This window comes from Phodopus roborovskii, unplaced genomic scaffold (genome assembly GCF_943737965.1).
Source record: "Phodopus roborovskii unplaced genomic scaffold, PHOROB, whole genome shotgun sequence".
Taxonomy (NCBI): domain Eukaryota; kingdom Metazoa; phylum Chordata; class Mammalia; order Rodentia; family Cricetidae; genus Phodopus; species Phodopus roborovskii.
In genome coordinates, this window is record NW_026126541.1 from 24,002,032 (window position 1) to 24,062,979 (window position 60,948).

The window sequence follows — 60,948 nt, forward strand, 5'->3', positions numbered from 1 at the left end:
AAAATCACCAAGCTAAACAACCACAACATATACATATACACATAAGATCTGGTTCAGACTCAAGCAGACCCCATGACTGCTTCAGTCTCTGTGAGCCCATGTGTGCCCTGCTTAGTTGACTTAGTGGGCCCTGTCCTCTATCTTCTCTGATCTTTCCTTCCTGTCCACCACTCGATTCCGAGAGGAAGGACCCAATGGAGTGTTTTTTAAATGAACCACGTGTATGTAGCCTCCAACTACAAAGCTCCTCCTACCTCCCAATGCTGGGGCTAAAGGGATGTGCCACACATCCAAGAACTTGAAACTGCCTCCAAAATCTGCTCCTATCAACCAGTTCATTAAGGAGAATACACACTCGCACCCAAGGTGAGTTTTATCTGGACATGGCAGCAGTGTTTCAGATGGCTGAGGAACAAACATTTCAACACTTCCAGGAATTCAAGACCAACACGGGCAACACAGATAAATACATTCATGTCCATTGTAAAATAATAAAGCAGGGAATAGAAAGATGGCTCAGAGGTTAAGAGCACCGGCTGCTCTTCCAGAGCCCCCACATAGGCCTACAACTATCTTTAATTCTGGTACCAGGGGATCAGATACCATCTTCTAGTCTCCTTGAGCACTAGGGACACACGTGGTATATAAAGTTTAAAAAAAAAAAAAAAAAAGAATACTTTAATGCACACTAGATGCTATAAGCTTTCACTTAGAATTGTCAGTTTTGGTTAATTTTAGCTGTTATAATCATATAATCTGCTTTTGTGTGTGTGCATGCATGTGAAATGTAATACCTTTTTCCTGTTTTCTAAGGTAAATTCATACAATTCAATTTGACAATTCTCTCCAATTGCATACAAAATATACAGGACAGAGAACACATCTTCCTATTTTCATGTCCATTAATCCCATTTCCAACCCCACCTTCCATACCAGTGTTTCTCACCCTGTGAGTCTGACCCCTTTGGGAGTAGAATGATCCTTGTACAAAGGAGTCACCTAAGACCATTGGAAAACACAGACATTTTCATTATGATTCACAACAGCAAAATTAATTATGGAATATCAACGAAAATAAGTTTATGGTTGGGGATCACAACATGAGAAACTAAAGGGTCACAGCATTAGGAAGGTTGAAAACCACTGTAGACACTCACTCCCCAAATCACAGCTACAAGTGAAGAATACATGTAAAATTAATAGTACCTCACAACACAGTGAAAATGAAAAATGTGGGGGCTGGAGAGATGGCTCTAAGATTATGAGCACTTGTTGCTCTTCTAGAGGACCTGGGTTTGATTCCCACCACACACATCATGCATCACTATAACTCCAGTTTTCTCTCTTTTGGGCCTCTGAGGGCACACACGTGGTACACACATGTAAGTAGGCAAAACATCTACATACATAATTTTTGTTTGATTTTTTAAGACACAGTCTCTTTGTGTAGATCTGGCTGTCCTGGAACTCATTCCGTAAATCAGACTGGCCTCTTACTCACAAGTGCTGGGATTAAAGGCATGTACCACTACTGCCCTGCTCATAAAATATTTAAATTCACATTATAAATAACCAAACACCTGACCTGGATCATTATGTATAGAAAAAAAGAATAACTAATGTTCTTCCCTTTATTTCTTGGGTGTTTGTTCATGCATATGTGTGTATATGCTAAGAATAGAACCCAGAGCCTTGTACATAGTACAGTAATATGCCTCTGGGCAACAAACACCCTCAACCAGGAATTCTAGCTTTTCATTTAAAAAACTTTCTTATACAATAAATTTTGATCATACTGTTTGTCCTCCCCAACACCTCTCTACCTACCAAATTAAAAAAAAAAAATCTAAGACAAAAAAAAAAAAAAAAAAAAAAAAACAAGTGCACACACATATAAAAGATAAAGAAACATGAAGAAATTCATTTTTTTTTTTTTTTAAATGAGGGAATTCATGGGGGTTGCCCTAGAGGGTAGTTGAAAATTATTTCCCTTTTCCCAGGAAACAGCTTCTTGGTTAGGGGTGAGACTTTATGTGCACCTCCCCTTCTCAGTGTTGGGATTTTGTCTGGTTTGAAGCTATTCAGGTCTTGTGCATGCTGTCAGTCTCTATTAGTTCTGTTGTGTCTGAAAGCCCTGGCACTTAAGGGGAGGGGTTTCATAAAGGCTAAGTGCTCCAAAGTTTCTCCCTGCATTGTCCAGTTGTGGATCTGGGTTAATTAGCATCTATTGCAAGAAAACACTTCTCTAATTATGTGAACTGTGACCTTTAAGTTTAGTTCATATTAGGCTTCAGCAATGAGACTCTTTTTTTCTTTAAATCCCTTTGTTCTTGAATTTTAAAATACCCTTTCCAGGGTTTGTTGCTGTTCTCTGTATGCCTGGTATTCTAAATTTCTTTATGTAAGTCTACAAGTTTCTATCAAACAGCACTCCCAAATGCTCCCAAGCCATAGACCCCCACTCTTCATCCTGCTTTTAGATTAGGATTTAAGTTTTCAGTTACTGTTCCAACATCATGCCTGCCTGTTATCACACTCCCAACCATGATGATCACGGATAGAATAACACTCTGAAACTGAAAGCAGCCCCCATTTAAATGCTTTCATTTATAACTTGGTTTCTTTGTCCTGTCTCTTCCAGCAGTAGAAAAGTAACTAAGGCATGTAAAACTGACTTAAAAACACTTTTCTTGCTCTGATTCCATCTCTCTACCCCATTTCATCTGCCTTCTACTATGGCTCTGCCTTGGGCACCCTTCCCAATGCTGATGGCAGCGTTCTTAGGAAGCAGCACTACTCAGCCTGAATTTTAAGGAGAATGCTGCTTTTGTTTGCTTCAGAATGTTTATTTTCCTGAATCAAAATGTAAAATCAGGCTCCTTGCTGGCACTGAGCTGCTGCTATATGACTGATGCTTCTTCCTGGGTTCCTACAGTTCCCACTTACTTCCCCCTGCTATGCCTGTAGTCCACAGCCAAACTCACAGTAGGTTTCGGTTGTGGGGTACACCCAGCCAGCACCTGGGAGTGGGGGAAACATGCCTTAGAGCCTGCCCAGCCTGCTGTCTAGCAAGGTTCTGTCTGCCCTGTCTCACACTCCTGACAGATAAGATCCTGCTCTTATGAGATCAAGCAGTTCCTAGACTGTTCTACCACTCAGAGACATATCTCTGTGCAAGGGCTTCAGTGAAGCCCCAAAGAAATGGAAATACAACCATGGTCAGGGTTCCCTGCCTTGAAGAGTCCTAGCTAGGCCTTGCTCTTAACCTAATCCCAATAGCCAAACATGACCAGGGTCCCTGGGACTGGGAATAAGGAGAGGACTTCTCATCCCACAGATTGGGACATAAATTGGACATAAACATCCAATTAAAGAGATTACTTTAGACCTCTGTGTGTGTGTGTGTGTGCGCGCGCGCGCGTGCACGCACATGCATATTCCACCTACCACCAAGTAAACACTATCTGTATTCAATCCCCAGGACCCATGTGGCAGAAGGAGAGAAAGAACTTCTATCTAGATCTCTTCTCATTTGCCCTCTTGTCATTGACCTCTATATGTTTGCTCTGTGAGAACACAAGCAACCAAGCACACACACACACAATAAAGAAAAATTAAGAACCTTATAAAGTAAAATGTTGATATATTTATTGAATTAAAAATATATATAAAACACCAGTCTATACAGCAGCATTTAATGCATAATATATAAACTTTTAAACTTACAATTTACAATGATTGTGAATATAAAATTAACAATGAAACAGTCTCCCAAAGCCATTTATTTTGCTGTTCTTGTTCGAAGCCGTCGTTTGAGGATTTGATGATCACTTTCTTTTACTTTCTGTTCCATTAAAATCTGAAATTAACAGTTTTTCAAATATAGGTAAAGATAATTTGCTTATGAGTGATGCTATACATTAGAATTCCATTTTTCACCTTCTAAACAAATACATATGAAAGAATATAGATTTTGTAAAAGATTCATTCAACATTACCTGATTCAAGAATTAAAACAACCTATAGTCTGCTGAATCCAAGGCAGATCTAAGCTTGAAGTAATTACTAAAATATTTGGACACAAAATGCCTCAAACCAATTTTAGGAAATCACCATTCACAGCAATAAGGGACTAACATGAGGGGGAAGTACACAATGCTCTAACTCACAAAAAACAATCTGTAGACATAGATATCTTTCTTCAGCCAAGAAGAGGAGAAACTGTGTACTACTCAGATGGTAAAATGTGACTAATAGAACAGTACATGAAATAGCATGTTCTAACTCTACCAAATTCTTTCCTTTTGACATCAGCCTTAGCTTTGTTAACTACTATTGCAAAAACAGGTCTCTCTTATTTTTCTTGGCCATTTCCTGTTGAAATACTTTAATTATGCTTCTACTTACACTGAGCAAATGAGAACTTCCTGCATTAGCTCTCAAGATACAATGGATCAGAGTGACAACAACCTCCTTTTCTTAAAAAGGCCTAAAGGAAATCAGGTGTGCGTGCACATACCAATGATCCCAGCCAGGTGTGTGAACACACAACAATGAGCCAGTATCAGGGAGGCTAAGGCAGAGGGAACATTAAGAGTTTGAGGATGTCATTGTGAATGACATAGATATACTTTAACCAAAACACCTACACGTGCTAAAAATTAGATTTTTAAAGATAAAATAACAAAATTCAAATTGTTACAAATACTTGAGAATTAAAAAGAAAATGCCTAATTTTGCACTGATGAGAACTAAAATAGTAGCTTACCACTTGACCAGATATGTTGATGGGAGATGAAATTTCAGTTCTGTATAATTTCCGTTTGGCTTTTTTTTGCTGAGACACATTTTCTTTACTTAATCCTACAGCTGAAAACTTTGGAGAACTCATTGTTTCAATTATCTTTTTTGCTGTAAGTAAAAATGTTAATTCTTGTGTTAATTTTCTAACTGCAAGGGCTTGAAATTCTTAATGAAGAAAAAAATAGAGATTAAGAAAAGCACTGCACTATACAAATGGTGACAAGACATGAATAGGTAATTGATAAAGAAACAAATCCAATCAACACTTATCATGGAGAGGGAGAAAAAGCAAGGAAGTATCAGTGAGACCCCAGCATCTTTAATGACTTGGAGTCTACCCAGAGCAGGGTCCACCTGTGGGAAGCCTGCATTAAAAGTAAGGTGGTAAAGCCAGCCATGACACATATACCTAGATTCTTGGCAGCTGGGACAATGAGGCAGGAGGAGCTTGATTTCCAGGCTAGCCTGTGCTATACACAATAAGACACTCTCAAAAGCTCAAAACACTAAATAAACCAAATAAGTGGATAAAGAAATAATGGCAGATTCATTTTGATACTCATGTATCAAGATACCCAGAATGAATATTCAGTAACAACTTAATCACTAGGCCTTTATGGGTACGCACACATACATAATAGCTAACAGTGGATAGATTCTAAAAAGTAGACCTGAAATTTTGAAATTTCCTGCTGAGACACTAAAGGCATGAAATCAAGAAAGTTTGGCGACCTTTAGTTAGCCTTCACAAAGCACTTTCTGTTTTGATTCAACTATGATTCTAGTCTTTCCATCCCCATCTCCCCAACTTCTTATCTCCAATTTATGTTATTGCACCACTCAGGAAATCCCATAAAACCTCTTCACATACTACTCTCTGCTACCTGGAATTACATATACATTTTATAGTGTTCTATATTCTAACATTTTAAAACTATCCCCTATCCCCTGTAGTGAATATGAACATACATATGTATATATACATAGTACATACTTTAACAAAGATATGTAACATGTCTACATTATAGGTCACTGTCCCTCCATGGTCTCTGTAGAGTTCCTGCTCTAATATCCTTCAATGATGGACAGTGATGTGAAATTTTAAGCCAATAAACCCTTCCTTCCTGGAATTGGTAATTATATATATATATATATATATATATATATATATATATATATATATTTATATATTTACAGGCATGTAAGACAAAAACAAAACTATCACAAGGATACACAATACAGTGATTATCTTCAAAGGGTCAAAGAGTGCAATCCCCCATTTCTATGCCATATCCCATTTCCTTCCTAAGTTTCCCAAAGTTCCCTCATTATTATAATTGGCTTTCTTTCTCCTCCAGTACTATCCAACCACATTACTTTACCTCTGCTATATTAAATAGCCTGCTCGGTTTACATAAGTTACTTAAATGTGAGCCTTTCTACTCAAATACATAGTGAACACCTAGGAACATCATTTTTTCATCAGATATTTCCCCCAGTATCTAGGAAGACAATGCCTGCCTGCCCTAGGCATTATTAAACGCAACTAGACAAGAAAGCATCTACATGCATTACAAAGGTCATGTAACTTTTCTACAAACCTTTTGACTGAAGAATTGTTGGAGAATGTTGCAAGAAGTCTCCAAATTTCTGTAGTGTTCCCTCTCTTTTTTTAGAGGCTGTGTTTGCACTAACTGTAGATGCCTGGCTCCGTAAAGAGTATGTTTTCTTAGATGATGGACATAAAGAAACCTAAGAAATAAATACTTTCTGTCACTAATAATGAAAAATGTTACGTGGAAACAATTATGGTTACCGTTAATTAAAGGAACTTGGAATTAAGTTTGTGTATTAAGATCAAAGGGCTAACCAATGGCATTGAGTCTGACAGCTAGTGTAAGTAGAAGTGATCGGGAGAAGAAATGCCTGCTAAAGGGCAAATGTTAAAGGTATAGTCAAATGTGAATTACATGTGTTGGAAATTGAAGAGAAATTGAGTTGCAATTAACACAACTGAACTTTGCAAAAACTACGACTCAAAGTTTGCATCTAAGCTCCCACTTTATCATGTAAATAACAAAAACAAACAACTGAACAAAGGACAAACCTTTTGTTCCTTTTTGACAGAAGAATGTCTATGTTCTGAAGCAGGGAACTGCACATTATTTCTGGGTGTACAATTCTTTTTTTCACATTTCACCAAGTCCTAGAAGTAATAAATTTCGGCACTGGTTACTTTCTTGAAAATAATTTCTTTAGACTCAAAAAGCATGTCTGGAAATGCTACAGTACTAATTAGGGTAACTGTTGTTGAACAGAGGCAGTTTGAGATCAAGAATCAATTGCAATGCTGGAAGATGTTTGGTTGCTCTTGTCAGAGAGAAAGGATACATTATTTGTCAGTTAGTAGATAAAAGCCAAAACTATAAATCACAAGGAAGCCTCCAGCTAGGAAAGTAAGTTGTGATGAGGTCGAGAAACCATAGGTCAAAGTGTGAACGTAGCAATGGGATGGCAGAGCTCAGTGGAGATCCTGTAAGAACATGTTTCACTTGAGCTTTACCAAAGTGCCAGCTCTATAGAATCATCTCCCATCTCCAAACACATGTATGCCTAAGATCTATCATTAAAATTTGGCACACAACATCAAAAGAAAAAGAAAACTTAACAAAGGTAAAATGGGAAAATATGAAATGTTACCATCCCAGGGCTAGAAAGACAGTTAATCTTAGCAGTAGTGAAGAATAATGGGAGCTGTCCCTAACACTTTACCTGGCTCTTGGGAACCTAGTCCTCATACTGGATTGCCCTGCCCACCTTAACTACAAGGGGTGGTGCTTAGTTTTACTTCCACTTGATATGCCATGCTTTATTGATACCCATAGGAGGTCTGTCCCTTTCTAAACAAAAAACAGAGGAATGGATGGAGTGAATGAATGAATGTAGTTTTAAAAAAGAATAATGGTTTTAACTGTTCCATAGCTGTGTGTGGTGACACACACCTTTAAATCCAATACTTAGAAGGCAGACGCAGGGAGATCTCGGTCCACATAGTGAGTTTCAACAGCCAAGAGTATGTAAAGAAACCCTATCTCAAGAAAAACACAATAAAAGTAAACAACACTAGCTACTTCTGCAAAGGACCCAGGTTCGATTCCCAGCACCCACATGGCTCATAACCATCTGTAACTTCAATACCCTCTTCTGGCCTTCCTGGGTACTATATGCATGTGCTGCACAAACATGCAGGCAAAATAACTATCCACATAAAATGAAAATAAATAGATCTTTTTTAAAGGAAAAAAGAAATAATATTTTGTCTTTCCTAAATGAGCATAGCATCTACTTTAAATTTCTCCACATAACCTTACAGAGGACGAAGCCTTGTATGGGGAATATTTACTGGATTTAACTATTATAATCTTAGCTGTACACAAAAGAATACAAGTGTACAAGAAGTGAGCAAAGTACAACCTGAGAAGCAGAGGAGAGATCATAGGCAAACATTAGTAGAAGGCACAGGGTCATAGCAGACTGCATGAAAAGTTAAAGAATAATCACGAGAAGCAAATGAAGACAGACAGCAAGGCTGGACCATCTCATTTGGAGTGCTCTGAAAAGAGCTTCTTGGAGTATTTACTCGAACAGATTATAGCACTGAATAGCACTGCTGAACAGATTTTCACATGTGCCAAAGGGCTGATTTATTACAACAATGAAGAAAGATGTAACAAAATCAGATAGTTTTACATTTCAAAATTATAAAACTACAACAATCATAAAATTTTCTGTGAGATACTCATGAAGAATATATACCAGGAAAATAAGTAAATAAATTGTATTTCCTTCTTCATAATGGTGGTGGGGGAAATCAATGTAGCATGGAAGGTGATGAAATTCAAATATTTTAGTCATATTTAAAATGTTGCAATAAATAAACAAATAAAAGTTAATGCCTTTAAAAATCTAACCACTGAGATTCAAGGCAATCTACATATCACAGAGACGGTCTGTATACCAATATACTCAGGGAATGAACCACTTGACAGCCAGGCATGGTAACTCGTATTTCTGTTCTTCCACCCATTTGAAAATACACTACTCTTTAAAGAAATAAAGGAGAATTGGAGAACTTTGCTTTACCAAACATTTTAAGCTTAAAACAAGTAACTTAAAAGTAAATATTATCATCTATCATGTGCCTTCCACAGAAAGAGAGGAAAACATTAATATACTGATGGGAAATGTCATTCTATGTTTCTCGAACTGGTTACTGAATAAAGCACTGTTGGCCAATAGGAAAGCAAGATAGGTGGGATTAGGAGACAAGAGGAGAGAGGAAGTAAGTAGTAGGGAGGAGGTTGAAGATGGAGAACCTACAGGTAGTACGCCGGTCTCTCTCTCCGGTAAGATAAGACCACGTGGAAATATTTTTACCCACCACTACATGAAGGTCCAAATCCTAATACTGGCTAGTGGAAAAATAATATTCCAAAACTTCCCATAATTATAGAAACTGAAGATTTTAGTTCAATAACAAAGACACCACCGATCAAGCAAGTTTGTCATCTTGATTTCTCTCATTTCTTTATCAAACATTTCCCTTCCCACTGGGGGGGTAACACGACTAGTTTGGTATAAACTGGTATTACTAAATAAGTGTCTGGTAAAATTCATCATTATCTAACCTATTACAGATAAGGAATGAACTAATAAAAGCATAGCTTTCTGAGGACCATGAAGTTCCTGTATCATCCCTAAAGGAAAGAAAACATTTCATAAGTGATGGGAGATGTCATTCTGTAAATATGTTTCTCTTATTGGTTAATGAATAAAGCACTGTTGGCCAACAGCAAAGCAAGATAGGCAGGACTAGGATACTAGGAGGAGAGAGGAAGGAGTAAGGAGCAGTCAGCATGTAGAGACTGGAGAGAGCAGACGCCAGCCCCACTCTCCAGTAAGATGAGACCATGTGGAAATATTTAGATTAATAGAAATGGTTTAATACTTAAGACAGAGAAACGAGTAACTGACCAACAGCATTATATATAATACAGAGTCTCTGTGTGCTATTTGGGGCAGGTGCCACAGTGGATTCAAGCTGGCGGTAAACTTACACATAACACGTAAGTTCTGATAATGAGTCTCTAGAATGAGCTCTCAACAGAAGAATGCAGCAGACTTAACTACAACTGAGCTTATTAACAGTATTTGCTTGCTAAGTTTACCCATCGGGTAACTATACCTCCTCCATCTCATTACTCTTCCTCTTCCGTGCCTTGGGAATCTTAATTGTGACCGGTGTAGTACAACCAGGGTGCTTCACTGCCATTTTGTTTGGCTGTAAAGGTGTAAACTGAATCTCTAATTCAGGTTTTGGAAATCGAGTGCTTTGTACATTTTCTGTTGATACTTCACAAGAGTCAAGAATTACAGATCCATCCTACAACAAAATAAAAATGGGAGAAAGGGTAATTTATTTTTGTAACATGGATTTAGAAATGAAAAAATTTAATTTTCTCAAAAAACTGTTCAAGACAATGACTTGAGAAAGACAAATGGCTGTTCTGGTCAATAACAAGGACAGAAGACCGACATATCTATACTCCCCAAGGTATACATGGTGTATTAAAACAGGGAAAAACAGGGTCAGGGTACAGGCTACTTCACTCCCTAGTACCAACAAATAAGTTGGAGGCAGCTTAGCAGCATTACCCAAATTTTTACCATCCTAAGAGCTTTATACATAAAGGATTATGGACCTTATCACAAACCTGCCAAGTCAGAAACCTCCAAGGAAGAATTTTGTATTTTAAACAAGCATGCCAATTATAATAGATTTAACTCTAGCAACAAATTCTTCATGATTTTTCCCATTTAAGAAAGGAGTCCTTCATTCTCCTTTCCTTTAATGATTTCCACAACTACCAGAGATGATGGGAAAACACCATGGTTCTCTAAAGTGCGGTCACATTAACTCACACAGACACAGACAGCAAGCACTGTCACTTACATCCTGCTCCCTTACCCCCTTGGGATGCTTTCAGGATACTTTCCTGAAACAAGCAGGTGTAGCAATCCTAATATCTAACAAATTAGACTTCAAACTAAAATCAGTCAAAAGAGATGAAGAAGGTCATTTCCTATTCATCACAGGAAAAGTCCATCAAGATGACGTTTCAATTCTGAACATCTATGCCCCAAATAGAAAACTTAAATCACACATAAAACCTCCACACACTTATAGTGGGAGAATTCAACACCCTATTCTTTTTTTTACTATTTTTTTTTTAATTTTACATGTTGATCCCAATTCCCTCTCTCTCCTCCATCTTACCCTCTTTCCCCTCTTACATGCACCCTGACCACCCTCCCCTCCCATCTTCCCACCCCAATTCCACATGTAGGGCTATGCCATCCAGGTGGGGTCATGTAAATCTGTCAAGTCATTTGAAGTAGGGACTAGGACTTCTCTCCTGCCTCTAGGTTAAGGCAGTATCCCTCCATGGGGGATGTGTCCACAAGGTCCTTTTGTGCACCAGGAATACATCCTGGTTCCACTGTCTGAGGTCCCTTAGACTGCTCAGTCCTTCTAGTTGAGACCCGTATTCAGGAGGTCTGAATTAGTCCCATGCTGGATTCCCAGCTATCAGTCTGGGGGCCCGTTAGCTCCTCCTTGTTCAGGTCAGCTGTCTCTATGTGTTTCTGCAACCTGGTCTTGTCCTCTCCCTCTGCATCTGGATTCTAGTTTGACTCAGTGTTTAATTATGGGTGTTTGCTTGTTTCCAACAGGTACTAGATGAGGGCTCCATGATGGTGGATAAGTTAGTTGTTGATCTCACTATCCGGGGAGGAGGTTTATGGTAGCCTTTCCACGGTTGCTCAAATTGTTAGTTGGCCTATTCTTACCACTAAACAGGACCACCAGACAGAAACTTAACAAAGAAACAAAGGAACTAACAGAAGTTATGGTCCAATTGAGTTTAACAGACATTTATAGAACATTCCATCCAAACACAAATGAATATACCTTCTTCTAAGCACCACACGGAACCTTCTGTAAAATCGACCATATGCTCTGCAACATAGCAAACCTCAACACATACAAAAAAATTGAAATAACCCCCCCTTTATCTTATTGGATCAACATGGTTTAAAGTTAGAATTCAGCAACAACACAAATTACAGAAACCCTACGAAATTATGGAAATTGACCAACGTGCAATTGCACCATTCCTGGGTCAAGGAAGAAATAAAGAAATTAAAGACCAAACACCCATACATAAACACTGAGTCAAACTAGAACCCAGAAGCAGATGGAGAGGACAAGACCATGCGGTAGAAGTACATAGAGACAGCTTACCTGAACAAGGAGGAGCTAAGGGCCACTAGACTGATAACTGGGAAGCCAACAGGGGTCTGACTCGGACCCCCCTGAATATGGGTCTCAGCCAGAAGGTCTGAGCAGTCTAAGAGACCTCAGACAGTGGAGCCAGGATGTATCCCTGGTGCACAAAAGGACTTTGCAAACATATCCCCCATGGAGGGATAACTGCCTTATTCTAGAGATAGGAAAGAAGCCCTAGTCCCTACTTCACAGGACCTGTCAGATCTACATGACCCCAACTGGATGGCATTCCCCTACATATTGTATTGTGGTGGGGGGTTGGGAGGGGAGGGTGTTTAGAGTGCATGGGAGAGGGTAGAGAGGGCAAAAGGGAGGGAAGGAGGGAGGGAGGGCTTGGGGGGAGGGAGGGAGGGAGGGAGAGGGAACTGGGATCGACATGTAAAATAATAATAAAAAAAAAAAAAAAAAAAAAAAAAAAACAAAAACGCTTTGACTCCAAAATTTAAGTTGAAGAACAAGTTACTGGGGAAAAGTATTTCTATTTTTGTTTCCACAGAAAATGAAAAGATGTGGATTCCTTCCAGACTAATGTGGTTTGATCACACCAGACCGCCTGAAACAGAGTACAAGCTGATCCTACATTCCAAACAGCTGGACAAAACAGCCCTACAGACTACAGCTAGGATATCTGAATCTTCTTCGAATCCCCCAAGACAGCGCCCCTTACCAGCAGGAAGTAGTTTGGAAAGAACGACGCCCAAATTCCCAAATATTGTGTATAAATGTTTGTTTTCATTTAATTGGACTTTGTTATATAAAATTAAATAAAAAATACTCTATATGCATAAAAAAAATATTATCCACCAAAAAAAAAAAAAAAAAAGAAATTAAAGACTTCCTAGAATTCAATGAGAACGAAGACACAACAAACCCAAACTTATAGGACACTTTAAAGCAGGGCTAAGAGGAAAGTTCATAGCACTAAGTGCCCACATGAAGAAACTGAAGAATAGTCACAGTACAGAACTAACAGCACAATGAAAGCTCTATACAAAGACAATCAAACTCACTCTGGATTAACAGACACCAGGAAATAATCAAAATGAGGGCTGAAATGCACAATAAAAGCTCTATACAAAGACAATCAAACTCACTCTGGATTAACAGACACCAGGAAATAATCAAATTGAGGGCTGAAATCAATAAAGTAGAAACTAGGGAAAAAATACAAAGAACCAATGAAACAAAGAGTTGATTCTTCAAGAAAATCAACAAGACAGACAAACCCTTATCATAACTAACCAAAAGGCAGAAGAGAGAACATGCAAATTAAGAAAATCAGAAATGAAAAGGGGGGGAGAGAACAACAGACACTGAGAAAATCTGGAGAATTTTCAGGTCACATTTTGAAAACCTGTACTCCACAAAGTTCAAAAACTTAAAAAATCAAGAAACATAACCAATTTAAACAGACCTATAATGCCTAATGAAATAGAAGCAGTTATCAAAAGCCTTCCAAGCAAAAAACCCCAGGGCCAGATGGTTTCAATGAACAATTCTACCAGAAATTCAAAGAACAGCTAATACCAATACTCTTCACTGCCAAATGCTTTTACAAGGGTACAATTACCTTGGTACCCAAGCCACACAAAGAAAGACACAACTAAGAAAGAGAACTACAGACCAATCTCCCTCATGAACATTGATGCAAAAATACTTAATAAAATACTAGCAAATATAATCCAAGAGCACATCAGAAAAATCATCCACCATGATCAAGTAGGCTTTATCCCAGGGATGCAGGCATGGTTTGATATACAAAAACTAATCAATGTAAGCCACCATATAAAGGAAAACCACATGATCATCTCACTAGATGCTGAAAAAGCCTTTGACAAAAATCAAACACCCCTTCATGATAAAGGTCTTAGAGAGATCAGGGATAAATAACAGGAGCATACCTAAACATAATAAAAGCAATATACAACAAACCAACAGCCAACATCAAATTAAAAAAAAAAGAAACAAGACGAGGCTGCCCACTCTCTCCATATCTCTTCAATATTATACTTGTAACTTCTAGCTAGAGCAATAAGAAAACAAAAGGAGATCAAGGGGATACAAAATGGAAAGGAAGAAGTCAAACTTTCACTGTTTGCAGATCATATGATAGTTTACATACGTGCCCTGAAATACTCTACCAGGGAGCTCCTACAGCTGATAAGCACCTTCAGCAAAGTGGCAGGATACAAGGTTAACTCAAAGAAATCAGTAGCCCTATTATATACAGACAATAAAGGGGCTGAGAAAGAAATCAGAGAAACATCACCCTTTACAAATAGCCACAAACTACATAAAATATCTTGCGGTAATGCTAACCAAACAAGTGAAAGGCCTGTATAGCAAGAACTTTGTATCTTTAAAGGAAGAAATTAAAGAAGATACCAGAAAATGGAAAGATCTCCCATGCTCTTGGATAGAGAGGATAAACATAGTAAAAAAAAAAAATGGCAGTCTTGCCAAAAGGAATCTACAGATTCAAGGCAATCCCCATCAAAATACTGGCACAATTCCTCAGAGACCTTCAAAGAACAATCCTCAAATTTATATGGAAAAACAAAATAGCCAGGATAGCCAAAACAACCCTGTACAATAAAGGAACTTCAGGAAGCATCACCATCCCTAACTTCAAACTCTTATTGTAGGGTATAGTCCTGAAAACAGCTTGGTATTGTCACAAAAACAGAAGGTAGACCAATAGAATCAAATTTAAACCCCTGATATTAACCTACACACCTATGAACACCTGATCTTACAAAGAAGCTAAATTTATACAATGGAAAAAAGAAAGCATCTTCAACAAATGTTGCTGGCATAACTGATACTGGTGTATAGAAGACTGCACATAAATTCATATCTATCACCATACACTTAAATCCAAATGGATCAAAGACCTCAACATAATAAACCCAGCCACACTAAACCTCTTAGAAGAGAAAGTGGGAGGTATCCTTGTACAAATTGGTACAAGAGATCATTTCCTGCACATAATTCCAATAGCACAGGCACTGAGATCAACAATTAATAAATGGGACCTCCTGAAACTGAGAAGCTTCTGTAAGACAAAGGACATAGTCAACAAGACAAAATGGCAGTCTACAGAATGGGAAAAGATCTTCACCAACCCCACATCTGAGGGGGATGATTTCCAAAATATATAGAAACAACTCAAGAAGGTAGTCACCAAAACACCAAACAATCCAATTAAAAAATGGGGTTCAGAACTAAATAGAGAATTCTCAATAGAGGAACCTAAAATGGCTGAAAGACACTTAAGAAAATGATCAACATCCTTAGCCATCAGGGGAATACAAATCAAAACAACTTTAAGATACCATCTCACACAAGTTAGAATGGCTAAAATCAAAAACACCAATAACAGTTTATGCTGGAGAGGATGTGGAGAAAGAGGAACACTACTCCATTGATGGTGGGAGTGCATACTTGTACAGCCAGTTTGGAAATCAGTATTGCGGCTTCTCTGGAAAATGGGAATCAGTCTACCTCAAGATCCAGATATGACAGACTTTGAAGACTCCCCATGGAAGGCCTCACCCTCCCTGGGGAGCAGAAAGGTATGGGCTGGGGTTTGGTCGGGATGATATGGGAGGATGGAAAGGTGAAGGAACTAGGATTAATATGTAAAACAACCTTTTTTCAAATTTAAATTTAAAAAAAAAAAGGAAAAACAAATAAAAATAATTAAAAAAAAAAAAAAAAAAAAAAAAAAAAAAAAAAGATCCAGCAATTCCATTCTTGGGCTTATACCCAAAGGATGCACATTCATACAAGGACATGTGTTCAACTATATTCATTGCGTTGTTGTTTGTAATATCCAGAACCTAGGAATAACCTAGATGTTCCTCAACTGAAGAATGGATGGAGAAAATGTGGTACATTTACAACATGGAGTATTACTCAGCCTGGGGAGGAGGGGGATGATATCTTGAAATTCACAGACAAATGAATGGAACTAGAAGAAACCATCCCAAGTAAGGTAATCCAGTCACAGAAAGACAAGCATAGTATGTACTCACTCACATATGGATATTAGACATAGAGCAAAGGATCACCAGCCTACAATCCACACCATCAGAGAAACTGGGAAACAAGGAAGACCCTAAGAGAGAAATACATGGACCCCTAGAAGAAGGGGAAAGGGACAAGAACTCCTGAGCAAATTGGGAGCACAGAGGGAGAGGGGAGGGAGGTAGGAAAAAGAGAAGGGGAGAAGGGGGGGGGAGAACAAGAGGGATCAGGAAGACTGAGTCAGAGCAAGAAAAGAGACACCTTAATAGAGGGAGCCAGTATAGGTTTAAAGAGAAGAAAAATTTGGCACTGGGGACATGTCCAGAGATGCACAACAATGACCCCAACAAGTATCTAGGCATTAGTGGACAGGCTGTCTTTGATGCCATTCCCCTATAATGCAAATGATGACTACTTAATTACCATCCTAGAGCCTTCATCCAGTAGCTAATGGAAGCAGGAGACACCTACAGCTAAGCACTGAGCCATCCAGTTGTAGAGAGGGAGGAGGGAAGAGCAAAGGAGTCAAGATCGTCCTGGAGAAACTTACAGAAACGGATGACCTGACCCAGTGTGAGCACAGGGATCCCAATGGTAAAGCTAGGGAGCCAGCATTGAAAGGAACCAATACAAACATAATGACTTCATGTGGCTATTAAATGTTAATTGTAGTTATTATAATGGATACAATTTCAAAAGAAAGTACTAGGAAAACAAATATTGACCTTTATTCTATTTTCTGACCATCAATAGCATGCCAATAATAATGCCAATGCGATGATCTGAGCTTGGTCACCAATGTGGAAGAAGAGAATCAACTTCACCAAGTTCCTCTCTGACCTCCACATGTGCCCTGTGGCAAGCATATTGCCCACCCAAAAAAAGGCTTTAAGAAACTAAACTAAATAATTAAGTAATATAAACATAAGTTAGGTGTCTAATTTCTCAAGGGCCTTTAAATTTCCTTCACATAGCTGAGTGTATACACAGCTAATTATGTACCGAGGTAACCATAAAACTTGGTAACATTAAACCTGCAAGTGCTGATGATTAATACCAGGTAAAGAGAGTAAAAACTGATTGTATTGCTGAATACCAACCTCTGCTGCATTCCTAGAAATTTCAAAACTTGTTGATTGAGGTTCGGTTTCAACTCCACCAAGATCAAATGAACCATTATGTTCAGGCATAAGATTCATGGATTGGTTTTCCTGAAATAAGAAAAATCATTTTTAATAAGAAAATAAATACCTAACATAGAATGTTTAAAAAAGACTTGCAGAGTAATTATTAGAAATGCACACCTCGATAAACAACCTCTTCTTCCTTCGGCATTTTCATCTTTAGACTAGGGCAAGGCTGGGCAACTTACCAGCCTCTCATGAGATTTCAAAGACTGACCCTACTTGCCATTTTACCATTGGTAACTGTCTAGTTAAGCTTGCAAGAACCCCTTTTAGCTCAACATCGTGGTGAATGGTTGTAATCAGCATTCAGGAGGCTAGACAGGAGGATCATGAGTTCAAGATCATAGAAAGACACTGACTCAAATCGCAAAAGGCAAAAAACTGGTAGGGTGGCTCAGCAGGTAAACAGTGCATCTCAGTCTCAAAACCTGAATTCAATCACTGAAAGCCACGTTGGAAAGAAAAGAATTGAGACCCCAATGTTACCATGCCACCAAGTAGAGGCAGATATATCTCTATGAGTCTAGCTAGAGCTAAAATGAGACCACCTCAATTTTTTGTTCATTAAAAAATTAAATTAATTAAATTTAATTAAGGGTGGGTCCAATTATTCAAGTGTCACCAAAACTTCATGATAAACTATATTCCTACAATTTCAAGGTAGATTAAGCTAGTCCTAAATTGTAGTCTTTCTAATTACTTTAATCTGGGAATTATGAACAAACTATTAAGAGGAAGTTGTTAAGTTCTGGCCACTGGCCACTGATCAACTACAATAATAAACTCTGAAAATTCAAATACCATGAAAAACATGTAAAATGTTCAAGTTTTTTGTATCTTTTCTGATGTACTGAGTAAATACAGTTGAGAAGTAACTGCAACAAAAAGATATTTAAACCGACAGAATGTACTGACCGTCCCTGTGCTCTTTGCTGCGGGCCTTTTTAGCTGCTGGATTTCCTCATCCTTATGCTTGTTACTGGAGAGCAGTGCCTTCATCTGCGCCTCCACAGCTGTGACCAGCTGGTCCCGCTCCTCTCTCCACTTTTGAAGGTCACCAGTTTTCTCTGCCAGCTGTGCTGTCAGGGTTTCCTAGTCAACAAGTACAAACGATATGAAGTATAATGACATGGGCCTGAAAATGCCAGAATGGAACCCATCACCTTGCTTCCAAACTTAAAAAATTAATTGAAAAATTTAACATAAATCTTTATAGTGAATCTAAGAATGCTTTAAATTTTTTATTAAATATAACATGGTACATATATAATATACTATGCATCCTTGTGTGGATAATATGCTTATAAAATACAAAATAACATTTTATCTATTAAATATTCATGCCATGAGTGGTGGCCCACACCTTTAATCCTACACTCAGGAGGCAAAAGCAAGCAGATCTCTGTGAATCCCTAGCCAGCCTGGTCTACATAGTTCCAGGCTAGCCCAAGCTACATAGTGAGACCCTGACTCAAAATAAATAAATGTCCACATGTCGTATTTGTCCTTAGTCTACCTACAAAAGAATTAGATTACTGGTAATATATTTCAATAAATAATTATAGCTATATAGCACTTTATATAACATTATTTCCAACAATATTCAAATAAAATAAGAATAAATGATACATCTCAGTTCTTAAACACAGAAAAATGAAATGAGGAGCCAAAGAGACCTGGATTTAATTCCCAGCGCTCATGGGGTAGCTTTGGAACTACCATCTATAACTAGTGTCAGGGGATCCAACACAATCTCTAACCTCTGCAGGTACCAGGCACACACACACGGTACCAGATATAAATGATATCTGTATATCCAGATATACATGAAGAACAACCACACTCATACAATAAAAATAGCAAAAACAATTTAATTAGAAGAAAAATGAACATTTACAAGTCATTTGTAGTGGGTTCAAACAACTGTGAAAGACTGTGTCAAATTAAAGAAAATCTAAAACATGGAAGCTGCTAGAATCTCAGAGATTAAACTGGAGACAATGGGAGCAGCTCTCATTAAGAGGGAAGTCAATACTGAGCATTTCTAATCTCAATTGCAAAGGAAATAGAAATCTTTGCAGAACAGAACAAGGTCTTTCCGTCCAATGAGAGGGAATGCAGGCAGAGGAGGGCCAGAGCCACAGCTTAAAATAGCCTCAGACATGCACTGTACCATCTATAACAAGCACTTTAAAGAAGAGAATAAGGAGTCAAAAGTCCTGTGGAGAGTATTGATGGCATCAGCAAAGGAAGGGAGGCAGTGCTAAAACCTTTTCCTCTTGGCACACAATCAGAGCAGTAACAAAAAAACAGTTTTCAAAAGCCCTGTTAAGTTCACAGCTTGACCACTCTAGGCCCTCTCTGAACTGTACTCTGAGAACCCAGAGCAAATGTCACAAGCAACGAACTGAAACATGGCTTATAGGACACCTTTAGCCAGAAGACAAGGAACTTTGAATCAGGAAAACACAGAATTGAGCAAGGTAGAAATGTAGTCTGAAGTATTATCCACAGTGGAATACAGATGGCGGTTAGGGGACTCCAACCACCGAGGACCACTGAGGAGTGTGGTCAGAATCAACCAATACTACCAGTACAGGACTTATCCCAAGGTATAAGGAGATCAGGAACTTGGCCAGTAAGGATCATCCAGGAGGCCAATAAAAGATCACCTAGAGGCATGAACAGGATCTGCTGCACAGCCTGTGAAAGACAGTTCAGTGTCACCTGCAAGCTGGGGGAGGAACACCTACAGTTCCAACTAGAAATAGTATCAGGCAAGATCACGGCACTTGAAGAAATGCAAATTAAAACTACTTTGAGATTTTATCTTAGTCAAAATGGCATGTGTAAGGCCTTAAGGCCAATTCCCAGTAGAGGAAGGAGGGAGGGAGAGAGATCTCAAAGCTCAATGATACACCTAGAGATCTTAGCAAAACTAAGGACATGAGTTGGCTCAGCAGATCTGCCATGGCTGATTACCTGAATTCAAACTCCAGAATCTACATCATAGAAGTAAAGAGCGGATGCCTTCAAGATATTCTGACTTCTACACATGAGCTGTGGCTTGTGTGAGGGCCCACATACAAGCACACATACACACACATCTCACACACACACAGCATGCAAGTGCACACACTCACTAAATAAATAAAATATAATTAAAAACTAAAGAAGTCACTTGCTATTTGAAAAGAAAGGTGGTAGGAGGGAGAAAAGATGAGAGGAAGAGGGAGGGGGTGGAAAAAAGAGAGGGTGGGAAGGGGGTGCCAAATCCAATCTGATAGACAACATAAACCAGATTGACAAACCCTTGGGTAAGTAACCAAAATAGAGGAAAAAATACGAATTCAAAAGAGAAAATTTTAAGATGAAAAGGTAGGTAATACAATAGACATCAATGAAATCGATTTACTACAGCATACTTTGAAAACTTATTTTCTAAATTGGAAATTATATAAGTAAGAAACATTTAGATACCTAAGAAATAAGAATAAAAACAATTTAAACAAAATAAACATAAGGAATATATAATAAGCAGTAAGAGTTAAGCAATAATAAAGTTTCCCAACTAAAACCTCCCAAGCCCAGGTGGACTCAAAGCTGAACTCTAGCAGACCTTTATAAGAACTCACACTAAGGGGCTGGAGAGACACTCAGCAATTACAGCACTTGCTGATCTGGCAGAGGCCCCAGATTCTGTTCCAGGACCAACATAGTGGCTTACTACTATCACTAACTGTAGTCTAGGGGATCTGCTAATCCCTTCTTACTCCACAGATAACAGACACATATGGAGTACAAACAGACATGCAGGCAAAGCACACACAAAACAAAAATATTAATTTCTTGTATGTATGTATACCTGAGTACAGGTCCTGAGGAGACATCACAGGCATCAGATGCCCCTGGAACTAGAGTTCCAGTTACAGGGAGGGAGTTATAAGCTGCCATATGGACTTGAACTCACATTCTCTGCACAAGCAGCATGTGCCCTAACTGCTAAGCCATCTCTCCAGCCCTCATAAACCTAGAAAGAATGCCAGAGAGACAGGCAGACAGACAAGAGCACATGTATACACCAATCCATAGAACAGAAAGAGGAGGAATGTTGTCAAACTCATTTACAAAGCCAGTGTTACACTCATACCAAAGCCAAACAACGACATGGGGGGAAAATTACAGAACCATCTCCCTGGTGAACATGGATGCAGAATTTCTAAGTAAAAATTATTTATAATACAAATTCTACTACACATTAAAAAGATTGCCACCATTACAAGACAGGATCAGTTCCAGGGATTAAATGAGTAGATTATCTTATGAAGATCAACAAATGCAATAAATCACACTAACAGACTCACAGAAGTCACATGACTATCTCAACAGATTCAGAAAGAGAAAAAAAAAAAGAACACAAAACCTAACAAAGTTCAACTTTCATGATAAAAGCCAGGAACAAAAGGGTCACACCTCAACATAACAAGTAACATGATAAACCTAAAGCCAACACTATTCTACATGGCAGAAACGCAAAACATTTCTGATATAACAGAGACAGAGATAGTGGTATCCACTTTTTCCACTGTTATTCAACATAAGACTAGATGTCATAGTACAATAAGCCCAAATAAATAGGAGATAAAAATAGGAAGAAGTCAAACTATTCCTATTAGGAAACAATGATTCTGTACATGAAAACTATACAGAAGTCTTAGAACTGATCAACATTTTGAGCTAAATAGCAACATACAAAATGAACTTTGGCTTCTCCATATACCAATAATAAACATACTTTAAAAAGGAAAAAAAAAACAGAAAAACAATTCCATTCACAATGGCTTTAACAAAAACCAAAATACCTAACAGTAAAGTTAACCAAGGAAATGAAAGCCCTCTGCAACGAAAATTCCAAAACACCAAAGAAAGAAACTGAAGAAAACACTAGAACCCAAAAAGACCTCTGTATTCAAGTGTCAGCAGAATTAATATAGCAAAATGCCTAAATCAACAAAAATTCAGTTTCAATCCAATTTCCATCAAATCTTCACAAATAGGAGGCAAAAAAAAAAAAGTCAATCATAAAATTCACATTGAACTACAAAAGATTCCAGATAACTAAAGCAATTCTGAGCAAAAGAACAATACTGGAGACATCATGATCACAAGTCATACCACAAAGCCACCAAAAAAAAAAAAAAAAAAAAAAAAAAAGCCATACCGGCATAGCAACAGACATTTATTTCCACAGGAAACAGAGAGGAGAACAGAGAACACACTGAAACTCACACAGCTACAAAGTCCTTATTTTTCAACAAAGGTACCAAAAGACAATGGACCTTAGTACATGGTGCTGGGAAATCAGGATAGCAAAACAAAGAATAGAATATACTCAAAGCCTATCTCACCATGCACAAAAATAAATTCAAAGTGGACCAAAAGTCCCGAAACTCTGAAACTGTTGGAGGAAAACACTCTACAAAATAAGCAATTGGCAGTCTTTCTCTGTTAGCTCTGAAAATCTCAAGAAGTGGCAAAAGAGATTGCAAAAAAGTAAAAAAGCTTCTATAAAGGTTAAGATGGTTAAGGAAATAATAAAGTGAAAAGAGAATATATAGAATCTTAGCTGGCTATGCATCTAACAAGAGGATTACTATCTAGATATAAAAAACTCAAAATATTAAACACCAAAAGAAATAAAATAAAAACCAAACAAACCCCATTCGAGCTCATAAGACACTCAATTCAGTAAAGATGAAATACTGATGGCCAGGAAACATGACAATTGCTAACTAGATATCCTTGACAGCCAGGGAAATACAATCAGGCATTTACCAAAGGGCTAAATGAAGTGAGTGAGACAAGCTAGGAGGACACAAGAGTGAATGTCATGGTCAAATGGGGGAGGGGGCCATCAAACAGAAAGACAACTTGCTCACAAAAAGAATTAGAGTAGCTTTAACAAACCATGGGAAAAGATGAAATTCTTTTAAGAATCAGTGCCACTGACCACTTCACTCTGTAGCTTTAAACAGCGCTCCCTGTCTTCAGCGTATTTTTTTATCTCTCTGTTGCGTAGACTCTCAGCTTCTTTGGCTTGAGAGGTAAGGATCGCTTTTTCTTCTAACCACTTCTTTCTATCATCCTTATATTTCTCTTCAGATTCCTGAGTAAAGATGATAAAAGTTATTTTCACATGGCAAGGTAGTAAGTTTTGGTGAATATTTTCACACAATCTATCCACTTTCAACAACAACAACAAAAAAAACAAAAAAAAAAAAAAGAAAAAGAAAAGAAAAATCACAAGGGGTTGTTTTGGTAAATAACAATATCAACTTAATTTCAGATTTTAAAAAGAAACCTTGACTTGTTTGCTTTCACTAATAAAACAATATTTTGTAATGAAATACCTGACATTTTTTAATAAGAGTTACAGTGACGCAAATAAAAAAAAATTAAAAAAAAGGGGGGAAGGGGTGACACCTGGTCTGTGACAGTCACTTAAAATTTTAGTTCAAAAATTTAAACACAAAATGACAAATAACTTGTATAATTTATTAAAGGAACATTCATAATAGAAGTTCTGAATGGATATAGAAAAGTGATTTTCAAACTGTTAATTCCATTGGTCTTTGTGCTCATGGCAATCTAATTTTACACAGTGAAAATCCAAATAAAACTCTTAAAACCAAAACAACAGGACTCCATGTCAGAATTAAAATTTGCAAGATAGGAGATTACAATATCTCAGAAAAATGCAAAGAGCAATAATCTTAGTATGGCTGATATATTACTGTTTGTCACAACAAATGGATAATTTGTTCTACCTGCTCTTGGACTTTTCACACTGTAAATGACATACTCTAAGATCTATAATTAGTCAAAGAAAAGTTATAGAGCACATGCCTTTAATCCCAGCACCTGAAGGCAGAGGCAGGTGGACCTCTATGAGTTCAAGGCCAGCCTGGTCTACATAATAAGTTCCAGGACAGCCTGATATACATAGTGAGATTCTGTTTCAAAAAGGCAAAAAAAAAAAAACAAAATAAAACAAAAAACCCAGATGCAGAACTAAGCATGGAGGCACAGACTCCCATAAACCCAGCATCTTGGAGGCAATAGAATCAAATTTCAAGGTCATCATCAAACATAAATCTCTAGTAATTGCTGAATCCCATGGAAAAAGCATTTAGTTCCCCAGATACTATATTCTACATATAGTACATTAAACCTGAAAAAGAGTGTATATAAATATAAGATTTCTCTTATGTATCATACTTCCATTATCAATATTTAAATATACAACTCTATTCCATTTGATAATCAAACATGGGGAAAGTTACCAATAATCAAATAAGTCTCTCAATGCAGTATTTGGTAGGTAAGAAATGGAGTAGAAAATTGTTACAAAGACAGCAAAAGCAATAAGGTAAAAATTATGTATACACTATCAGGGAGTGAGTGGGCTTAGTAGGTAAAAGTACTAGCTGTAAGAGCCTGTCATCTCAAAGACAGACCTAGAACCCATGCTTTAAAATATACATGGTGGCATCAGTACATCTGGAATCCTAGCACTTTTATCAAAAAAATGGGAGAGGCAGAGGTAGAAGAATGACCAGACGTTAATAAACCAACTTTAGCCTGAAGATGCTGCTTAGCAGCAGAAACAAGAGATTCTGCCTCAACAACTCCTGAACATGGTCCGTAGACTTCCATACATGCTGTGGTGTGAAAGCACACACACAGAGTTAATTACACATATAAAACATAAAATTGAGGACACAATCACTGTGATTTCTTAGACTCATAATAAATTACATCTTGGGAATTTTCCCCAGGATGTTTCCAAAGTGTGTTCAAAGTTTCTTCTGTATATTACTAATCACTATGTATTATTTCACCCACAAAACTAGCTATAAAACACAAAATGCTGAGTTCTCTTACAGAAATTCAATGGCCAGAAAGGAGGGAAAGAGGGAGGGAGGGAGAAATGATACCTGCAGTTCATCCTGAAGCTTACTGATCTTCTTTCTAAGTACGTCTGTGTCATCCACAGGGTCTTTGTTTGCTGTGTGATTACTTCTAGTTTCCAGATCTTTGAATTTCTCTTTCCATTTATCCAATTCTAATTTAAAGTACACACAATGTTATGATACATAGCAATATACATGACCAGGGAGCGAGGGAGGGAAGGAATGAAAATCAGCAGAGCCTAAATACAGATCAAGATGGTTCTAAAATTACTCTGACAGCTGAAATTTAAGCAGTCTCAAAAAATTCTTTAAGGTTACCTAATTTGTTTATATGCATATACATAGTACATATGCATGTATATACATCCCAGAGATGTCTCGTACACAAGGAAATCAGAAGAGGGCATCAGATCTTTTGGACCCAGAATTACTGATGGTGGTAAGCCACCACATGGGTGTTGGGAACCAAACCAGGTCCTCTACAAGGGCAAAACATGCTCTTAATCTCTGAGCCATCTGTGCAGCTGGCCTCACCATTTCTTTTCTTAATTTTCATTATTTTTATTTTATGTGTATTGGTGTTCTGCCTAAATGTGTGTCCATGAGAGGGTACCAGATCTCCTGGAGTTACAGACAGTTGTGAGTTGTCTTGGGGTGCTGGCAATGGAACCTGGGTCCTCTTGAGGAGCAGCCAGTGCTCTTAACCACTGAGCCAGCTCTTCACACTCCTCACCCCCACAGTAACCATTTCTTAGTGAAAACAAACTAGAGGGATTTCTTATGTGCCCAAAGATTATTGTTCCAGTGCTGAGTATACATTTATTTTAATCTGAAATTATATTATACAATTCTTGAAGTCCTAAAGAAAGAAAATGTCCTATACATGAAAATGGCCAATACAAAGTTCACGGGTTTATAGAGTACTTCATATCATAACACTAACATCCAATCATATACCATAGCCATCATCAAGCACACCTCAGATGCACATAACTCAGCAAATGCACAAAATTATATGTAAAAAATTCATAAAAAACAGGCAGATATATTTCTTCCCTTTTGTGCCAGACTATAACTAGCTTAATTAAGAGTAAGCATTGTAATTTTCTACACATGCTAGAAAAACTGAGGATGTTGACAGCAATGGAATCAGTACTTACTGAGATAAATTAATGCTAAAAATTGCAGATAGAAATCAATCAAAGCTTGCTTTTTCTTTATAGATTTATTTTATTATTTTATGTGGATGGGTGTTTTGTCTACATGTGTGTAGGTGCTTCATGTACATGCCTGCTACTCAGAGATCAAAAGAGGTACTGTAGCTCCTAGAACTGAAGGTATAGATGGTTGATTATATGCCAACATGTCAGTGTAGGAGTATAGGGCCCTGGACCCAGATCCCCTGAAAGAGCTACAAGTGTTCTTAATCACTGAGTCTTCTCTGTAGCCCATCATGGAGTATCCTTATCTCTTTATAATATATAACTTTATTCAGAAAACAGTAATCTTCATCACAGTGGAAAAGACAAGTATCCAAAATTATGAATTATTATAAACTCTACACTGCTTCTGAAAAGGAAGAAATCCAGGAAAATAAAAAAGTAAGTGATGAGATGTCAATTTACCTTTGGCTAGCCAATCAGCTTCCTCTAACTTAGCCTCAAGGACTCGGTCTTGTTCTACCTGTGTTTGTTCTTGCTCTTCCAGTGTTAATCTCATGTCTTCAATCACCTTCTCTTTAACACTTAGATCTAATGTTTGAGAAGAAACTACTGTTAACAGTTCAATTCAAAATATCACAAAGAACTAAGTAATTGTAATAAAAAAATTTAGAAAATGTGTACACTGAAAAACCATACAGAAATAGTCATTGAAACTAAAGACCTAAATAAATACAAAGGTACATTCAGCATTAATGAATGGTTTTGTTAAATATCAATCTTCCCAATCAAAACAGTTTTAACACAATCACTACTAAAACTACTCATGGCTTTCCTATAGAAGTGAACAGACTGACCCTAAAATGCACGTGGCAATGCACAGCATCTAAGAGCCAAAACATTTTTACAAATGAAACACAAAAATGTGTAGAGTCACTTTGCAATTTTAAAACACATCACAATGTTTCCATAATAGTGACATGATAGCATGAAGAAAACTACATCAAAAATTAGAAATGAAAGACCAGAAAATAAATTATCACACAGCTAGTTTATTTTTCACAAAGGTACAAAGATAATAAGAGAAGGAACAGGAAGGCTCCCCACCCCCGCCCCCACAAGCTCAGGGATCACTGTAGAATCTGCTGAGTGTCATCATGTCAAAGACCTGTGCAAAACCAACTCAGATCTAACACCAGCATGCAGAGGGAGACTGGAGACAGAGTACCACCCACAGCTGAGAAGCTATTGGCAGCCGTTAACCTGCTCAGAAAGGAAAGGTCAGCTTTCTCTGAGAGGATAGTCCCTGCTAAGCTGCCCTTGCTCTGGTGGAAGGCTACAAACTGGCAAAGGGGGGGAGAGAGAGAGGGAGAGAGGGAGGGAGGAAGGGGGAAGAGAGAGAGAGAGAGAGAGAGAGAGAGAGAGAGAGAGAGAGAGAGTTGGGCAGGACAGGAAAGGTAGGGTGGATCTGAAAATTGGGAGAAGGGTGAATATGATCAAAACATATGGCTTGAAATTCTCAAATAACTAATAAAACTATTTTTAGAGTGTACTGGCTATTACCAAGAAATCAGTGTTGCACTGAATGCATAATACTTACTGTTTTTCTAATAATCAATTTTAAGTTTAAAAGTTATTCAGGAGAATTAATGTTTTTATCCTTGATAACATCTTTCGATTATCATTTCAACATTTTTAAAGAAAAATATTAACTGTTATTACAACAATTTAACAGTCAATTTAGTTCTAGAAAGAGGAACTTGGTTCTAACCTTTGCATATGTTCTCATACTGCTGTACAGCTTCTTCCATTTTTTGATTATTTAACTGCTCCTACAAAATTAAAGAATACAATTAAAGGTACATAAATCAATACTTAAAATAGTTAATAGTAAGTGTTGAAATAGAGTTCTATGAGGAGAATGTCAAGCAAGTGCTTATGAAAACAAGATAAAAATCTTGAGGCCAGTGTCTTCAAAACATGAATTGCTTTTGAAATGTGTTTGTTTTTGTGCACCTTCTAAGTGGGTAAACTTCAGATTACTCATTATTGTATTCTGTTGTTATTCAATTAAATGTTTAAACTATCCTTTATATGTCTATATGGGAAAAACATGGTTTTGCCATGTATGGCTTGTCCTTGTGATTATATACAGCTTGAACTCATGAGTTTTCGTGTGACCTTTCTTAACCCTCAGAGCATAAACTGTCTGATGCTCTGAAGAAAGTTGACTAATGCATAAGACTTTAGTCCACCTCATTCATTGGCTTCATTCTCCCGGGACCCATAACTTACAGAGCAGTGAACAAGCAAATATTAATAGAACCTAGGTGTTCAGGGACATGTATTTAATCTCTGTGAATTCAAGGCCAGTCAGCCAAGTTTATATAGTGAGACACAGTGAGGCCCTGTCTGAAAGAAACAAAACAAAAAAGCAGGAAACAGGGGGATGGAGAGATGACTCAGAGGTTCAGAGCACTGGCTGCTGTTCCAGAGGACCCAGGTTCAATTTCTAGCATCCACATGGCATCTCACACCTGTCTGCAACACCACTTCTAAGGCTTCTGACACTCTCACACAGACACGCATGCAGGAAAACATCAATGAATATAAAATAAAGACAAATTATTTAAAAAACAAAACAAAAAAAACAGAAAACAGAACTTGTAAGATGGGTCAGTGAGCAGGGCTCCTGCCAAACCAGACAAGCCCGAGTTCCATCGCTGGGGCCAGAGTAGAAAAAGTCGTCTCACAAGCTGTCTCCTTTGACCTCCTCACATGCAGTGGGGTGGGTATACATGTGCCATGGTACATGTGCAGCCATACATTTGATGCACATGTACACATACATAAAATTAGACAACAATAATCCTATACTTTTATTATCAGTTATCACTGTCATTATACCTACTCATCATTTTATAAAAATGTGTTGTCTTGTTCTCACATATCATGAGATGCAAAAACAAGTATAATGTATACCAATTATAGGAAAAACATTTAAAGTCCCCATTATGAAATACAAAATGTAGAAAACATAAGAGTCCTCTATTTAAAAAGCAGTTATAAGGTTTGAGAAAAGTATCAAGAGTCTTAAGAGGAAATGTTCATTACAATTCTAACTTTAACCTGTCAGGTCACCAAGACCACCCTCTCCAATCTCTTATTCACCACAATCTCTACAATCTACTTTAGGTTGGATGGATCACTACATAGCAGGCTGGACTGCCTGGATCTAAACAAAACAAAACAGACAGACAACTGTATATTAGTAGGGTCTGGTGGCTTGTGCCTATAATCTTGACACTTGAGAAGTGATGAAGGAGGGCCTTGCAATGAAGTCATGGTCAGTCAAGGCTACAAAGTAACACCTTATCTCAAAGCAACAAAACAAGACAAAATTTTAATATAATAAAAACACATTTTATCAGGCAATAAAATATAACAGCAGAATGGACTTCAAGCATCATTAACAATGTAACTACTACCTTGAGCTGCTGGATTGTCCTCTGTTTCATATCTATTTCCTGAGTATACTGGTTTTTCTTTTTCTCCAGTTCATTAATTTTAATCCTCAATAATTTCTCTTCATTGCGCATTACAGATACCTACAAAGCAAAATTTATAAAGCATATTGAGCATTTTTACAGTTTTTGCTGTTGTTTAAAATTATGGCCATATCTTCAACTATCATGCCCTTTAATCCCAACAGAAAAAGACAGAACCTGCTAAAGGTAAATACTTTAGTAAGTGTTAAAAGTTCAACCTTTTTTTTTTCTATTTCTGTTCTAACCATGCTTTCCTTAACAATTTGTTCTCCCTTACTCCTTCTTTAGAGTAACTTCTCCCCAGCAAGGGGCTTCCTGTGACACATGACCAATCTCCTTGCTGTTTAACTCAAGTAGTATTATTTTCCCCCTCTTCTCTAAAGGTAGCTGACAAGATGTACAGCTTGCCTGCTGAGGAAGGAAGGCGAAGGGGAAGAAAGGGGAAGCAAGAAAAGGGAGAGAGGGTTCTTAAGATTTTTTTTTTTTTTTTTTTTTTTAAAGACAGGGTTTCTCTGTGGAGCCTGGCTGTCTTAGAATTCACTCTGCAGACCAAGGTGGCCTTGAACTAAGAGATCCACCTACCTCTATCTTCCAAGTGTTGGGATTAAAGATATGTGCATCACGCCCAACAAGATATTTTCAATTTTCATGGGAAGATACAAGGGGGTAAATACAGAGAAAAGAAAAAAAAAAAAAAAAAATACCTTCAATAAACACAACTAGGAGAAATGGAATGGATTTTTTCCCTCCCTAAATTTTCTTTGTATGTTACACATTTGAATCACATAACTAAATTTCTTAGTTTGAAATTATGTTAATCTACAACCATACAACACAAAAAGGTGTCACATCCCATCTAAATTAAATTATAATGGAAAATTTGTTATAGGTCACTCTGGATACCCTAAATGGCAAGTACAAACAAAAACTTTGTTTTTTGGAGAAACTCCTATATCTAAAGCATATATATTTCTATACATACACACACACACCTACCTTTGAGAGGAGAAATGTTTATTACCTGCAGCAGGTCCTTGCCTGATATAGGTAATAAACATTTCCAAAGCCATGATCCACATATTTTTCTTTTTGCTAACACTTGCTATTTAAGTTAGCTGCATTTTCTTTTGTAAATTAATGGCACTCATCATTTTAAGAAACATTCAAGTTCACAGATTTTAGTTTAATCTTAAAATCTACACCTAAACTTGAAACCTAAGGGAAAATAATCTGTACCACACTAAATTGTCTACAGGACTTTTCATACAACCTACCTCCTTCTGTACCTGCTCAATCTGCTTTTTGGCATCAGCAAGTTTCTCTTTCAGCTCAGCATAATCTTCTTCCTTCCTCTGAAGATCTGCTTGGAGATTCTGAGTAAGAATACAGTTTGCAGCAAGTTCCTCTTTTAATCTTAAAAGAAAAAAGAAAAAAATAGTTCTTAGGCAACATTGCTGCTTAGGATCATTGTGTGAAATAGCAACAAGTGTTACAGAACTACGTCTTTTTACAATGTAGATTGTGTAAACTTGCAGTGAATGCTTCAGAGGGTGTCATGTGGGGTCTCAGAAGTATAATGTTTACTTACAACCTTTGTTTCTAAAGGTTTATGTGAACCAAATTGAAGTGCTTCAACTCATCATAAATGATAAAGTCTATCAAATTAACTGACATCCATCTGTTAAACGTTATGTAGAAAAAAATGAATGCTTGGAACCAGAAAAATGACTTTAGTGAACAGAGATGCTTGCTGCCAAGCCTCATGACCTGAGTTCAATTCCTGGGCCCTACATGTTACAGGGAAGGGACTATGTCCTACAGGTTGTTCTTTGACCTCTGCAAATACGCACACATGCACAGACACAGATACAAACACACAAAATCTGAAATATTTTTGCGTACTTTAGATAGTTTAAATAAAACTTAGCTCACTTTTCTGTTTCTTGTCTGCTAGCTTCTCTTTCTTCTTCCTTTATCTGGAGTGACTGTTTCACATCCTGCAAATTATTTGTCAATTGTGTGATTTCTTCTTCCAACTTGATTTCCTTTTCATTCAAATCTTTGGTGCTTTTGATGTGATCCTGGTGACTTGCTTCAAATTCCTTCAAACTTGCTTCTAGCTTTAAGATGGCAGATTCCTTTTCTAAAATGCCTTGCTCTAATTCAGCTATGCGACTACACTCATCTTTCTGGGTCTCTACTATCATTTCAAGTTCCTTTATTTTTGCCTTACAGCATGCAACATCCTGGGTAAGCTCTGAAACAGCTTGCTCTCTTTCAGCTACAATCTGTACTTGAACACTGAGACTAACACTTTTTTCTTGCAGTTCTTCTCTGAGCTGATGTATAAGGCTTTCTTTTTCTTTCAGTTGGTGATCTCTATGCTTCTCCTCACTCTCCTTTGCTCGTAGTTCAGTGTTCTCATCCCTGTAGCCTTTCACTTCCACCTGTAATTTTTCAATTTGCTCTTCCAGTTCCTGAATCTGATGAGACTTTTTGGAGGAGGCCTTCACAATCTCTTTACATTCTTCCCAAATGGCTTCAATACTGGAGTGAAAGGAACTTTCCCTACAGAGCTCTAGAATATGATAGTCTTTAACACAGTTGCTTGACAATTCATTACCTGAAAGCTGTAGTGATGTGTTCAGCAAATTATCTCCTTTAGGGCCATTTGACAGATCCTGGAGATTAAGTAAATCTATTTTTGAAATATGAGAAGATGAATCAAGCAACCTTAGTTCATCTATTTTTGTTTGCATTAGTTTTATCTGTGAAACATTGTTCGTGATGCTTCTTGTAGCAGTTTCCATCTCCTGTGACAATTTGAGGATCCTCTCCTCCTGCTCTTGGTTCGCAGCTTTTTGTGTATGTAACTCAGCAACTGCACTGTCATAATCGGTCTGCATTTGTTCCACCTTTGTCCTCAGAGACAAGTTCTTCTCTTCAGCAAAACAAAGCTGCTGCTGCAGACTCACAACCTGTTCATTTAATTCTGCTTTTTCCACCTTTTCACTCTTCAGTTCATTTTCACCAATAATTAAAAGCCTTTTTAGCTCTTCATTCTTTTCTTGTAAAACTCTAATTTCTTCCCCACCTTCTGAAATAGGCTGTTGCATTTCTTCACTTTCTTTTTGGTCTTCAGTGATGAGTGGACTAACAAGTATAAGCCCTTTAAGAGAACATTGGTACTGTTTTTATTAATCTAGCAAAACATAACAAAGCAACAGTTGCATATACACCAACATTTGCAACACCTGAAACATCAAACTTCTATTGAAAAGCTGAACTTTTAAAAGAAAACACATACAACTTAATCCATTTAAACAAACAAACAAACAAACAAAAAAGTATAGCTCCAAGTCCCAGTTGACCAAAGAGATCTAACAAAATAATGACTGTTACTTCTAAGTACTCACTTTCTTGTATTTATCATTTAACTTAATTCCACTGACCTTTAACATTATAAGACAGGACAGAGTACAGGGAATTAGTGACATTCTAGCAACAAACAGTTTCAAATTATAGTTACAGCATCTCATTAAATTTCTTCTCAGATAAAAGCAGGAGGGGGTTGAAATTTTCAGAATCATATAACACATATGGCCTCAGCTTTCACTAACTCATGAATAAACTAATTATTCCCTCAGATGGAAAGAGGAAGCAGAGCTAATGGCTCTTGCATTGTAGGTATAAAGATCAAGGTAAAGGTAAAGATCAAGGTGTTGTGCTGTAGAGATAAAACAGCTAGTAACAGAATCTGGAAACATGCAGAGGGCTCCACTAATCAAACATGAATGGAAGGCGTGTTTACAGGCTCGATGTCTACATTGCTAAAGTAAGGATAACTTTGCTGCCCCTTACTCTAAGATTAGTGCTAACAAGCTTCTATCAGTTGGTCAAGTGTTTGTCACATAAGCATGTGGGTCCAAGACTGATCCCATAACCAAGGAAAAGAGCTGGGCTTGATGGCACACACATGAAATCTCAGCTCTGGAAAGGTTTAGAAAAGTGAATATCTGGTACTGACTAGTTAATCTACCCTAATCAATGATGCTGTGGAATAATCCTCTGCACACTGTGCAGGAAGAGAGGTAACTTCAACCCAGAGTGCTAACATTAGGATCCAAGTTTTGATCCACAGAACTCACATAAAAAAAAAAAAAAAAAAAAAAAAAGAGTTCGATTTCAGGTCTAATGCTAAGGTTTTCTATTCATTTGGAGTCGATTTCTCTGCAAAATAAAAGAAAACTATCTACCCTCGTTCTATACATGAACACAGTCAGTTTCCCCCCACCCCCCTGCAACAACATTTGTTAATTAAGCTGTCTTTTCTCCAATGAGTATTTTTATCATCTTTCTCAAAGTTCTGGTGGCTAAAGCTATGTGGGTATGAAAGGGAGATAGATTCTGGAATGAGACAGCTGAGGTGGAAATACACCTACATGTATGTGGGTAACCATTCTATAGATGACATCCTAGACATTTTAATAAAGACAAAACAAGCTGAACAATAGCATTCATCTCTGCTCACTTACTGCAGGTGCAATGTGATCAGCTGACTCACACTCCTTCTTGGTGAAAACAGACCCTTCAATTGTGAACCAAAATAAACCCTTCCTACCTTAAGTTGCTTTGTTAGGCACTTGTCACAGCAGTAAGTAACTAATGCAGGTCAATATAATCTTGTACCATTACATTAGACCAAGGTCTATTTCATTTAACATGGACTAATTTAAAAGTTCATGGGATACAGTTTTCATTATTTATATAATTTTCTTTTTTTCCTTTTTCCGAGACAGAGTTTCTCTGTATAGCCTTGGAGCCTGTCCTGGAACTAGCTCTTGTAGACCAGGCTGGCCTTGAACTAGCAGAGATCCGCCTGCCTCTTCCTCCCGAGTGCTGGGATTAAAGGCATGTGCCACCAACACCCAGCTTATGATTTTATATGATTTTAAGTTTATAACTTCTGGGGCTGGGTAAATGGTTCTTCAGGGAGAGCCAGGTTCAGTTCCCAGTACCACCTATAACTGCAGCTTCAGGGAACCCAGTCTCTCTTCTACCACTAAAGACACCAGGCACTCATGGAACATATACATATGTACAGGAAGAATATATATATACACATAAAAATAAATCTTTAAAAAAATAAGAGTAAAAATATTTATAAAATTGGCATTGCCTGCTGTACAGCCTCCCTGTATCGCTTTGGATTTAGCTTTGTTATTCTGCTGACAACTCTATATGTAGCCCAGGAAAGCCTCAAACTCACACACTTGAGGCTTGAGCATTCCCCAGTATAGGACCACAGGTACACACTACAACATCCAGCTAGTAACCCTACTTTCTTAAAAGTTGCTAAACCTATTTTCAGATGTTTTCCTGTATGCAACTGATTATTTTCAATTGCAATGGATCCTTTCTTAATTATTTCTTAGACAATCAGTTTACTTGAAAGAGCTTGGCAACTCTACAATCTTTGGATTTGAGTCTCCCCCTTTTCTATCCCTCCTCCCTTTTAACAAATTCGAGCATTTTTAAGTATTTGAAAAAAAAAAAAAAAAAAAAAAAAAAAAAGATTTTCAATTTACAAAATTTTAACAGACTATCCTCTCCCGTTTTAAATAAAAACACAAATACAGTTTTTGTTAGTAATATTTAGCTCAAAGTCTGTCAAGCATCCCACTTTTCTCCAAATGAATACAAACTGTAAAGTGAGGGGGAAAAGTGAGCACAGGTTTTGGCAAAAACAAACTTTTTAGAAATGTAACTTTTAATTATTAACAGCACAGAATGAAATATCAGAATATTATTTTAAAAACCTGGCATCTAAAACCTTACTGATTAAATAAAAGATAATTTTATGTATACACACACATTCCCTGATAGATTAGACTATTGTTTTAAGATGTGTTACATTTGTTTATGCGGTGAAATATTTGTTAAAATGATGCAAAGAGGTATTGCATTCTTTTATGTTGCATTTGTTTAACTCTGTGAAGCTATGTTACTTTGCCTTTCTAAAACATTTGGTGAGTCTAATAAGAGCTGAATGGCCAACAGTGAGACAGGAGGAAGAATAAGTAGGGCTGGCAAGCAGAGAATAAACAGGAGAAATCTGGGATTGAGAAAAAGAAGAGAGCTCCAGGGGCCAGCCAAGAAAAGCTGACTAGAAATAAGTCAAGCTAAGCCTAGGCATTCATAAGGAAGAATAAGCCTCCATATATTTATTTGAGAGCTGGGTGGCAGACCCCAAAAGACTAAGAGTAAAAAACAACCAACAAAAGATTAGATAATGGTATATACGTTTTCCTAAAGCCTGTTCTTGGTCAGGTCATTTCCTGAATGTGAGGCACCCCTGCAGGTAGCTGAAGTGCTAATACCTTTTTTTGCTGGTGGTTCACCATGCTCAAGTTCATCTTCATTTAATCTTTTCCTTTCCAAATGTGTTTGAGTTCTGCTATTCTTGGGCATTGCAACTGTTTCATTACAAGTTGATTTATTGCTGCTTAAAGATGTATCGACCTAAAACAAAACAATTCAAATAGTTTTAATGCAGAAAGCTACAACAAACATGGGGACTACTCATAATACTCTCATTGGTCTATTTTCAAATTTGATAAAATACTTTGCAAGTTGTTTCTTAAGTTTCACCCTAAAATAACTGAAGACTTTGGCAACAGAAAGCGTTTAGAAATAAATATCACTAAGTCACACTCAAAGCATTATGTGCTTCAAATGCAGTGGGAAAAGCTTATATTGTCAGCTACATAGGAGAATGTAGGAGGACTGCTCCTGTATGCAAGTTCAAGACAAGTTGTCAATACAATGACATCCTGTCTTTAGAAATATAAGTAAAACAAACAAAAAACTCTAAAGAGCAAAGTATGCTATGAAATTAAATTCTTAGAGAATATTACACACATACACTTTTATTAATCTATTTCCAATAACCAAGCATGGTAATTGGTAGATGGTAGATGGTGGTTTTACCTGAAAAAAAAAAAAAAACCAGTTTTGGTTTCTCATCTTTATGCCTCCACCTTATTAAATGGGGTTATTTCCCCCAGAACAAGTTCAAAGACAGAAAAATAGAATAACATATGTAATACTTAAAGAATACACAGCTATGGAACGCAATACAGAGTGAGGCCCACACAGCCTCAAGCATGCCTCAGTGGCAGGATGTGTGCCTAATATGTGTGAAGTTCTTGGTTCCAGCCTTGATGCCTCAGATAATCCAGGATATGGTGACAGGCACTGACTATACCATTCTGTCAAAATATAAAGTCACTTTGAGAGGCAGAGGCAGGATGGATCTCTGGGAGTTCAAGTCCCGCCTGGACTATGAAGCAAGTTCCAGGACAGATAGGGCTGTTACAGAGACACCCTGTCTCAAAAAAAAAAAAAAAAAAAAAAAAAAAAAAAAAAAAGCAAAAAACAAAAAAACAAATACACACATGCAAAAAAAATCTTACCAAGCAAATTAAAGCTTACATTACCTTACTTGATGTCTTGAGCACTTGAACCAAAGAGTCTGATTCTGTAAAGATACAGAATATTAATAAGAAAATTCTAAGCATCTAAAATTAAAAAGAGCATTGAATAAAACATAGGCTACTAAATTAAATTAAGGAAAAGAATTTTGACAGTGATAATATTAAATTACAATATGATATTGTTTCAGAAATACCACTGTCAAAACTTTAAGCAAACTGATGGGCATAAGCTAAACAGTAGAAACACAGTAGTGCCATATAAAGTTAGGTAGTGCCTGTCTGGTCCACTTCATAAGTCAGACACCACTGACACGCCATTTTCTAGCTCTCTCTTTCATACGGGTAAAACGTGGAGCACTTCACCTCTGGATGATTTTCTGTTCATCTGCTCTCATTTTGAGAAGTCTTCTCTAATAGTAAGTAATGTTTAAAAACTATTTATTTAGTTGTTTTTATTTCTTGTGTATGTATGTATGTGTGCGTACATGTACATGTGTGTCATGTACACCTGAAGAAGACAGACATCAACCTCAAGTGTCCATCCTTAGGCACTGTCACTTTGGTCTTTTTCAGTCTCTAAATGGGATTAGTGCTCAATTAAACTAGGCTGGCTAGTCACAAGTTCCAAGGATTTGTATCTGTACACATCCCCAGCACTGGGATTCAAACACATGCCACCACACCAAGCTTATTTTGTATAAGGCCTGGGAATCAAACTCAGATCTTGATGCCACCAACTTTACTGAGATATCTGCCAGGCCTAAGAAATATATGTAGGCTGGGAATGGTAGAGCACGCCTTTCATCCCATCACTCAGGAGGCTGCACAGGCACGCAAACCTCTGTGAGTTCAAGGCCAGCCTGGCCTACAAAGCGAGTTCCAGAGCAGCTGGGGGCTGTTACACAGAGAAACCCTGTCTGGAAAAACTAAACACATATGCGCACAGACATATATACATCTCTCTTTTTTTTGTAGTAAATCACAATACAAATGGTAAACGTGTTAAGATTTGTTATGTAGCTTAAAACATTTTCTAGTCACTAAGGTAAAAAAGTTGCACAAATCTCTATACTCCAGTTTTTATGTATTAATAAAATCCAAATAAAGATAAAATACATGCACTTACCACTTTCTCTATTTTTTAGCTCTTCTTGGGCTTTAATTAATTCTTCTTTAGTTTGGGCTAATTCTGCTTTAACTTGATTAAACTTTAATTGCAAACAAGCGATAGCTTCCTGAGGATCAGCAAGAGATGTAATATATAAATGAGCAAGTTCAGCCTGTTTCTTAATATCAGTGACATCATCTTGAAGAGAATCAATAATATCTTCAACTCCTAAACAATTACGTGCTTCCTAAAAATAGCAAAAACCACATGTCTAACATTAACAGTAGACTTCACTACATGTGGTACTACTTTTAACAGTTTATAAACAGCAAAAATTCACAATTTAAAATTCTTTAAATTACATGAATCCTCTCAATTATACAAAGTCTGTTTCACTATTCATCTTCAAAAATATAGAACAGGAAGCCTGTTTCCTCATATCATAAATCTTACTAAGTTATTACTGAACAATTTTGATTACCTAGTTCAAGTATACCTGCAATCACATATTGAGTCTTATGTGGCATTTTACAGAAGCCCAAAAAAATATCCTCCAACCTCATGCCAAAGTCCACATTACAAACCATGTACACATTACAACATGACGGAATGACAGGGAGAGCCTGGAGATCTCTGTCCCAGACCACTGATTCTAGTGACTGAGAAATAAAGTGCATACCCAGAGAAACCAAAACAATCCCTCCAAAAACCTGTGAGCTTGTGGGAGCAGCAAAAGATTAACCAACTTTCCTTAAGGTAAAAAAATAGTACTTCTCTAACAAAGGCAAGCCCTTTTATACATAAATACATATTTCTGTTTTAATTGGAATGATTAAGTAAGTGGCCCTTTAAAGGCACCTTTACATCTTTGATTTTTTTCATAAACTATAAGACATTTCTAAAAGGCATATTCTATAATCCAAGAAAAATGACTTGTCACTGCCTTCAAGTAAAACAATGACTCAAGAAAAACTGAAATGGAAACAAAGCTCCCCCCCCCCCAACACACACACACAAATAAAGCTTTTCCAAAACCAATGTTCCATTTAAACTGTTTGTGTCCAGCAAGGTACACACGCCTGTCATCTCAGTACTCAGGAAGCCATGGAGACAAGACTGGATGGAGCACCAGACTTAGCTAGAGCTATATAGTGAGGCCCTGTCTCAGAAATACAACCCAAAAAAACACCACCTATTTATCAATAAGTTTCCAATAATACACGCTTCAATAAAATAAAGCCAAATAGTACTGTTTTAATTTTAAACAATATTATTTCATGACATTAACATTTCTCATCATTGATGTGGGGCACTAAATCATGTAACCTCACTGATTATTTTTAATTTTTTCATTAACATACTTCAGGTCCAACTTTCATGGCACAAATCCTATTTGTTGGTTCATCTTGAGTGTCACATATTCCAACCAAATCTTTGAAGATTGCCAGGCGACGTTCAGCATTTTCTTCTAATGCCTCCCGTTCCTGAAGAAGTGTCTCCCTTTAAAACAAATTAATTCCACTAAGAGAGTAATTTAAATAGTCATATGTAACATTTATCTGTATAAAGAAGTCATCACATTCAGAAGTCACCTAATATAAATTAAAAAATGGATATAAAACAAACAGATAAACTCAATTCTCATCAGATTATGACGAAATAACTTACTTAAAATCAGCTTCCCGTTTAGTCCAATACTGAGTGAACTCCTGTGTAACTTCTTCCCGAATTTTAAATTCCAATGTTAACTTTTCCTTTTTTTCATTTATTAATCTTTTTTTCAAGTCTTCTATTAAATCCAAAAGTTTCTAAAATAAGCATATATACTTCAGAGGAAAAAGTAAGTACCAAGAGAAATACAGAATGTTCAAAGATAGCTATTATAGTTTAGTTCATTATAATTATGTCCTTTATAATGGTGCTAATAGTCTCACTTAAAATTATAAAACGATACAGATTCCTTAACCTGAAAATTCAAGTGTGCCTCTCCACATTTGAGGAACAAACCTGTACAAGATAATATATTTATCTTAAAAACAGATCTGTCTAGCTAACTTTTCTGTAAAAATTTGAGTATTTACTATCTACTAAGAACTGTATGGTAGAGGTACGTTTTATTTCATTCTGTACCCACAACTCGATGATTTGATAGCACATTTCCTAAGCAGGGAACATAAGGACCAACTCTGCAGGCAATGCTAAAGGCTGGGTTAAAGTGTCCTATTCACTGAGCATAGTAATAATCCATGACTATAATCCCATCACTCAGAAGGAAGGAGCAGGTGGGCTCTGCAAATTCCAGGTTGACTGGGCTGCTACACAGTGAAACTGTATATAAAAATAGAAAAAGTATCCTGTTAGGGAAAGGGATATGAGTCACCACAGCACAAGCTCATACTCACACATACTACACAAACACACACACACACACACACACAGAGAGAGAGAGGGAGGGAGAGAGAGAGAGAGAGAGAGAGAGAGAGAGAGAGAGAGAGAGAGAGAGGAGAGAGAGAGAGAGAGAGACACCGAGACCTACTATACTGTTCTGCCAAAATCTGAATCCCTAATAAGTTGCAGAGCAGAGAAACTGCTACAAATGTCTACCTTCCAAAATCCCTAAGACACATATTAGGGAATTTTATCTTCTCAGGCTTTTTACTATGCACACACATGCACACGAGTGTGCACACACAGTAAAAAGATATAAACAATAACACATGGGATTAAGGAGCATAGTCAACCAAGCCAAGTAAGCCACCAAGGCCCCACAGCAAAACCCTATCTCAAACCCCAAATCAGAGGTGTGGACTGAAATACGTATTTGTAAAATGTCATATACTCATTTTGAATTAAAAATCCCAGGCACCTAGCCAGGTGTTGGTGGCACATGCCTTTAATCCTAGCACTCCGGAGGCAGAGGCAGGCAGATCTCTGTGAGTTCGAGGTCAGCCTGTTCTACACTGCAAGTTCCAGGACAGTCTCCAAAGCTACACAGAGAAACCCTATCTCAAAAAAAAAAAAAAAAAAAAAAAAAAAAAACAAACAAACAAACAAACAAAAAATCCCAGGCACCCACATAATAAACTAAGCACACATATGTAAATTCTAGCAGTGGTGGAGAAACAGGCAGATCCATAGAAGTAAAGAATCTACTCCACAAAGTTGTTATCTGACCCTATACACACACACACACACACAATCTGATATTGTTCTCTGACCTCTATGTGCACACAATCACATGATCACACAAACACACAAAAAGAGGAGAGGGCCTGGAGAATGAAGTCCAACTTCAGAAAAATAGGCCAAGCAGAGTTCTTAACACATACCTTGTTCTTGTGACTTTTGAAGACTTTACATTCCTCTAATGTTTTATCTATATCTTCATCAGTAAGTTCGGTTTCCATGTTTTGTGTTTCTTCGATTTTTTCTAAATCCTCAATCAAATCTTCATTTTCAACCAGATCTTCTAGACTGTTTTCCCACGAAGCAGAGGTTCCTTTTACATTTAATATTTTACTATCCAAATTATTGTCTAATGCTACATCCTGAGAAGATTTGATGGATCCAAAAGATTTCTCTTGAGAAGAACTTAAAGTATCTGGAACATACACCTGTTAAAATATCCAATGTGGCTTTTATAAGCAGAAAGGAAAGAACATTTTCACTTGAAGTAATTTTTTTGAGACAGGTTCTCACTGTTTAGCACCACCCTGCCTGGAACTCAGAGACTACCTGCCTCTGCCTCCCAAGTGCTGAGGTTAAAGGCACTATCTCACCCAATCCAATTAGTCACATTGTAGCACTTATCTAATTATTCTTTACCAATAAAAACTTGGGAGGCAGATACTGGGGTAAGAACCTGAATTATTAGAGAAGCAACCAGTGACGACCTCCTCTTTCTTTCTACGCAAACATTCTTAAAAAAGGAATTGGCATCACTAAATGAAAAGAACAGTCTTCTTTACATGCAATCCTGCATGCTTTCCTGTATTCTCTAGCAAAGGCTTTCTGATGACCTTCACTTCTAAGCCAGATGAACAGCAAAATGACAATTCATTTCAAAATTACCATGATGTAAAATTTATCCTTATGATTAATACTTAGTATTAAATGTCATTTTACTCCTTTCAGGGTTAACATTAAATTTTTTCTATGTCCTTCTAGTTAGTTAAACAACTCCAATTTTATCTTCAAATATTTCCTAGGCTTAGAGTAACAGACATAAAATATTACTTATTTCACAAAATAGGGACAGTGACACACACTTGTAGTTTCACACTAAAGAAACAAAGGCATGGCAGTGGTGGCAGATACCTTTAATCCCAGAACTCTAAAGGCAGAGGCAAGCAGGCAGATCTCTGTGAGTTCAAAGTCAGCCAGGTCTACAAAGTGAGTTCCAGGACAGCCAGGGCTATTACACAGAGAAACCCTGTCTTTAAAAAAAAAAAAAAAGAAAGAAAGAAAAGAAAAGGAAGATACAAAAGGCAGGGTGTGCTGCAATTGCAAGGCCAGGCTGGGCTACAGAGAGCCTATCTCAAAACAGAGGCAAAGCAAACAGCATAAACACCAAACACTTGCTCTTTCAAGGAAAGTGGTTATTAATGTTCTATGAGATGTTCGTACATTTAGCCCCAATCCAAATACATTTACCTTTTGTGCAATGGTGGAGAACTTCAATACATTGAGTGTTTCATCATAAGCAGAACAACATTGACTAATATTGATGATCATACATATTTTCCCTTTGCCACTGAAAAAACTTTGGAAATAGTGGGTCAGTTTACTTTCCCGGAAAGGCACATGCTGTTGAAACCTATGGAAAATTCAAACACACAGCAAATTAAAATAAATTTCATGTAGGGTTTGGAATATGAATCAGTATTAGAACTCTTGCCTAGCGCGTCCAGGCTCCAAAACTGAATCTCAGTACTAAAGAAACAAATACTTTAGTTAGGTTGCTAATAAAAAATTAATTTAATTCCTTGCCCATTAAAAAAAAAAAAAAAAAAAAAAAAAAAATCACATTTAACTGTACCGTATTCCCCATAATAGTAATTCTATGACACATATCCTAAAATACCTTAACTAAAGTTGTGAAGGCAATTAACTTTTCATTTCACCAGCTTAACAACATAATTAATAGAGTAGACTGTCACAAATGTACAAAATATATTGCTTGAGAATAAAGTAGTTACAGGGCTGGGGTACTGGGGTATAGCTCAGCTGACAGAGTGGATACCTACCCCCTCAACCCCCCCCCCCCGACACACACAAGGCCAAGTGTGCTCTAAAGCACCACATGAGGAAGAAGTGTGATGGTGCGTGTCTGTAATCCCACTTGCGAATAGAAGCAGGAAGACCACATGTTCAGGGTCATCTTCAGTACACACTGAATTCAAGGCCAGCCTGGGCTACATGAGACCATGTCTCACTCAAAGCCAAGCAGTTTGAGACACTAAATCAGTATCACAGAGACATGCTTTCTAAAGTCTCAGTATATATCTGCTGTGGAAAATAGTCACAACAGTCACTGTGTAAAAACAGCTTTTCAAAAAGGACTTTCTAAAGAAAGCAAAGTTAAAAGTTTAAAGATTTTGGCTGGGCGGTGGTGGCACACACCTTTAGTCCCAGCACTTGGGAGGCAGAGGCAGGTGGATCTCTGAGAGTTCAAGACCAGGTCTACAAGAGCTAGTTCCAGGACAGGCTCCAAAGCCACAAAGAAACACTGTCTCAAACAAACAAAAGGAAAATAGTAATAATAATAATAATAAAGATTTTGATATTTATAATAATGACACTTACTTTGACTTTTCACTGTTCCTCAAAACATTGATACATTTTCCCAGCGTCAATAAAGAAGCGTTGATATTCCCAGCCTCTCTTAACCTTTCACCTTCATTTTGTGTCTTCATGCTTCGTTCTGAACCAGCAAGATCACATAAAGACAATCTAGATCAACCCCCCCAAAAAAGGGTTACTGTAAAATTTTTCAAAATGTTTCAAAGTAACTACATTTTAAAGAGATTTCAACTTACTCACTAACTCGAGATACCCGAGGCATTTCAGAATCTTCTATCTGTAATATTCTAATAGTGAATATGCTGTGACTAAAAGAAGAAAGAAATATCAAGTATTATCAATCCATTTCAATGCATGCATTCTACAGGAGGCAAGCACCTAAATGGACTTCTTTACACAAGTTCAATACGTTGTCTGCCAGGGATATATTTTGCAACTAGCTGCCAGATAGATCAACCCCTACCCCACTTCACCTACACATGCCAACTGTCTAGCATCACCGTATAATTTGTCAAACCCCAAATCCCTCAAAACTTCCCCTCTTAGCACTCCAATTTCTATTAATAAAATCACGTGTAATAAAGATGGTTGGAGATGGATGGATGTAGGTCAATAGTAGAGTGCATATCTAGCACACATGTGACCCTGGGGTCAATCTACAGGACTATGGAGAGAAACAAGAATTTTCTTGCAGAGATCATAATGTTAGTGAGAACACTGTGATATACTGAGATAAACTCTTTGAAAAGAACAAAAACAAAATATAAATCTGCCTATACATAGGCTGCTAGAGATCACACTACCATCTCATCCCATCTCACTGTAGACAGGGCTTTTATCCGAAAGTATTTTAAGCATCTCCATGCTTACTCTGTTTCTTACCCCCTAATTCCACTTTTCAAAAACAGTCCTTCTTTGAGAATATGACCTGAACCATTTTTCAGATTATTTATATATGTATGTATGTATGTATGTATGTATGTATGTATGTATGTATATGTATATCAGAGTAAGTGTTAGGAACTAGCAGCCAGCTGACCCCGCCCTGACAATGCGTGGGATGTCATCGCTATGTCAGCTTTACCTGGCTGCCAGAGGACTCAGTTAAGCATGCGCAAGACCCCCTTTTAAAGCAAGCACGCCAAGCGAGTCGCTCTCTCTCTGGTTCCTCTCTTGCCCCCCCCCCCCCCCCCCCGCTCTCTCTCCCCTGCTTTTGGTTGGCCACCAGCTACCCCCTCTTTCTCTCCCTTCTCTCAATCTCAATAAACTCCACATGGGCACTGAGTCTTGTGTTTGTGTTTCTTGGGCATTAGCTACAGCAAAAGAACAACAGTAAGATACAGAGAAAAGACTACCACTTTAAGCAACTGGGGAAATACTCCAAGATAAAGAGGAAGAGTAAAACTGCCTCAAAAACATCCTGAAAATTAGGAAACCTAATGTCTAGACAAATAACTGTCTAGTACTTTTTAATCTACAAAAGGGCTATCATGCCTACAAATTCACAGTACATCTCAGAGAACCTTTGGCCACATCCATCTAAAATTAGCCACTTACATTTGCACAAAATACTGTGGTGGCCTCAGGATTATACCCAAGAGTTTACTACTTACTTACCTTCTACTAGAAGCATTGTTCAGTTTTGTAAAGGAAACACTCTGATGCTTCACTCCTAGCTTTAAAAGTCTGTATGCTTCTTTAGCATCAGATACCTGGATCCACTGCAGATCTTTAACACATAAAGAAGATATGCGCTAGTTTATAAAAGTGTAACATTTGTGCTGTAGAATAATCTTTGCAAAGTATTTTCCTAGTACCATATAAAGTCTTTCTGTTGGTCACAAATCCTAGAGAGCCAGTTAAACTACTTCTTACTCCATAAGACATGTAAAGATGAGACTATAAAAACATTTAGTATTTAAGTTATGCAAGCTCAGATGGAAGACTAGCAACATTTTACAGTAAAAATATAAATTAAAAAAAATAATAAAACTTCCTTTTTGATGACTATAAGCTGTCACAAAACCTAGAAGTGAACTTGGGCACAATAAAATTGAAACAATGCTCATTGATTTACCTTTTATAAAAGAATAGCCCTTTACATCTTGGGAAAGGCGTAACATCTTTCTCTTTTGGAACTTAGATGATACAGGAACAAACAAATCGTAAATACTTTCATTATATATCTCAAAGAAAGAAACCCACACAGAATATTTTATATTATCCACATTCAGGCTAGATTGGTCACATTTGTTCATGGATTCTTCAAATTCTGGGATAGTCATAGAGTTTGTTAAACTTCCTATAACAACAACAACAACAAAGCATAAAATTAAGACCTTGACTAAAAAAAAAAAAAAAAAAAAAAGAAACAGAACTATAAACCATGCCTCTTAGAATCCTTAAACTCTTTTACCATCTACATTAAAGCATTTCAGCAAATTAAGGAACAACTATTTGTGACACTCAAAGCTTAGTTTCTTTTAATCTTTTTGAATAAGGAATCAAATACAAATTAACATAAAAGACAAAGAAAATAACAATTCTCCAATTCAATATTAGAGTTAGAGAAAATACATTTGTGATACTAGGCCTATATGAAACTTATATAGCTTTGTAACATTATGTAGTTCCTACATAATCAAAGAATTAACACTAGGAGAGATTTTGAAATTAAAACCTTTCAAATACATTTCATGATGAGAAAATTAACATAGGTGAGAAAAGAATCCTTACCACAAAGAATGTCATAACTGTCATTATGTAAGGTAACCTAAAAGAGAAAAAGAATAAGTTTAAAGATATTAATTACCTATCCTACTAAACCACTTGATTCAGTGATTCCTGCTTATAGCTTATTTCCTAGCTAAACAATATCATCTCATTATAAGAACTTTGGCTTTTTCATCAGTAGAAGTCCAATGCACTATCCATTGTGCCACAGAGCCACAGGAGAGGGAACTGGGATTGATATGTAAAATATGATTGTTTTTAAAATAAATAAAAAAGATAAAAATAATTTAAAAAAGAAATTTGGCAAAGTATCATATAATATCTTGTTTTAACATCTGCCAACCAGAAATAACTGCAAATATATATAAATATGCCCATTTATTTTTCCTAAATTTAATTAATATTGCAAGCTGTTTCTACATATAAACATTACTTGTAAAAATGTGATAAAGGTTTAACATAACAAATATAAAATTATTTAATTATTCCTTTATTAGTATTCAAATGGGTATTTATAAAATTTTACCTATAAAAAATATTACAAAGAACATCTTTATGTATTTCATTCTAATTATTTTTACAATATATATAACAAAAAAATGAACTGGTAGACAAGGTAAGTCTGAAAGCTTTCAGTGCCAATACAGTAGCTCCAAACTGCCTTCTATAAACATTTCACAACAAAAATATAAAAAGAGCACCTCATGTGTAGATTTCACAGATCTTTTAAGTGGATAACTCACGAAGGTATTGACCAATGATTTTTTAATGAATTATTTATGCAATTACCCACAGACCTCCATAATTTGCGAAAATACCATTTTATTTTGTGAGACCATACTTTGTACCTCAAATCAAATAAACCAACCTACCTTCCTTCCCTTTTTATCTTTATTTTTTTAAAATTATGTGCATATGTATGTATACACATGGGTTTGTTCACTGAACACATTAATAGGACAGGGCTTACAGAATACAGTAACAGAAATTTCTTGGAACTAGGGTTATTCTGCAAGATCAATCTTTCTTAACTGCTGAGCCATATCTCAAGCTCCATGCCTTTCATTTCTTCATGACAAAGTTTGCTATGGCTGACCTGAAACATACAACCTTCCAACCTCAGCCAATCAAATGTAATTCACTTATTATTGTTATTATTATTAAAATCTTGGTTTGTAATATTTAATATTTTAGATTTTATGTATATGAATATTTTGCCTGAACTTAATGTATGTGCTCTATGTGTATGCCTGGTGTCCCAGGAGAGCAGAAGAGATATTCCTGGAACTGGAGTTACAGATGGTTGTGAGCTACCACATGGATACTGGGAATTGAACCCAGATCCTCTATAAGAGCAAGTGCTTTTAACCTCTGAGCCATTTCTCTAAACCCTCTAACTTCTTTTTTTTTTTTTTTTTGGGGGGGGGGGCTCTTATGAAACCTGGACTGGCTTCAACTTGCTATGTATGCACCATAGATGTCCTTGAAATTCTGATCTGCCTGCCTCTACCTCCTAATTACCAGAACTACATGTATGTGCCACCATGTCTAGTTTTATTGTGCTAGGTCATGAACCTACAGCTATGTGAATGCTAGACAACACTAACACAGGAACCACATCTCTAGTCCCTAAATGTATTTTTATTTCTTTCAACGCCAATTTTTGCCATATTCTTTGGGATGTAAGATCATCCTCTTCAGCATGGTTGACTGACCAGCGAGCCCAACATTTATGAAAATTGACTCTTTTCCCTTCCCCTAGAGGCATCAATTTTCCACAGTTCCTGAGTTAGGAACAGGGGTTCATGAGCCTCCTTTTCCACTCATGCTAGTAATAGCTTGACTAGCATAGTTCAGGCAAGCTGTGCTTGTTCAGGCAAGCACAGCTGATGTGACTTCATGAGAACAGGTGAGAACAGGGGTCCTGTCATCTCCAGAGACAGTTTCATTCTGGTCTCTACGAACGTTGGCTCTTACATTCTTCCTGTTCCTCTTCCAGATCAGGTCCTAAGCCTTGGAGAGGTAGGTGACACAGATGTTTTATCTGTAACTGAGCATTCCACTCACACTCATTCTCTGTCCTTTAATCAGATGCAGATGGCTCAATTGTTACAAGCACTGGCTGCTGTTGCAGAGTACCCAGGTTTGGCTCCCAGCACCACAGTGGCTCAAACCTACCTCTAACTTCAGTTCTAGAGGATACGAAACCATCTTCTGGCTTCTGTGGGCACCCAGGTATTCACATGTCATATATACATACATGCACATATACAAACATGTATGCATTCACGTAAACACTCATACAAATAAAAAATAGAAGTCTTTAAAAGACAGAGGTGAAGGAAGATCTCCCTTTTTTTTCAGGTACCAAACACCTAGACTTAAGGAATCCTCCTGCATCAGGATCTGGAGTAATTTGGAACTACAGCACATGCTACCAGACCCAGCACATGACTATTCTTCTCAATGTCTAAAGGAGGAAAATCATTAATATTTTTAATATTATTTTTAAAGTAATAATTAAAACAAATTAATAGCTTTCATACTTTAACAATAAGAATATCTGAAAAATAAAACCCAGATCGACAAAAGATAAACTCATTTTATAATTCTTTATAATAAAGTACTATCCTATCCTACATAAAATAGCATTCCTCTATAGAATACTACATATTATTCTATTTGTCAGTGTATATTATGGTTTGAATGTTCCCACTAAAGTTTATATTGAAGAATAATCCCATTGTGAATTAATAAGGGGTGATAGGCAAGAAACAGTGTCAATACTAATAGTTAGAGGCAAATGTTTGTGAAGTTCAAGGCAAGTCTGCCTGGTCTAAATAGCAAGTCAGAACCCTGTTTCAATTTAGAGGGAGAAAAAAGAAGGTGATTAGATCACAAGGATTGATCTCATGGATTAAACCATTTATTAATCAGTGGGTTACTGGGTCATCCCAGGAATTGGAACACTATAAAAGCCTGTTTGGCTCTGTACCTTGGATACACCCCTTCTGAATGCCCTGCATCATCTTGAGACTTTGTACTAAGTCCCCACCAACAAGAAGACCCTTGCTAATTGAAAATTTTGATCTTATAAGTTGCTGTCTCCAGGGTCAGTGAAATGGTTCAGAACATTCAATTGCTGCTAAGCCTAAGGACCTAACCAAGATCCTCATACACAGTAGAGAAACAGACAACATTGACAGAGACAGACTCTCTCTCTCTCTCTCTCTCTCTCTCTCTCTCTCTCTCTCACTCACTTTTAAAATATGTCTGGCTGTAGAACTATGGACTAATTACTAATTATAACTTTATCCCAGAAGTTGTAACAGCTATAAAAGTCTCTACAACAGCAACACCATGACCTAAACATTTGAAACACTGCCAGATAACACTACATTAATAAAAATTTACAGACTACATACTAAATGAATACTAAAAACAAGTAAGAGACCATCAAGATGGCTCAGCAGGTTCAACACTTGCCACATAAACCTGATGACCTGATTTAGATCCCCAAAACCAACAGTAGAAGGAAACAACCAACTTTCCCAAGTTGTCCTCTGACCTCCACCCTTTGACCTTGACACCTGTGCACCTGCATTTTCACATATGCATCAAACACATAAAAAATTTATGCATACTCATGCGTGCGTGCATGGGTGTTGAGTGTGAGTGTGTGTGTGTTGTGTGCACATTATATTTAAAGAAAAGCCAAATACACAAGAAAGTCAACAATAGCTTGGAAAATGCATGAATTAATAATAATGCATTTGGCTTTTGTGTTTTGCTTGATTGAACTATTCAATACTACTGTTCTACCATCATGCTAAATCTGCAGCCCTTAGGGCTTATTTTAACAAATAAGTTCCTAAAAATAAAAAATCAAATGGCAAAGAACACCTGAAAATTTATAGAAAAACTTCTAAGATGCCCTAATCACCTCATGTATAAGAAACATAAACTAAGGCAAAGCTGAGACCATTGATCATTCAAGCTAGTAAATAGCTCTCAAGGTCAAGTGTTAGGGAACAGGCTTGTAACCCCAGCCCCAGGTTACAAGCACAGCTGGGGATACAAGCCTGTGCCCCAACACCAGGGAGCAAAGGCATGAAGACTAAGAGTCAAGGACATGCATATATTCAAGACTACATAGTGAAACTGTGTCCACAGAAGGAAAAGGAAGTGCTCACGGTTAAACTCAGTTTGGAGAAAGTAACAGGAAATATATTTGTAATACAACATCCCCTCGCTGAAGCACTACTTATATTAAGTTCATCAATATAAAATTAGTTTTATAAGCTGACTTTTTAAAGGAATTAAGTTAAACACACAAACTGCTAAACCAATGATTTAGAGTAATGAGAGTGTGGAATATTCCTCACAGTAAGTGAAAATGTCATTGTGGATGGTTTAATGACCAATAGCTGAACAGAAAAACCTCTGACTCCTACAATCCCTCTTCCCTTTCTTCAAGAAAATTCCCAGAGCTGGCCCAGTATTTGGCTGACTATTTCTGCATCTGCTTCCATCAGTTACTGGATAAAGACTCTCTGGTGACACTTAGGATAGTTCCCAACCTGATTACAATAGATGACTAGTTCAGGAACACTCTCCACTAATGCTAGGAGTCTCAGCTGTGGTCATCCTTGTGGATTCCAGGGAGTTTTTCTGACATCAGGTTTTCCCCCTAACCACTATTAAAACATCTCTATCATTATTCTCCCCCTCCGTCCAGCCCCCAATCCAAACCCTCAAGTTCCCATTTCCCCAATCCCCCCGCCCTCCCCCCACCCTAGTTTACCCAGGAGATCTCTAGTTCTCCTTTCCAGAGAAATGCATCCATGCATCCTTCTTTGGTATCAACCCTCTCTGGGGCTGTGAATTTTAAGATGGTTAACCCATACTTTACTCCTAATATCCATTTATGAGTGCGTATATACCATGTTTATTTTTATGGGTCTAGGTTACCTCACTCAGAATGATTTTTTTCTAATTCTTTATCAATTAATTTGCCTACAAATTTCATGAGGTCATTGCTTTTTTAAGCTGAGTATTACTCAATTGTATAAATGTACACTTTTTCCTTATCAATTCTTCGGGTGAGGGGCATCTAGGTTGTTTGCAGGTTTTGGCTATTACAAATAATTGTGCTATGAACATGGCTGAGCAAGTGTCCTTGTGGTCTGATTGTGCATGCTTTGGTATAGTTGGGTGGGGTTATTTTGTTGTTGTTGTTTGGTTGGTTTTTTGAGACAGGGTTTCTCTGTGTAGCTTTGGAGTCTGTCCTGGGACTCTCTCTGTAGACTAGGTTGGCCTCAGACTCACAGAGATCCACCTGTCACTGACTCCCAAGCACTAGGAAAAGGTGTGCGCCACCATTGCCTGGCAGTATAGCTAGCTGGGTATTGAGGTAGACTGAATCCCATTTTTCTGAGAAACCGCCATATTGATTTCCAAAGCTGCTATACAAGTTTGCAGCCCCACCAGCAATTGAGGAGCATTCCCCTTATTCCACATCATCTCCACATAAGCTGTCCTCAGTACTTTTGATCTTAGCCATTCTGACAGGTGTAAAATGGTATCTCAGAATCATTTTGATTTGCTTTCCCTGATGACTAAGGATGCTGAACAATTCTTTAAGTCTATTTTAACCATTCGAGATTCTTCTGGTGAGAATTCTGTTTAGAGTGCACACATGAGGCCTTGGATGTAACCAGTATCAGGAAAATCAAATGTGAAAGCACCTGCATATGAGGGTGCATAGCCATTCAGAGACAAAGCTTTCAGCATGAGGCAGGTATGTGGTGCACCCAGGAAGTCTAACACTCAGAAGGCAAAGGCAGAAGATTGAGAGCTGAGTGAGATCAGCTGAGCTAAACAAGAAGCCTCTCCCGAAAAGAAACTGTCCAAATATACACCTTTTGTTTCCTATACTCTTTTAAATCTTTGTATTATTTTCAAATAGTTCATAAATATTTTAAAAGTATACTAATTCTATAATTAAAAAAAACAAGTATCATTTACATTTCTTTTAGTATTACCTTTTGCTGCCTTAAATATTTTTTTTTCAAAAATAAAAAAGCACCAAGACCAAAAAGCAGATTATGATACAGGCTAAAATTATCATGAAAGTTTATAAAAAGCTTTCACTGATTTTGATGTTTTATGTACTAAAATACTAACATACCTCTTTAATTTGCCGCAGTAATGCACTCTTAGTGGCACCTTCCTCTCTCTCTTGGTCAGATGACAACCGTAAGTATTCTCTACATCTATGTGGTTTGAAGTTCATCTTCGTATATAGTCTTTCCTGAAGACTACCAAACAATACATTCAGCGTTCTAGGCAAAATGCCAATATTTTCTTCTGTGCCTATAAAAGGATAGGAAAAAAAGCAATTTTTTGGATTAACATTTATTCATTTATTTATACCACCAATAAACTAGAGTAAAAAGAAGGAAAATGCAAGAAATTAATTAATCATATGGTTTTCTATCATTTTAGTCTTTAATGCTTGTCAACATATTCTGATTCAATAGCCTGAAATTTTACATTAAGATCTAGCTCAAATATTATGATTTCCTATCATATACAATTACAAAATGAAATGTTTCTTATTTATTCCATGCTTAATCCTCTAAAGCATATCTTAATTCATATATTAAATATCAGCAATATATATGACATTTAAAAAAATTGAGGGGACATCCAGGTAAGAGAACTAGCCAGGAGTTGTCTCTGTGTGACCAAGTTAAGGAGGAAAGTTAAGACAAAAAAAAAGAATACAATACAGCTTGGGGAGATAGTACATTGTGCAAGGTGCTTGTCCAGCAATTACATGAAAAGACCTGCATATCAGTGTGTTCGGGGAAATAAGCCAAACACAGAAACCAAGTGTGTATATTTCCTTTCATATACAGAATCTAGATTTAAATTGAGAAAGAGAGAGAATATCACTTGAAGTGGGAAGGGAACTATGAGAGGGGAAGAAGAGATATTAAGGGAAGACAAGGTAAAAAAGACCAGGCTATGGGATATATTTGTGTTTTATATACATGTCATATATGTGTGTGTGTGTGTTTTATACACATGTTATATATGTGTGCATGTATTTTCTACAATACATGTATGCTATTTGAGAGGAGGAAGAGGACCAGAAGAGGAAGGCATGGGAGAGTGGGGGGATAAAATAGGAGGAAGCGAAAAGAACGAATTACAATGACATATATGTATGAACATGGCACAATGAAACCAATACTTCAACTTTGTTTTTGTTTTCTGAGATAAGAAAGATCTCCCTCATTAAGTAGCTCTAGCTAGAATGGAACTCACTACACAGACCAGGCTGCCCTGGAACTCAAAGAGCAGCCTATCTCAGGGGCCTCCTGGATGCTAAGACTAAAGGACTACACCAATACCTCCAGCTCCAATACTTTCTGATATTAATTTTTTAAAAGCCTTAGAAATATACCTATAAGCAATAGTTAACAGACTCAGCAGGTTGTTTATACATTTATTCATATATATATATATGTATGTATATGTATGTATGTATAGTAAAAAAGAAAATGAGGTTCTGAATTTGAGAAGGAACTGTGGAAGTGATATAAAACCAGCTGGAAGAGAAAGAAAAGATGTGATTATAATTTTTTATGAAAAAAATAGTAAAAATATGGACTAGATGACAGAAATATAACTACAGTATTAAGAAAATACTGAGTGAATACTAATGGTTCCTTTTCTTTCTAGTCAAAATAAACAATATTTACCTTGAAATGTATAGGTTTTTCCAGAATTGGTCAGCCCATATGTAAAGATCAGCCGACTGTGTCCTTTCAAGAGGTCTTTCACTGGCTGCATAATACAGCCCAGAAAGAACTCTTTCTGTGAAGTTTCAGGTCCAAAAACCTAAGAGAGCATTTTTAAGATATGACTTTTAAGAAAGTTCCATGTTCCAAAATTATTTAGCATTTATTTTGAAATACTTATTCAAAACAGGTACCATACCTCGACCACCAAAAGTACACTGACAGAATTTATAAATCTTAGAATACAAGCTTCAAGTCTGGCAAGATGGTTCAGTGGGTAAAGATGCCTGCCAGCAGGCCAAACAAACCGAGTTAAATCCCTGAGAACCACATGGTGGAAGAAGGGGAGTAAAGACTCCTGCAAGGTCTTCCACATACACGTCATAGCAGGCACAAACAAGCAAATAAAATTTAACTAAGAAAATGATTCTAAAAATCTCATATACCCAGCCAATCAACCTCTCATGAGTCTTACAAAATATTTTTAATTAGAATAAAAAAGTCAATACAGTGACTTACTTCAAATTATAAATTTACAGACCTCAGTCTTAGTTTTAGGGGAAATAAGTGTGAGTGTGTTGATATATTATTTATGTCCAATAATGCTTGCCAGAGGGCTCAGGATACAAAGCCAGCCACAAGCTATAGAGGTCAGGCACTGGTGATACCATTAATTCCAGGACTCAGGAGACAGGCAGATGGATCTCTCTAAGTTCAAGGCCACCCTGGCCTACACAAGGAAGGGGAGTTAACAGAGCACATGGGATTCCAGAACCTGGGATCACACGCCCTTAATCCTAGAATTGGGGAGGTGCAGACATGGGGATATGGCTGGACAGAGAAAAGAATATAAGGAGGAGGAGACAGGAACCCAGGCTTTTGCCTCTGAGGACACATGCAAATGGAATTACCATTTCAGCTTGGTAGAGGCAAGATCTGCTGGCTTGTCTGCTTTGCTTCTCTGGTCTTCAGCTTGAAGCTTAAATCCCAGTATCTGTCTCTGTGTCTCTCATATTTTGTGCGCTCTTCGCGGGCGCGCGCGCGCACACACACACACACACACACAGAGGCACCAAACACTGAAGTTCTATGAGCACAAAGCAAGCTCTGAATTGTACACGAGTATACAATTTACCCAATTCAAGTGTTGCCCTACTAAAAAGAGAAAAGAAACAAAAACAGAGCAAGGAGAGCGAGCTGATGTATATTTTATTGGCAAAGAATAGGCTTTACATGTGCAAGATCCTTGCTCAATCCACAACATCCTACACACACACACACACACACACACACACACACACACACACACACACACGTTTCCCAGGGTATTTATTTACCTTAGAAAAACTGAATTTCTGTGCCATCTGTCCAGAGTTCTTCTCACTTAGCTGGCCAAGGAAGCTTTGGGGATCTTTCAGCAGAACACTCTGCGAATCCAGAACTTGTACACAACCCTAGAAAACAGGCCCACAATAATAAGAGTAGTATTTATTGAATGAAAACAAAACATTAAAATCTAATTAAATTCAACACAAACCTCAGTCTCATGTTCTTTTTCTGACTGTGTGAATGGTCTTATTCGAAGACAAACTTGAAGATAATTTTTACATCCCAAACTGTCTGCCTAAAAAAAAAAAATTAAAAAAATATAGAATATGGCTTTTCAGAGATTAACTGTCTGGGCAACTTAAAAGGCCTAAGGGACATAGTTCATTGGTAGAGTGATTACCTAGCATATATAGGCCTTGGCTTTTATCAAGACAATTCAGATCTTTTTAAAAACAGACAAATAAGGGAAGTTTCTATCTATATAGGTAAGGGAAGAATAGGGAAGGGGAATCCAGATGTAATAACTCAAGTCTGTAATTTTAGTAGAAACAATTTCAGTAAATCAGGGTCATTATCAACCACATACACATTCCACACCAGCATAGGCTAAGTGATATACTGTTTCAAAACAACAAAAAAAAAAAGGTCAGGGTTGTAATGCATGCCTGTAATCCCAAGACTGCAGAGATGAGGAGACTATAAGGTGGGGTGAGGGAAAGCTACAAAGAGAGAGCATGCCTCAAAACAAAGAAACTTTATCCTAATGGTATAAAGTTTACAGAGATGTAGAGTTTGGGGTGTTTGAATGGCTTCCTTAAACCAGCTATGTAATGTTCTATTTGTACATTAATCAATATGAAGTGATTTTGTTTAAATTAAAAAAAAACGCAGAAAATTAAAAACAATAATTTACAAACTGTGATTGTTTTCTGTGATTTGCAGAACTGTTTTGCTGAAGGGGCACTGCAGCCATCCCATGACTTTGGTCACAAGACCCCCAGGCACACCTTGTAGTATTGAGTATTGCAAACATAATAAAGGACTGAAGTCACGGAGGCATGTGAGTCTCTCCTTTATAAGGCATGAAAATTAGATTAGGGACCTTGGTATGAGGAAATACTTTGTGTAATAGTCAATAAATATGCCTTTGTATGGCTGTTCAGGGTTCAGTCCATCAGAGAGGTTAGACCAACCTGCTGTCTGCCACATAGGCCTTATCTTGGAGTGCCTTCTTTCTTCAACCAACCCGCAATACACAGTACATCCCAACAACAGAGCTATTTCAGGTTCAGTTCCAGAACAGCACAATAAAATAAAAATCACAATAAAGCAGGCTACATAAATATCCCACCAGTTAGCTTAACTAACAAAGAATAATACCTGAAAATTAAAAAAAATAATAATAATTTCAGATGGCTACCAGGTTAGGACATACATACATACATGGTTAAGTTGCTTAGACTGTTTGAAAATAAACTATTATTTATTTCTTTTGACACAGGGCTCCATTGAAAAGCCAGGATACAAGTCTGCTTTAAATCAAAGAAGTTTATGGAAACTATGACATGAACAGATTTTCCCTGGAGCACAATAACCCACATAGTGTGTTGTTACAATGTTTTTCTTACATTGTACTTACCCCAGGGTTTTCAGCAACTAGGGAAAATTTGTGAGAGAGATCAAGCTTAACACCATCAAAATTTATTTCCGAAGGCCTTGCAATTGGGTCAGCACTAAAAACATAAGATGGTCTAGGCAATCCGTCTTGATTCAAATGAGATTCCATTCTGCAAGAAGAGCAGTAACCTCTTTAGACAACTGTAATAAATCAGAATAGAAGCCACCCACAATTCGAAGTTTACAACCCAGGGAACTAGGGTATAGTTCACTTAGTACACTTGCTAGGGTTCTAGCCCAGGCATAAGCAGCATGTGGTGGCATGGGCCTAGAATCACAGCACTAGGGGTGGAGCAGGAAACCCACAAGTTCCAGGTCATCTTAGCTACATAGGGGATCCAAGGCCAAAGACATCTTCTCAAAGAACAAAAAAAAAAAAGGTTGGACATGATAAACCCAGCCCCCCCAATCCCCTCCAAGGAAAATGCAGGGGGATCTGAGTTTGAAGACAGCCTGGTCCATAAACTTAGGCCCTGTCTCAAATTAACTGGTTAATTAATACAAAAAGTAAAGTTGACAGTTCAACCTATTACTCCCCCTCACCAAAAACAACAACAACAACAACAAAAAAAAAAAAAAAAAAAAAACTGGAATTCAGAGAAAGAATTAGAAAGAAAACATTAAACTGCTTCACTTACAGTATAATAACCTAATATTTTTAGAGATTCTAAATATACTAGTATTGAACACTACCTACAACTATTCATATGATCCAATTCCAGGTAGCTTCATCCAAAGACATGCCAAGGACAAATACAATTAGTAAAAGAAGAGTATGAAATGTTCCCTCAGCCTGAAAACCTCACCACAAAAATCAAAAGAGATCTTTTGTTACTTTCAATACTCAGTGAAATAATGCAAACAACAGCAAATTGGACATCTAAAGCTGACCAAAAATAAGAAAAGAAATTGAAATACTTTCAGGACCAACCAGATGTGCCAGGCAGTGGTGCCTGGTGCTTTTAATCCCAACACTCAAGAAGCTGAGGCCAGGCTGGTCTAGTTGCAGGGAAACCGAGGCTACATAGAGAAACCCCGTCTCAAAAACAACAAGCAAGCAAACAAACAAACAAACAAAAACCTATCAGATGCACCATACCATAGAGAACAAGGACGCCTCTTGCCTTTTTTTTTTTCAAAGAAACAAATAAACAATCCAGAACATGTACACGGAGATTCCCAGTTTAAGGAAATAGTCATCCATCTACATTTGTTTACTCTACAGCAGGCTCAAAATACACTTCAACCCAAGTGCCCACTAAAACCGTTTCACTCCTATTTTCTTTATATACACATAAAATCCAAATAACCTTATTTTCTAGCCACAAAGTGGTATGAGATAAACACTGGCCTCTGCCCAGAAAGAGACCTTGTCACGTGCGGAAACTGCTCACCTCCGGAATTCAGGCGGCCAGATGTGGCGAAAGTCTCTTATCTGCCCTATAAAAATATTAATGTCGCCGAGTGTCGGTGGTGGCGCACACCTTTAATCCCAGCACTCGGGAGTCAGAGGCAGGCGGATCTCTGTGAGTTCGAGGCCAGCCAGGTCTACAGAGCGAGTTCCAGGACAGGCTCCAAAGCTACACACTCTGCCTCGAAAAACCGAAAATACACACACACACACACACACACACACACACACACACACACACACACACACACACACACACACACATCAATGCCTTTACATCTAACTTGCGTCTCCTTTAACTGACCAAGAAGCCAAGGCCCAGACAGATTGAAGTCTTGCGTGTCTGAACTACCTAAAAGTTGCTGCTCAGCCCCCGACTCCGGCAGCCGCGCTCCCACACTACGGGCGTCACGAGCCCCGTCAACGCCGACACTGCCGCGGTGCCGCAGCCTCAGAAGCTCTGTGCAAGAGGCCACCCTCACAAGCGTCAGCCCCTCACCTGCAGCATGGCACGTCCCTGGCACCGGGGAGCAGCTTCCAAATCCCCTCGGATTTCAAATTCAAACAATGGCGGCCAGGACCGCAGTGAACCCTGGGAGTGGGCGTGGCTTCCGGAGAGCCCCGGGAGCTAGGCGAGCGCGCGGCCGACTTTCGCCAGCAGTCAGTTCCGGAAAGGGCTTTCAAATCTGGGGGCGGGACTTGGTGCTCTGGGCGACCAATGGGCAGTGGCAGGCCCGCGGGCCGCCTGGCTGGGCGTTCTCTAGGTTGCTGCTGACCGCGAGAGGCGTGATCCTGGGTGCAGGGCTCGGATTCTTCCCGCAGGACTAGTCAGCCCAGTCATTCCCGGGCCAGAAAGGACGTGCAACCTGCGGTCGGGGTTAGTTCCCTCTAGTGATCCTCCCTGTTCTCGACAGCGGCCCCCGAAGGCGAAACCGATTTTTCCTCAAAATACATTTTAGAAGCATTTCCTTCATCAGTTTTCTTTTCTTTTTCCTTTCGGCTTCTCTGAAAGTACAAACCAGCTACCGCTGCGAGGCGTTGGACTGTGACAGTTTTATATTAGGCAAGTGTCCAAAATGTAAGTGCTGGAGCATCCTTTTCTGCTTCTCTTAAGCAATGCTGTGAATGAGGTACTGATTACTAATACATGCATGTGACAGGGATTTACTACTGAGGCTAGACTTCATTTTGGATTAAATAAAAAAAAAAAGTGCTAATGTAAATTGAGCATCTACCTTATGACTCCATTGGCACTAAGTTTACAAAATGGTTTGTCTGGTCCAGAGAACAACCCTTTAAATAGGTATTGTTATCGTCCCATTTAATACATTCTAAAATAAGTAATGGGTACAAAGGCAAATAGAACTGAAATTTAAACGTAGCTGAAGAATTTCATGACCCTGCTTTCCTATAATCATATTTTCAACAATGTACTTGCTTGGAAGCATTTTTGGAACAATTGCCTGACTAGTG

General features: G+C 37.5%; 1 protein-coding gene across 1 annotated transcript; it reads right to left on the bottom strand.

Annotated features, from left to right (window-relative positions):
- Positions 1-3,634: 3,634 nt before the first annotated feature.
- On the bottom strand, positions 3,635-60,073 carry Kif20b (kinesin family member 20B). Its single transcript, XM_051199981.1, has 32 exons — positions 59,975-60,073; positions 58,027-58,174; positions 56,596-56,682; positions 56,396-56,512; positions 55,020-55,158; positions 53,438-53,622; positions 47,251-47,287; positions 46,592-46,816; positions 46,132-46,243; positions 44,751-44,822; positions 44,518-44,664; positions 43,366-43,528; positions 42,042-42,326; positions 40,381-40,520; positions 40,074-40,212; positions 38,731-38,959; positions 37,608-37,648; positions 36,489-36,630; positions 32,041-33,277; positions 31,383-31,521; positions 30,049-30,168; positions 28,332-28,392; positions 27,026-27,151; positions 25,425-25,552; positions 23,438-23,593; positions 18,343-18,519; positions 17,341-17,451; positions 10,049-10,246; positions 6,911-7,009; positions 6,405-6,555; positions 4,769-4,911; positions 3,635-3,859 (listed from the first exon to the last, which is right to left on the bottom strand). Exons 2-32 carry the CDS (start codon positions 58,171-58,173, stop codon positions 3,782-3,784), a joined length of 5,331 nt encoding a protein of 1,776 aa, XP_051055938.1. The 5' UTR covers position 58,174; positions 59,975-60,073; the 3' UTR covers positions 3,635-3,781.
- Positions 60,074-60,948: the final 875 nt, after the last annotated feature.

What these genes read in the sequence shown, in the direction of transcription:
- Kif20b (XM_051199981.1), bottom strand. Translation starts at nt 58,173, where the DNA reads ATGGAATCTCATTTGAATCAAGACGGATTGCCTAGACCATCTTATGTT. An exon ending in TAGTTGCTGAAAACCCTGGG is followed by an intron (nt 56,683 to 58,026) that starts GTAAGTACAATG and finishes TTTTTTTTTTAG; the next exon opens with GCAGACAGTTTGGGATGTAA. An exon ending in TCTCCACCATTGCACAAAAG is followed by an intron (nt 42,327 to 43,365) that starts GTAAATGTATTT and finishes ATATTTTAACAG; the next exon opens with GTGTATGTTCCAGATACTTT.